This window comes from Salmo salar, chromosome 01, assembly GCF_965601325.2.
Source record: "Salmo salar chromosome 01, fSalSal1, whole genome shotgun sequence".
In the NCBI taxonomy this organism is placed as follows: domain Eukaryota; kingdom Metazoa; phylum Chordata; class Actinopteri; order Salmoniformes; family Salmonidae; genus Salmo; species Salmo salar.
The window spans coordinates 24,917,764-24,976,094 of NC_138291.1; the positions used below are offsets into that span (position 1 = coordinate 24,917,764).

At 43.2% G+C, this 58,331-nt stretch overlaps 2 protein-coding genes across 2 annotated transcripts; both read right to left on the reverse strand.

The window, feature by feature from the left end:
- Positions 1 to 741: 741 nt before the first annotated feature.
- On the reverse strand, positions 742 to 30,656 carry LOC106580683 (cytosolic 5'-nucleotidase 1A). Its single transcript, XM_014162041.3, has 6 exons — positions 30,564 to 30,656; positions 14,725 to 14,892; positions 14,471 to 14,600; positions 2,602 to 2,724; positions 1,971 to 2,158; positions 742 to 1,739 (listed from the first exon to the last, which is right to left on the reverse strand). Exons 1-6 carry the CDS (start codon positions 30,618 to 30,620, stop codon positions 1,359 to 1,361), a joined length of 1,047 nt encoding a protein of 348 aa, XP_014017516.1. The 5' UTR covers positions 30,621 to 30,656; the 3' UTR covers positions 742 to 1,358.
- Positions 30,657 to 47,557: 16,901 nt separating this feature from the next.
- Positions 47,558 to 51,188, reverse strand: LOC106580630 (protein L-Myc-1b). Its single transcript, XM_014161931.3, has 3 exons — positions 50,892 to 51,188; positions 49,595 to 50,220; positions 47,558 to 48,859 (listed from the first exon to the last, which is right to left on the reverse strand). Exons 2-3 carry the CDS (start codon positions 50,172 to 50,174, stop codon positions 48,276 to 48,278), a joined length of 1,164 nt encoding a protein of 387 aa, XP_014017406.1. The 5' UTR covers positions 50,175 to 50,220; positions 50,892 to 51,188; the 3' UTR covers positions 47,558 to 48,275.
- Between the last annotated feature and the right edge of the window lie 7,143 nt (positions 51,189 to 58,331).

The window sequence follows — 58,331 nt, forward strand, 5'->3', positions numbered from 1 at the left end:
TTTATAAAGCGAGAGGAAGTTGTCCATTTTTGCACTTTAGGTTAACATTGCAAAGGCTGCGTTTAGACAGGGTATCCAGGATTCTTGGGACATCCCTACACCATTTAAATTGACATTTAGAATGGTTAAGGTTAGGGTAATGCTTAAGGCTAGGGACATCCAAAGGAGCTAGGATTGCACTAACCGTTTACACAGGCTGCCCAGTTCTGATCTTTTTTTCACTAATTGGTATTTTGAACAATCAGATCAGCTCTAAAAAATATGTAATGTCAAAAGATCTGATGTGATTGGTCAAAAGACCAATTAGTGGAAAATAGATCAGAATTGGGTTGCCTGTGTAAACACAGCCATACAGCACATACAGTAACTTGCATGAGGAGCAAGCAAAAGTACACCAAAGGTACTTCATAAAAGTTTCCTAGATTAGAAACAAAAGAATAGAACAAACTATGACGTCAATAACATGCAATACATATTCCGTAAACATGTTTTCAACCTAAGATAAATGTGATATGCTGAAATGATACAGGTACAGTCTACTGTAGGTTTAGAAACACCCCTCCCCCTCAACGTTACAAATACTGTATTGCCAAATATGTGTATAATACAATATAATGCATTTATACATTTTGGGGTTCTGGAGTTTCATCATGATGTTGCTACAATTCACAGATTTGTAAACTCCATAAATATTGTATTGTCTATATTTGGGTTGATTTTTGGATGTAAATGATGGTTTTCTGAACTTTAATGCTATGGTAAAGTTCCAATGGAGCCGTTTCCATCTAAATATTAAATCATTTCTGGGTAACAGTTAAGTACCTTACTGTGATTGTATTCAATTAAAATGAAACAAAAATAGCTTCTTAGCAAAGAGACATTTCTCAAACAAGAATTTTGCTTGTACAGGCAGTCTTTTCAAACATTTCTAACACTAAAAGGGTATTATAATTTTCACAATTTCACAGCATTATTACAACATTATTGCAGGACTGGCGATAGACCTCCTTCCAATTGTGTGCAGATTCTATTTGAGGAATTGCTGTAAAATTATATTTTTCCTGGTCTGACAGAGTTAATTAGATACAATTCCAGTTCTTTTACCTTGGTAGGTCAAGTTCTGGATATGTATGTACAGCACCTTTTGGGGATACGATATTGACGTTTTGTTTTACATCTACTGCCACTGTCTCTTGTGATGACACATGACACAAAATGGCATGCCCTCCCTCTATGCTTCTCCCATTGTCATGTGATTCTCTCCCCAGAATACTGAGGGCACTGAAAAGGACTGTCTCATTCAAATACACAATGCTGTTTTATTGTCCACTGGGTTAGGGAAGAGCGTGAAATCCAGACTAGTTGGTGGCAGCGCTAAAGTCTTTAGTGTTCTCCCTAGCAGGCTTCTGCTGGAGCAGTTTCTGAGCCACACCATATGGCACATGAGCTGCCACGGTCCCCAGCTGCGAAGCTCCCTCCACATGGAACATCTGATCGTCAAAGAATATGTGAGGCCGGATCTTCTCCAGCATTGGCCCCTTAGGGGCCCCAGCAAGGAAGAGGGCCTCGTCTGTCTCCAGGCCCCAGGATCGCAGTGTCTTCAGGGCCCGGGTGCCTGAGCTGGCTGCGCTGCGTGCTGTCACCAGGTAGGTACGGATGGGGCAATCCAGACGCTGATCCTTGGCATAGAACTTCTTTTGCAGCTTCCCCAGAGACTCCAGGAACCCTTTCAGTGGTCCCTGAGAGGAAGAGAGAGAGGGAGTTGCTGCACGATGGGCCCAAACACTGAACATGTGTCACTTAAAATCTACAGTAAATCTACAGAGACACCAAACCTCTTCTGCCCGCACTAGATTCCTTAATCCATTTGAAGTACAGAGAGATATTGCTTTGTCAATTTACAAACTATTTCAATTTTGCTGCATATCCATTTGTGTTTTAATGTGTTATGGAATGATACTTGGACATACATGATCAAGAAGCGTGTTTTCGTGTGTCTTCTCATGCTCAAAGAACTTGTCCAGTCCGTGGGCCTTAAAGATGCGCTCTGACTCATCAGAGAAGAGCACTGCGTCCCCATCGAAGGCCACCCGCAGCTGAGTCTCTGACACTTCGGTTCTCTTCTCTGGTGGATTAAACATGGTGGCTGCTGCGATCCCTGAGAGAGAGATAGAGAGGCAGAGATAAAGAGAGAGACAGACAGACACAGACAGACAGACAGACAGACAGAGATTACTCAGTATCACTTGATCAAGGTAAGCTTATTTTGCTGTATTAAACAACCAGATAACTGTGTTACAAGACAGATCATTACAAGACAGATCAAAGTGTCCATCGATAAGACATTCTTAGAGAAAAAGGTTATTCGGCTGTCCCCTTAGGAGAACCCTTTTTGGTTCCAGATATAACCCTTTTGGGTTTCATGTAGAACTCTCTGAGGAAAGGGTTCTACATGGAACCCAAAATGGTTCTATCTGGAACCAAAAAGGGTTCTTCAAAGGGTTCTCCTATGGGAACAGCTGAAGAACCCTTTTAGGTTCTAGATAGCACCTTTTTTTTCTAAGAGTGTAATTAACAAGACTATGCTCTCTGTCCACTTACCCTCCTCCAGGGCCTCTCGGACCTTCATTGGGTCAGCAGACAGGTACAGGTTAGTGTGGTAAGCCTTCAGGTACCCAATGGGACTGTTCCCACCTGTCATACAGAAACGCTCAATGAAGAGCTCTGCAGAGGAAAGAGAGAAGGGCATAGAGTCAATGTTATGGTTTCTGGCTGTAATTCAGAAATTCGTCATGCTGTGGCCAGATGGATTATACTCCCAGAAAAAGGGAGTGTGGCGATTGTATTGTTCGATCTTAAAAGCTTCAATGTTGCACTGAATCAATGAGCTGCAGCCCAATAATAACAGTGCCAGCAGTCTGAGGAGAGCCAATGGAGCTGTGTATGAGCAGCTGTATATCTGGTTACACTCCAGGGATGAGAACAGTTACCAAAGGCTAGGGAGATACAAAGAGAGAAAAATGCCTAGAGAGGAGTAGGGAGAGAAAAGAGTGGATTGAGGTTTGAGATAGAAGGAAAGAGCCTGCGATAGGGGCTCAGGCAGAGCAGATGTTTCCACTTGGCCAGGGTATTTTAGTGTGGGTATGGGGTGAGAGGACTGACCCCACCATTACCCGCACCCCTCCACCCCCAGGGCCCAGAACCTCAGTGTTCTGTCATTCATGGGGACACTACGTCAACTCAAAATCTACGGGGAGAGCTCAAAAATTCAAGCCCCTTGGGTGCTGCCATAGAATTGCCCATGAATGCTCAAGGTCATTGGCCAAAGATAAAAGGATGTCAAATCACTTTATATCTACCATAGCTTTGATTGGACTGATCATGTCAACATCATACTGTCAAAATATTAGCTAGCAAGCTAGACAAGCAGTCATCATCATGAATCAAGTCAACAATCTACTGGCAAATCCTTTTCAATCCTTGTCATATGAATAAAAATTATAGATAAACGTGTGGGTGCTCATCGGCCATTGGACAAAATTTTACACAACCAGTTGGAAATCGCAAATTCAACAATGAGTGGTTTGGAAGCAAAGAAATCACTAGCCTGCTATTCAGTGGAGTGGGTGTTTGGTCCAAGTCTGGGTTTAAGGGTCTCTTTTCCAAGCTTAAAAGGATAAACATTCACATGCCATGGGCCAGAAAAGGTTGAATACATTGGCCATTTTGTCAATCCAACATGACTTCTGCCACGTTCAAAACAACTGAAAACTCAGAAGTGGGAAATCTCAGATGACTTCAGTGAGTACAAGACAACTGGGAACTCGGGGGAAAAAATGAGCTCTGACTGGGAAAATACGTTTTCAACGGTCATCCAACTTCGAATTCTAAGTCGGGAACTCGGGCCTCTTTCTAGAGCTCCGTCCTGAAGATCACTGACATCTTGATTCAACCTTGTTTTTTTCAGAGTTCCCAGTTGTCTTGAAAGCACCATGAATCCAGAGAATGCCAGACTTTGAAGACAAAGTTTGATGACAAAATTTGGCACAAAGGACCGTCGTGCCACCTTCCTGTTCAAATGAGCACAGCACAACAAGGTCCAAAAATGGATTGTATGCTGCTGCATAAACAATGTTATATGCCAGGGAGATATGTATACTGTAGCTAAGAAAGTAATACTAAGTGTATGTTGTGTAGTAAGCTGTTAGTAGCCCATGTGCCTCATCCTAAGAATTTGGTCCCTTTTCTCCTCATAACTATTTGTTCAGCACTTTTGAAATGTACAGTGACAGAATTCAGAACATGGGCTGTTCTTACAGTATTCTCCCTGTACACCAAGTCAGAACCGTAGGATAAAAAAAGGGGGCATATACCGTAAGCAGGCAATGAAAACTCTTATAATATTCTATGATTACATTTATCTAAAACAGGCTATAGGCTACATGAGCCTACTGTTGGTGGTGCACATGTAGCCTATAGCCTGTTTTAGATAAATGTAATCATAGAATATTATAAGAGTTTTCATTGCCTGCTTACGGTATATGCCCCCTTTTTTTATCCTACGGTTCTGACTTGGTGTACAGGGAGAATACTGTAAGAACAGCCCATGTTCTGAATTCTGTCGCTGTACATTTCAAAAGTGCTGAACAAATAGTTATATTGACTATGTCTGTCCTATCTTGCTCATTAATGTCTTAATCGAAATCTTATCCACTTGTTTTTCCCTTATGCCATAGTTTGTACATCTCAATTGTCAGTAGAAACACACATTTGTTTAAGCAAGTCAGCCATATCAGCTATGTTTTTAAAAAAGGGAGTAAATGAATTAACTGTTTCGCTGCCAGACAAGGCTCCCCAGGTGTAGCAGTGGTAAGGATTCACTCCATGGTGCTGAAAAGAAAGCTCTGCTGTTGGGGCAGCTTTATGTAGGCCCTAACAGTTTGTGGGTACCATTTGTCACCATTATAGCGCAATTAATGTATTGTTTAGTGTTTTGTTGTGTAGTGGCTTTGCTGACATGCATCAACAACAAAAAAATTGGTGAGTTTGCCCCGCCAAGATTTACATGCTACAATCGCTGCTACGGGCGATACGGATATCACTTATTATTGATATCTAGGCTACATAGCGCATTGATGTGAATCACACTGCTGCTCTCTTATTTATTTGTGCCTTACGGATTGTGGTTGTTGTGGATGGCTGCTCACAAATGTATGTGTATTTTAACCCAACAGTGGTTGAATTGAAGAAGTTTAAGCTGCCTATCAATTATTGTTTTTGTGACCAGGGTGTATTCATTATGGAAACAGAGAAAAACAAGAGTTTATTTTCGACAAATTCAGGTAGATCCCTCCCCATTCTTCCGCTTGCTTCCGTTTAAGAAACATTTTGAAACAAAATTGTGGACAGCAAGTGAAAAATGCGTTTTAGTTTCTCCCTTCTAAACTCTGTGGTATTGTGCTCCATACGGTCCAAATGTAGTATAATTTATGAAGACCATGAATGGGGCTTTTATTTTCTTAATAGAAAATTACCATCTAGGTTTTTACATGCAAGTACCACTTTTCGGTAGTGCTCAAAGCATGCCATTCTGATCAACTCGAAGCAATGACCCCAAACAGTCCATCATGACAAAAAAAAATGAAAAATGGATTAGGATAATTAGTCTTTAGTTTTTGGGTTATGCTCAGGTAAAACAATCTGGCTAATCTATATGTCCATATTTCCAAGTCCTACTCTTGAAGATCAGGGGGTATTAAATTAATTGTTAAGACTGGAAATCTAACACTTTTTTTATATATATAAAGATATAACCTAATCATATTATCTGTAGTGGAAAGCAATGGGTTAGAAGAAGCCTACATAACCAACCCATAAAGTAAAATGCAGCATCCATTTATGGCCAACTACAGTGGGGAGAACAAGTATTTGATACACTGCCGATTTTGCAGGTTTTCCTACTTACAAAGCATGTAGAGGTCTGTAATTTTTAATCATAGGTACACTTCAACTGTGAGAGATGGAATCTAAAACCAAAATCCAGAAAATCACATTGTATGATTTTTAAGTAATTCATTTGCATTTTATTGCATGACATAAGTATTTGATACATCAGAAAAGCAGAACTTAATATTTGGTACAGAGATCAATTACAGAGATCATACGTTTCCTGTAGTTCTTGACCAGGTTTGCACACACTGCAGCAGGGATTTTGGCCCACTCCTCCATACAGACCTTCTCCAGATCCTTCAGGTTTCGGGGTTGTCGCTGGGCAATACGGACTTTCAGCTCCCTCCAAAGATTTTCTATTGGGTTCAGGTCTGGAGACTGGCTAGGCCACTCCAGGACCTTGAGATGCTTCTTACGGAGCCACTCCTTAGTTGCCCTGGCTGTGTGTTTCGGGTCGTTGTCATGCTGGAAGACCCAGCCACGACCCATCTTCAATGCTCTTACTGAGGGAAGGAGGTTGTTGGCCAAGATCTAGCGAAACATGGCCCCATCCATCCTCCCCTTAATACGGTGCAGTTGTCCTGTCCCCTTTGCAGAAAAGCGTCCCCAAAGAATGATGTTTCCACCTCCATGCTTCACGGTTGGGAGGGTGTTCTTGGGGTTGTACTCATCCTTCTTCTTCCTCCAAACACGGCGAGTGGAGTTTAGACCAAAAAGCTCTATTTTTGTCTCATCAGACCACATGACCTTCTCCCATTCCTCCTCTGGATCATCCAGATGGTCATTGGCAAACTTCAGATGGGCCTGGACATGCGCTGGCTTGAGCAGGGGGACCTTGCGTGTGCTGCAGGATTTTAATCCATGACGGCATAGTGTGTTACTAAAGGTTTTCTTTGAGACTGTGGTCCCAGCTCTCTTCAGGTCATTGACCAGGTCTTGCCGTGTAGTTCTGGGCTGATCCCTCACCTTCCTCATGATCATTAATGCCCCACGAGGTGAGATCTTGCATGGAGCCCCAGACCGAGGGTGATTGACCGTCATCTTGAACTTCTTCCATTTTATAATAATTGTGCCAACAGTTGTTGCCTTCTCACCAAGCTGCTTGCCTATTGTCCTGTAGCCCATCCCAGCCTTGTGCAGGTCTACAATTTTATCCCTGATGTCCTTACACAGCTCTCTGGCCTTGGCCATTGTGGAGAGGTTGGAGTCTGTTTGATTGAGTGTGTGGACAGGTGTCTTTTATACAGGTAACGAGTTCAAACAGGTGCAGTTAATACAGGTCATGAGTGGAGAACAGGAGGGCTTCTTAAAGAAAAACTAACAGGTCTGTGAGAGCCGGAATTCTTACTGGTTGGTAGATGATCAAATACTTATGTCATGCAATAAAATGCCAATTAATTACTTAAAAATCATACAATGTGATTTTCTGGATTTTTGTTTTAGAGTCCGTCTCTCACAGTTGATGTGTACCTGTGATAAAAAATTACAGCCCTCTACATGCTTTGTAAGTAGGAAAACCTGCAAAATCGGCAGGTTTTCCTACTTAGGGTTAAGGTTAGGTTTAAAATCAGATTTTATGACCGTGTGGATGTGCCAGCTACTAATCTGCGCCTCCTAAAGGGAAAGTAATCTAAAAGTCACTGAAAGTAAATCAGATTTGGGTAATCCATACGTTTTGGTAATCCAAAGGTTACGTTACAGGTAACTAGTAACTGTAACAGATTACATTTAGAAAGTAACCTTGAAGTGTCACCAGCCACATCATCATGATGATGCATTTGGACAAAAGGACCCAAACAGCTAAAGTTATTTTAGTGAAGTTTTAAGCAGACGTGTGTTCTGAGGGACACGGGCTCTTACAGGCTGTGTGGAAATGGGAATGATCAGCTGTGTGGAGCACCCAGAGCACCATCATCTGTTCAAGAGTAACATGTGTTACAATTAGAGGTCGACCGATTATGATTTTTCACCGCCGATACCGATTATTGGAGGCCCAACAAACGCCGATACCGATTAATCGGCCATAGAATTTTAATTATTTTTTACATTTTAATTTTTAATTTTTTTTATTTGTAATAATGACAATTACAACAATACTGAATGAACACTTATTTTAATTTAATATAATACATCAATAAAATCAATTTAGCCTGAAATAAATAATGAGACATGTTCAATTTGGTTTAAATAATGCAAAAACAAAGTGTTGGAGAAGAAAGTAAAAGTACAATATGTGCCATGTAAAAAAGCTAATGTTTAAGTTCCTTGTTCAGAACATGAGAACATATGAAAGCTGGTGGTTCCTTTGAACATGAGTCTTCAATATTCCCAGGTAAGAAGTTTTAGGTTGTAGTTATTATAGGAATTATAGGACTATTTCTCTCTATACCATTTGTATTTCATGTACCTTTGACTATTGGATGTTCTTATAGGCACTTTAGTATTGCGTATTGTAACAGTATAGCTTCAGTCCCTCTCCTCGCTCCTACCTGGGCTCGAACCAGGAACACATCGACAACAGCCACCCTCGAAACCCATGTAGAGCAAGGAGAACAAGCACTCCCAAGTCTCAGAGAGAGTGACGTTTGAAACGCTATTAGCGCGCACCCGCTAACTAGCTAGCTATTTCACATGGGTTACATCAGCCTAATCTCGGGGGTTGATAGGCTTGAAGTCATAAACATCTTGAATTTTGCAAAGAGCTGCTGGCAAAATGCACAAAGGTGCAGTTTGAATGAATGCTTACGAGCCTGCTGCTGCCTACCATCCCTCAGTCAGACTGCTCTATCAAATATCAAATCATAGACTTAATTATAACATAATAACACACAGAAATACGAGCCTTTGGTCATTAATGTGGTCGAATCCGGAAACTATCATTTCAAAAACTAAACGTTTATTATTTCAGTGAAATACGGAACCGTTCTGTATTTTATTTAACAGGTGGCATCCCTAAGTCTAAATATTCCTGTTACATTGCACAACTTTCAATGTTATGTCATAATTATGTACAATTCTGGCAAATTAATTACGGCCTTTGTTAGGAATAAATGGACTTCGCACAGTTCGCAATGAGCCAGGCGGCCCAAACTGCTGTATATACCCTGACTGCTTGCACGGAACGCAAGAGAAGTGACACAAATTCATGTTAGCAGGCAATATTAACTAAATATGCAGGTTTAAAAATATATACTTGTGTATGTTTATGGTTAGGTACATTGGTGCAACGACAGTGCTTTTTTCGCAAATGCGCTTGTTAAATCATCACCCGTTTGTCAAAGTAGGCTGTGATTCGATGAGAAATTTAACAGGCACCGCATCGATTATATGCAACGCAGGACACGTTAGATAAACTAGTAATATCATCAACCATGTGTAGTTAACTAGTGATTATGTTAAGATTGATAGTTTTTTATAAGATAAGTTTAATGCTAGCTAGCAACTTACCTTGGCCGTCATTGGAAATAAGAATGTGTTCTTAATCTGACTTGCCTAGTTAAATAAAGGTGTTTAAAAAAAAAATCGGCAAATTGGTGGCCAAAAATACTGATTACCGATTGTTATGAAAACTTGAAATCGGCCCTAATTAATCGGCCATTCCGATTAATCGGTCGACCTCTAGTTACAATGTTTGAAATGTTTGTATTTTATAGTTGTGTTTTTGGCGCACTGCATACTTTTCCTGCTCTTTTAACAGATTAAGAATGGCTCTGATAACATTAGATTGGCCAAACGTTTTGGAATATTCATCGCATTTTCTACGGATTTACAAAAAACATGCACCTCCACTAGTACTGCATATCCGAGTCGGACAAACTTTAGTGCTTCGGGATAATGCACGCAAGAAGCCGGGTGAGAGGGACTACATCTGGTAAGGGCAGAAGGAAAATACTGACAATAGAAGGTAACAGACCTAAAATACATTGAAAACACAATCGCTCATGTCAATGTTGAGTTCTAACTGAATTATGTGAAGTCACAAATACGTCCAGAAATACCCCAGAAACTCCGAATGTGATGTCACAAATACGTCCAGAAATACCCCAGAAACTCCGAATGTGATGTCACAAATACGTCCAGAAATACCCCAGAGACTTCGAATGTGATGTCACAAATACGTCCAGAAATACCCCAGAGACTCCAAATGTGATGTCACAAATACGTCCAGAAATACCCCAGAGACTCCGAATGTGATGTCACAAATACGTCCAGAAATACCCCAGAGACTCCGAATGTGATGTCACAAAAACATCCAGAAATACCCCAGAGACTCCGAATGTGCTTGTTTCTAATTCAAGATCATTGATAAGCAAAGTGGATGCATTTGAACTGCTACTTCAATCAGTAAATGCAGACATGGGATGTGTCACTGAAACATGGGCCCACGAAAATATCCCAGATGAATCTCTTTTCATACAAGAAATTACATGTCCAGAGAGGGGATGAGAGGAGGGGGCGTAGCTATGTATGTGAATCCCAGTATGTAGGAAAAGATAAGAACTGATCTAGAGAAAGAGGAGTTTGAGTGTGTGTGGCTTCAGCTTCGTCCTAAACGACTCCCCAGCTCAGTTTCAACTCTGGTAGTGGGAATACTCTAACATCCACCATGGGCAAATGAGAAAACACTTCAGCAGAACACATGTGATCAGGATGTCCTATCCTGAAATGGGTCTCATCCTGTGTGGGGATTTTAATCACCTGTCCATCAAGATGCTGACAAACTCCCATCCAGACATGAAACAAGTGGTCAAAGACAAGACCAGAGTGGACTCCATCCTAGATCTGATCATTACAAATCATGAATCACTACAACACCCCCACTGTACTTGCTCCTCTCGGATCCAGTGATCACAAATGTCTGCTGTTCTCCCCATACACAACATCAAGAGGGAGAAGCGAGGTGCAGCGGGAGAAAAGGATGTCTGGTAACCCAGAACAGAAAGGAGGCCTTGGCACGATTTATGGCCAGTACTTACTGGTCTGCCAAATACGAGGTGGTGATCATCAATGCAAAGGGGTAGACGTTCAACTCCTGCATTCAAACTGCACTTGATGTATGCATGCCAATAAGAAAACAAAAACACTGAACAAGCCCTGGATGACTAAACAAATAAAGGCTGCCATCAGTAAAACAGATTTTCAACAGATGGGGGGAAAACATTGAAATGGAGTAAATTCAGAAACACTGTGCAAATGCTTATCAAGGAAGCAAAGAAAAACTACTACAAAACTGAAATCCAGGACCTAAAGAAGAGAAACCCTAAGGAATGGTGGGACTTCATTAACAAAGGACTGGAATGAAAGGAAACATCAGGAGTGAGAATACAGGTTGAGGGAACTGAAGATGATGACGTGGCTGATGTTTTAAATGGCTTCTTTGCTGAGGCGTGGACAAGCACCACACGTCTTGCCATCTTCCCCCTGCGCATACTTACAAGGCAGGTTGAGCTGTGCAGCATTGGCTAGATAAAGCAAGCTCTGACCAGACTCAGCCCACGTAAAGCGGGTGGGCCTGATGGCATTCCAGCCTGGCTACTAAAAGAGCATGCAGAAGATCTAGCCCCTGTTATCACACACATAGTTAACACCACCTACTGGCAGGGGACTGTTCCTGCTGCATGGAAGACTGACAATATGTGTCCCATACCTAAAGTGTCAAACCCATGTACAAAGAGTGACTGGAGGCTGATCTCTCTAACTTCATGCCTTGGAAAAATCCAGAAGAGCTTCATCATAAAAAAGTGCACAAATCAGTATGCCTATCTCCTACTACTACCGCCCTTGTGAAAGCCACACACTCCTGGCTGGCAGCTACAGATTCCAGAAAACCAACAATAGTGAGGGTGTTAATAGCTGATATGTCCAAAGCCTTTGATCGAGTAGATCACGCAACGCTCCTGCAACATCTGTCTGACATTGAACTGTATCCAAGGTTACTAGCCTGGCTCCACAGCTACACCACCGGAAGAAGGCAGAGGGTGATGGCAAATTGCACATTTAGCCCTTAGTCAGAGGTCACCTCTGGTGTGCCACAAGGCATGGTTTCACCATATCTGTTTCTCCTTCAGATGTCCATCAAAAAAGTTGTCTTCAGTGTCACTGGACACTGGGTATGCAGACGCAGTAGGGCTGTCCCGAGCCATACCATTAACCAGCATCCAAGAGGACACTTCCATGGGCTTGAAGGCAAAGCATCCAACAACATGCTCCTGAATGGGAAAAAGTCTGTAAAAATGTGAATATGTTTTTCTAGAGACCATCCACAACCTGCACCACTAATCATAGTAGGACAGAAAGTACCAGTGGTAACAACAACCAAGTATCTTGGTTTTCATCTGGACTCTAACCTCAGTGAGGAAAGCCTCAAAATCCCTGCACTTTGACTGTTCTTGCCGGAAATGGCCTACCCACTGAAGATCTGGTCACAGTATACCCTACACTGGTTAGGCCTTGTCTGGAATACGGTGGAGTGCTGTTAGTTGGATGCAGTAAAAAGCATCAGGCCCAACTAGATAGGGTGCAGAGGAGGGCCTTGAGGATCATCTCCAGAGGTGGAGCAGTCCAACCACAGCTCCCTTCACTGCAGAGCAGGCGAGAGCAGGCTGCAGTGCACCTGGTGAAAGACAGTGCACACTCTTGACCATGCATTGAACAACCTGCTCCCTCCAAAAATTGGTAACTGCACAAACAGGCTCCTGAGAAAAAGCCACAAACTGTCCTGTATAACTGCCTGCACAAACCGCATGTGAAACGCCACTCTACCCACTGCTATCAGACTGTATAATAACTCTAGTTCTTAAATGTTTTTCCCCCCCACAATTTTCTTTTACAATCACATTTTAACATTTCAATTTCCATCATGAAAAATGTCCTGTGATGTTTCAAGTGTTCTGTATTCTATTTATGTCACATATTATGTATTTTAAATGAGTGTTTTGCAATTATTAGTAGGGAGGCATGATATAGTCGGTAAGCATATCGGAATCGGCCGATATTAGCTAAAAATGCCAACAGCAAAACAGATGTCAAAGCTGACGTGCATACCTATATAACGTAGGTATATGACATAATGACGCCACAAAAAATACAGAGCTACACAGAACAAAAGCTGAAAATACTAAGCGCACACTTCCAACAACTAAACAAGTTCAAGTTGAGCAGTCATTTGAAAGAGTAAGAACATTTCAGCGAGACAACTCAAAGGTGAAATCCATTAACGGCAAGATAATGTAATTCATTGCCCTTGACAATCAACTGTTCTCTGTCGAGGATGATGTTGGCTTTTTCCGACTGGTCGAGCACCTCGAGCTCCGGTACACACTACCAAGTAGGCACTATTTTTCAGATATTGCCCAACACAGTATTGTTGAAACACACATCCATGAGCTACTTGCTATGGGCGTCACTGCTATTAGCTTTACGACTGACATTTGGACCAGCGATGTCAGCCCCATGAGCATGCTGAGTCACAGTGGGACGATGAGGATTTCGTACTGAGGAAAGCCGTACTGCAAGAATGTGCTGGTTCTCATTGGCTGCTGCCATTTCAATGGTATTTGAGAACATGTTTGAAACTTGAACACACTCCTAACTGACTTGAGAAATAAGATCATCAACTGTGTCTGCAGCAGACGTGATACTCTCTGTCATGGCATTGAAACGCCTGCTCAACAAAACTGCTGACAGACCGCGGGGTTAAAACTTGCAAAAGTACTCTACTAGAGGCTGTGAACAAACGATTCGGTGGCATTCTCTCTGAGCCTCTACTGTGTCGCCACCATGCTGAATGCTAGGTACAAGGACCGCTACTTCGATGCAGACAAGAAACAGGGTTTAGGTGAAATGTTACAGACACAGCTGGACAAGATGGACACGGACACAGTGACAGTGCGCACCAAGGAAGAGAGGCCACGGACAGACAGAGCTGAAACTTCACTGCTTGACATGTATGATGAAATCCTGGCTGAGACTAAACAAATGAACAACGAAACAGCACAGCAAGTGAAATAATTAGGTTTTGATGATGTTTTACTGGTAATGGGGACATACGTAAATGCCAACAAAATAACTTTTTGGTCAGCGTGTGTGTGTGTGTGTGTGTGTGTGTGTGTGTGTGTGTGTGTGTGTGTGTGTGTGTGTGTGTGTGTGTTTGAACTATTTAACTGTACTAGAATGCTTAAAAAATAATGTTTTATATCAGCTATCGGTATCAGGGTTTTTTTGGCAAGGAAAATATTGGTATCGACCAAAAATGTCATACCGGGGCATCCCTAATTATTAGTCATGTAAATTCTGCACTTCTTCAGTTTTATCTGTGAGCAAGAATAAATAAACTGAAACTTCATCATCAGTGCATCAGAACAGCCCTCATCTCCTGGTACCCTTAAGCCCAACCTACTATCAGGGCATCACACTGAATTTGAATGAAAGATGTACTCATTCACAGCACAATGGCCAGGTTGTGCACATGTGTGCACGTGTTTATGCATGTGTGTATCTGTGTATGTGATTAGGCACTCACGATGGTGGTTGATGGTGTTTATGAGTCGGAGGCCGGCGTGTGCGTGGCTGTTGGTCATGAGCACAACGTCAAAGAGCTCCTCACTCTCAGGGTACAGCTCCCTCAGCCGAGTATTCACTGCCTCCAGAGCCTGAGGTCATGTCAAACAGAAGCTCTGAACATACACCATACATCATTCACATTGACGGACATGGTCGGCAATGTCAAAGCTCTGGGTGTATTTCTGTCTGTCTGTGTATCTTTATTTCCCTGACCTTAACAAAAGAAAAAGCAGGGCCGGGGGCGAAGGGCTCCATCTCATGCTCTATCTGGTACTTGAGGTAGTCCTCCATGCCTTTCTGTTCGTAGATCTGCTGCTCCTTATCCATGTTGAAGAGGACACGCGATGACACTGCAATGGTGATGGCATTCTGAGGCTTTGGCTGTTGGATGAGGGGACACAATGCTTAATACCTGAACACACAATACAACACACATTAGCACACAGAAACACACACAAGTAGGAAGGGCGATTCAACGCCAGGAAAGCTCCAGAATATTTTTGGTATCTCAGATTGTTCTATCAATTCTCACATATAAACATCATTGGGAGGAAGTATGTTTTATATGCTTTTTTGTATATATGTAATACCCTTGTTAGAACCAAGTATTGGGTTTATTCTTGTTAGAACCAAGCACTGAGTTTATTTGTTATAATTCATTGGCATTAGATTTAAAAGGGGATTGAATTACTCCCGAATTGTAATGCTGTTAATGCATTTCTTTTGAAGAAATATTTTTTTAATGTATAAGTGAATAGGTTGGTTTACTTTTAAGTTTAAGTTTGACCAATAAGGTCGGTTGTTAAGCTGTGGCCAATGGGAGAGTTGACCTGGTTAATGGGAGGCCTGGGAAAAAAAGATAGGGAGAGAGACATTGAGAAAAGGATGGACATTACATTATTACCGTTGGTGAAGAAAAATTATAACAGAAGATGATAAAAATAGAACAAAATCCATACCTGCCGAGTTTTGAAGGGAAATACTGATTTTATTTTATAAGAGAGTTGTTATAATTTTGTTAAGAAAGACTTAGTAAAGACTGAAGCTACCATCTCATCGTGGAGATTAACGAGTTCATGTTCCCATAGGATATCGGTTACTGCTAAAGAGTACTGTCTGCATTGATAGCTGTGCTTGCTCTGGATCTTGTGAGGAAATCTGCAAGGAACTGCCATACTACACTGAGGGAACATCTACGAGTAGTGAGTAACCACAACGGTGGGGTTCTTCGGGACTTGTGTGTCGTCATTTTTTTGGCGCTCCAACGTGCTCCAATGGGGTTAAGCAAGCTTGAAATAATTTGGACATGGGTTGTGCATGACTCATTGGGGTTTATTATTTGTATTTATTTTGATGTGGTGCTTTGAAAATGTAATAAAACACATTTTGAACCTTATGTATGTTGCCTTGGTGGAGTCATTTCCTGTTTCAATTGAATTTAATGCATGGGAAAGTATATCCTTATACAATAACAAAACCTATAATCATTCCATCTGAAGTTAATACCCTATTTGTCATCACCCTAGATAGTTGACAATAGGGATTCTTATTGGAGATGTCCTTCTCACCTAACATCCCATGCTGTTGAGATACTCTACGTAAGTTAATATCGTGAGAGTCAAACTCAAGCCTGGTGAGAGGGTTACATATGATGGGTTACATGATGAAAGTGGCAATTTTAGGCCCATTTTTAGACCAACACGTGCCTCCTGTAAGACCATATGATCCGTGAACTGTACATGATACAGACAACATATTGGTGTCATTATACTCCTTATAGTTTGCTGTAACATATGTCTAGATTCTGAAATACAATTTTTCGCAAATGTATTAATATCTCAAAAGTAACCTTTTTGATTTAGTAAATTTTTGGGACATTGCGGCTGGGAATTTCATTGATAGAGCGTTAGCTCATAGTTTAGGGACCCCCATTGTTCCCGTGGATGTGCCCTTCCCCGTTCACACCTTAGATAGTCGACCATTAGGGTCAGGGTTAATTAGGGAGGTCTCCGCTCCTTTGGACATGGTGACGCAGGGGGGTTAGACGGAGAGAATACGTTTTTTCCTTATTGACTCTCCTGCGTTTCCAGTGGTTAGCTTGTCTTAACCCCACTGTTTCTTGGCCACAGAGGGCTCTCACGGGGTGGTCGCAAGAGTGCTCAGGTAGGTGTTTAGGGGTTTCCGTTGGTGCTACTACAGTGGAGAGTCCAGACCAGGTCACCACCGTGCGCATTCCCCCTGAATATGCCGATTTGGCTCTCGACTCAATTACCACCTCATTGACGGGGCGATTGTGCGATAGATCTCCTGGTAGATGCTGCACTTCCCAGGAGTCACGTGTATCCCCTCTCACAGGCGGAGACGGAGGCTATGGAAACATATGTCTCTGAATCCCTGCGTCAGGGGTACATTCGGTCCTCCACTTCACCAGCCTCCTCGAGTTTCTTTTTGTGAAGAAAAAGGAGGGAGGTCTGCGCCCGTGTATTGACTATCGGGGTCTGAATCAGATCACTGTTAGGTATAGTTACCCACTACCGCTCATAGGCACAGCGATAAAGTCAATGCACGGGGCGCGCTTCTTCACTAAACTAGATCTCAGGAGCGCTTACAACCTGGTGCGTATCCGAGAGGGAGACGAGTGGAAGACGGCTTTTAGTACCACCTCGGGGCACTATGAGTACCTCGTCATGCCGTACGGGTTGATGAATGCGCCATCAGTCTTCCAAGCCTTTGTAGATGAGATTTTCAGGGACCTGCACGGGCAGGGTGTGGTGGTGTATATTGATGACATTTTGATATACTTCGCTACACGCGCCGAGCATGTGTCCCTGGTGCGCAAAGTGCTTGGTCGCCTGTTGGAGCATGACCTGTTCTTCCAACAGTCCGTCTCCTTCCTAGGGTATCGCATTTCCACCTCAGGGGTGGAGATGGAGAGTGACCACATTGCAGCCGTGCGTAATTGGCCGAACTCCCACCACGGTGAAGGAGATGCAGTGGTTCTTAGGGTTTGCCAACTACTAACGGAGGTTGATCCGGGGATTTGGCCAGATAGCGACTCGCATTACCTCACTGCTGAAGGGGGGCCCGGTGCGCTTGCAGTGGACAGCTGAGGCGGACAGGGCTTTTAGTCACCTGAGGGCTCTGTTTACCTCGGCTCCCGTGCTGGCCCATAGTGTAGGTGGACGCGTCCGAGGCTGGGATAGGAGCTGTGCTCTCTCAGCGCTCGGGTACGCCACCAAAGCTCCGCCCCTGTGCCTTCTTCTCTAAGAAGCTCAGCCCGGCGGAGCGAAACTATGATGTGGGGGAACGGGAGCTGTTAGTTGTCGTCAAGGCCTTGAAGGCGTGGAGACATTGGCTTGAGGGGGCTAGACACCCTTTTCTCATCTGGACTGACCACCGCAATCTGGAGTACATCCGGGCAGCGAGGAGACTGAATCATCGCCAGGCAAGGTGGGCCATGTTTTTCACCCGTTTTGTGTTTTCCCTTTCCTACAGACCACGCTCCCAGAACGTTAAGGCAGTTGCATTGTCCCGGCTGTATGACACAGAGGAGCGGCCCATGGATCCCACTCCCATACTCTCCGCCTCCTGCCTGGTGGCGCCGGTAGTGTGGGAGCTGGACGCGGACATTGAGCAGGCGTTACGTGCAGAGCCCGCTCCCCTCCAGTGTCCAGCTGGGCGTCTGTACGTTCCGTCTGCTGTCCGCGACCATCTGATCTATTGGGCCCACACGTCACCCTCTGGTCATCTGGAATAGGTCGGACGGTGCGCTGTCTTAGTGGGAAGTACTGGTGGCCCACTTTGGCTAAGGATGTGAGGGTTTATGTTTCCTCCTGCTCGGTGTGCGCCCAGTGTAACGCTCCTAGGCACCTGCCCAGAGGTAAGTTACAACCCTTACCCGTTCCACAACGGCCGTGGTTGCACCTGTCGGTAGATTTCCTGACCGATCTTCCTCCCTCACAGGGTAACACCACGATCCTGGTCGTTGTGGATCGTTTTTCTAAGTCCTGTCGTCTCCTCCCATTGCCCGGTCTCCCTACAGCCCTACAGACTGCGGAGGCCTTGTTTACACTCGTCTTCTGGCACTACGGGGTCCCTGAGGATATAGTGTCTGATCGGGGTCCCCAGTTCACGTCGAGGGTCGGGAGGGCGTTCATGGAACGTCTGGGGATCTCGGTCAGCCTTACCTCAGGTTTTCACCCCAAGAGTAACGAGCAGGTGGAGAGAGTTAACCAGGATGTGGGTAGGTTTCTGAGGTCCTATTGCCAGGACCGGCCGGGGGAGGGGATAGCGTTCGTGCCCTGGGCAGAGATGGCCCAGAACTCGCACCGCCACTCCTCCACTGGCCTCTCTCCCTTCCAGTGTGTATTGGGGTATCAGCCGATTCTGGCTCCTTGGCAGCAGAGTCAGACCGAGGCTCCTGCGGTGGATGACTGGTTCCGGCGCGCAGAGAAAACATGGGACGCCGCCCATGTTCACCTTCAGCGCGCCGTGCTGCGCCAGAAAGTTGGCGCAGACCGTCACCGCAGGTCTGGCTCTCGACCCGAAACCTGCCCCTCCGCCTGCCCTGTCGGAAGTTGGGTCCACGGTTTGTGGGGCCATTTAAAGTCCTGAGGAGAGTGAATGCGGTTTGTTTTAGGTTACAGCTTCCCCCGATTACCGCATTAACCCCTTGTTCCATGTGTCTCTCCTCAGGCCGGTGGTGGCTGGCCCGCTCCAGCAAGGTTCCTCCACCCCCTCTGAACATCGAGGGGGCCCTGGCGTACTCCGTTCGTTCCATACTGGATTCGAGACGTCGGGCGAGGGGACTTCAGTACCTCGTGGACTGGGAGGGGTATGGTCTGGAGGAGAGATGCAGGGTTCCGGTGGAGGACGTGTTGGATCCTTCTATGCTGCGAGAGTTCCACTGTCTCCATCGGATCCCCCTGCGCCTCGCCCTCCGGGTCGTCCCTGAGGTCGGTGTCGAAGCACGTCAGGGGGGGGTACTGTCACGACTTCCGCCGAAGTTGTTCCTTCTCCTTGTTCGGGCGGTGTTCGGCGGTCGACGTCACCGACCTTCTAGCCATCGCTGATCCATTTTTCATTTTCCATTGGTTTGGTTTTGTCTTGTCTTCCATCACACCTGGTTCCAATCCCATCAATTACATGTTGTGTATTTAACCCCTTGAGTACCTGTATAGGGTTCAAACCAGAGTATAATACCACATTTAAAGCTGCAATATGTAACTTTTTGTGTGACCATACCAAATGCACATAGAAATGTGTTTTAGATATGTCATTCTCACTGAAAGCAAGACTAAGAAGCTGTAGATTTGTTCTATGCAAGCTATTTCTATGCTTCCCAGTTCTTAAGGTTTTTTGTTGTTGTGTCTTTTACTTTCAGCTTTTTACACCAGCTTCAAACAGCAGAATTACTTTTGGTTATGGAAAATACATTTCACAGCGGTTTAGATGATATAATGATTATGTACACTATACTTGCTTATTTTGTCAGATACTGTACATGTAAACTGAAATTGAAAGAACTATTAGAATTTTAGCAACCAGGAAATGGCATAGCGATTTTTGCATAGTGCATCTTTAAATGGTTCTTGACTTTCTCTCTCCATTTAGTTTATTTGAATCAGTTGTATGGATGTTTTGGAATGGCATCAGTTTAACATTCATGTGTTTTGTTTTATATATAAACTCAGCAAAAAAAGAAACGTCCCTTTTTCAGGACCCTCTCTTTCAAAGATAATTCGTAAAAATCCAAATAACTTCACAGATCTTCATTGTAATGGGTTTAAACACTGTTTCCCATGCTTGTTCAATGAACCATAAACAATTAATGTACATGCACCTGTGAAGCGGTCATTAAGACACTAACAGCTTACAGACGGTAGGCAATTAAGGTCCCAATTATGAAAACTTAGTACACTAAAGACACCTTTCTACTGACTCTGAAAAACACCAAAAGAAAGAGGCCCAGGGTCCCTGCTCATCTACGTTAATGTGCCTTAGGCATGCTGCAAGGAAGCATGAGAACTGCAAATGTGGCCAGGGCAATAAATTGCAATGTCCGTACTGTGAGACGCCTAAGACAGCGCTACAGGGAGACAGGACGGACAGCTGATCGTCCTCGCAGTGGCAGGCCACGTGTAACAACACCTGCACAGGATCGGTACATCCGAACTTCACACCTGCGGACAGACATTTTGTTTTGTTACAGGATGGCGACAACAACTGCCCGAGTTACAGCAGGCATGCACTATCCCTGCGGATCAGTGCTCAGACTGTCCGCAATAGGCTGAGAGAGGCTGGACTGAGGGCTTGTAGGCCTGTTGTAAGGCAGGTCCTCACCAGACATCACCGGCAACAACGTTGCCTATGAGCACAAACCCACCGTCGCTGGACCAGACAGGACTGGGAAAAAGTGCTCTTCACTGACGAGTCGCAGTTTTGTCTCACCAGGGGTGATGGTCGGATTTGCGTTTATCGTCGAAGGAATGAGCGTTACACCGAGGCCTGTACTCTGGAGCGAGATCAATTTGGAGGTGGAGGATCCGTCATGGTCTGGAGTGTTGTGTCACAGCATCAAAGGGCTGAGCTTGTTGTCATTGCAGGGAATCTCAATGCTGTGTGTTACAGGGAAGATATCCTCCTCCCTCATGTGGTACCCTTCCAGCAGGCTCATCCTGACATGACCCTCCAGCATGACAATGCCACCAACCATACTGCTCGTTCTGTGCGTGATTTCCTGCAAGACAGGAATGTCAGTGTTCTGCCATGGCCAGCGAAGAGCCCGGATCTCAATCCCATTGACCACGTCTGGGACCTGTTGGATCGGAGGGTGAGGGCTAGGGCCATTCCCCCCAGAAATGTCCGATAACTTGCAGGTACCTTGGTGGAAGAGTGGGGTAATATCTCACAGCAAGAACTGGCAAATCTGGTGCAGTCCATGAGGAGGAGATGCACTGCTGTACTTAATGCAGCTGGTGGCCACACCAGATACTGACTGTTACTTTTGATTTTGACCCCCTTTGTTCAGGGACACATTATTCCATTTCTGTTAGTCACATGTCTGTGCAGCTTGTTCAATTTATATCTCAGTTGTTGAATCTTGTTATGTTCATACAAATATTTACACATATTAAGTTTGCTGAAAATAAACGCAGTTGACAGTGAGAGGACATTTATTCTTTGCTGAGTTATAAGGCTCGTATTTCTGTATATATATATATATATATAATTGTCTCTGGCAAATCTGTAAGCATAGGCCTACCTAAATAGTCAAAAGGAAAAGTATACTGCCATTATTGAATCTTCAGATAGGCCTACTGTACAGGTCTCTGTTATAAAACTCAGTCCTGAAGACAGACAGAGCCAAGTGGTAACGCTAACCTGTCATACAATCAACAGTAGCTAGGTTTCCATCCAATTGGCGACAGATTTTGATGTGAATATTCTAAAATGTGCATAAATAAAATATGAGGTGGGATCTTTTTGGGTTGGTAAAATTAATACATTTGAGAAATGGCAGTGGAAATGCCTTTATGCTCAAATATTGATATAATCAAATCAAAATCAAATCAAATTCTATTTGTCACATGCGCCGAATACAACACCTTACAGTGAAATGCTTACATACAAGCCCTAACCAACAATGCAGTTTAAAAAAATAAATTAAAAAAATTAAGAATAAGAAATAAAAGTAACATTTTGCATTGGATAACCAAGATATTGAAGTCAGTTTGGGAGTCACACAATGATATGCTGTGTGGTCCTCCCGCTACGAATCCAGAAAGAATGCAGTTTATTAGGCTACAGCTGAAATGCAGTATGTTATGATGAACATCACAGGGAGGTGGAAGTGCATGGTGATTAGAGGTCGACCGATTAATTAGGGCCGATTTCAAGTTTTCATAACAATCGGTAATCGGTATTTTTGGCCACCGATTTGCCTGATTTTTGAAATATTTTTTTTTACACTTTTATTTAACTAGGCAAGTCAGATTAAGAACACATTCTTATTTTCAATGACGGCCTAGGAATGGGGGTTAACTGCCTTGTTCAGGGGGGATTTGGGGATTCGTTTTTGCAACCTTAAGGTTACTAGTCCAATGCTCTAACCACCTGCCTTACATTGCACTCCACAAGGAGCCTGCATGGCAGGCTGACTACCTGTTACACGAGGGCAGCAAGAAGCCAAGGTAAGTTGCTAGTAAGCATTAAACTTATCTTATAAAAAACTATCAATCTTAACATAATCACTTGTTAACTACACATGGTTGATGATATTACTAGTTTATCTAACGTGTCCTGCGTTGCATATAATCGATGCGGTGCCTGTTAATTTCTCATCGAATCACAGCCTACTTCGACAAACGGGTGATGATTTAATAAGCACATTTGCGAAAAAAGCACTGTCGTTGCACCAATGTACCTAACCATAAACATCAATGCCTTTCTTTAAAATCAATACACAAGTATATATTTTTCAACCTGCATATTTAGTTAATATTGCCTGCTAACATGAATTTGTGTCACTTCTCTTGCGTTCCGTGCAAGCAGTCGGGGTATATACATCAGTTTGGGCCGCCTGGCTCATTGCGAACTGTGTGAAGTCCATTTATTCCTAACAAAGGCCGTAATTCATTTGCCAGATTTGTACATAATTATGACATAACATTGAAGGTTGTGCAATGTAACAGGAATATTTAGACTTAGGGATGCCACCCGTTAGATAAAATACGGAAAGGTTCCGTATTTCACTGAAATAATAAACGTTTCGTTTTCGAAATGATAGTTTCCGGAGTCGACCATATTAATTAATGACCAAAGGCTCGTATTTCTGTGTGTTATTATGTTAGAATTAAGTCTATGATTTGATATTTGATAGAGCAGTCTGACTGAGCGATGGTAGGCAGCAGCAGGCTCGTAAGCATTCATTCAAACAGCACCTTTGTGTATTTTGCCAGCAGCTCTTCGCAATTCTTCAAGCATTGCGCTGTTTATGACTTCAAGCCTATCAACCCCCAAGATTAGGCTGATGTAACCCATTAGCTAGTTAGCGGGTGCGCGCTAATAGCGTTTCAAACGTCACTCGCTCTGAGACTTGGGAGTGGTTGTTCCCCTTGCTCTACATGGGTAACGCTGCTTCGAGGGTGGCTGTTGTCGATGTGTTCCTGGTTCGAGCCCAGGTAGGAGCGAGGAGAGGGATGGAAGCTATACTGTTACACTGGCAATACTAAAGTGCCTATAAGAACATACAATAGTCAAAGGTATATCAAATACAAATCGTATAGAGAGAAATAGTGGTCCCGTGTGGCTCAGTTGGTAGAGCATGGTGTTTGCAACGCCAGGGTTGTGGGTTCGATTCCCACGGGGGACCAGTACGAAAAAGAAAAAAAAAATGAAATGTATGCATTCACTACTGTAAGTCGCTCTGGATAAGAGCGTCTGCTAAATGACTAAAATGTAAATGCATAATTCCTATAATAACTACAACCTAAAACTTCTTACCTGGGAATATTGAAGACTCATGTTAAAAGGAACCACCAGCTTTCATATGTTCTGAGCAAGGAACTTAGAAGTTAGCTTTTTTACATGGCACATATTGTACTTTTACTTTCTTCTCCAAAACTTTGTTTTTGCATTATTTAAACCAAATTGAACATGTTTCATTATTTATTTGAGGCTAAATTGATAGTATTTATGTATTATATTAAGTTAAAATAAGTGTTCATTCAGTATTGTTGTAATTGTCATTATTACAAATAAATAAATGTAAAAAAAATCGTCCGATTAACCGGTATAGGCTTTTTTTGGTCCTCCAATAATCGGTTTCGGTATCGGTGTTGAAAAATCATAATCGGTCGACCTCTAATGGTGATGCTCCTTTCCAATAATTATTGAGGGTCTTATACTGGTGACATGATGATCATTGCTTGGCTGCCATTTTATAAATAAAAATGATCTCTCTCTTTTGTCCATAATAATCTGCAGGTAGCCTACCCGCACTATATCTGCGAACTGTTAGCTAGAGCGCACGTGCCAAAACCAGTGGGCACATTCGCTACATAACGCAAAATGTCTAGTGACAAAGCGATGGAAACCTATCTAGCTAACATCTTTCCCTCGATCCTGACTAGTCTTCTAGTCCCTGCCGCTGAAAAACATCCCCACAGCATGATGCTTCCACCACCACGCTTCACCGTAGGGATGGTGCCAGGTTTCCTCCAGACAGGTTTCCTCGCTCTTGGTTTCATCAGACAAGATAATCTTGTTTCTCCCTTGAATGAGTAGGTGTCCAAACATTTGACTGGTACTGTACATACATATTTATTTATATATTTTTTGGAACTCAGTCTGGCTTTAAACTAACTCTTGAAAGCTGTAATAGTAGAATGCACAAGGTACAATTCCGAAATTGGGTAGTGAATCATCAGTTCCTCCTGTAATTTTAGTCATTGCATACATTAGAGAGCTATTTATAGAAATGTCCATGTTAGCTAATGTTTTTTTATTTAGGTTGTTTAGCCCATAGATATTGCTGTAATTTTTTTGTCACTCAAATATCACATGAATACACATTAGACATGGCAAAATGTATAGAGTTGCACAAATATTTGCTTTAAAACTGCAAAATGTTCTTTGCACCCCATGACAAAATGGATAGAATTGCGCGAAATAAGCTTTCAACTTGCAAAATTCTCTCCACCAACAAGAGGAGTGTGAACAGTTTGTGTAATGAACAATGCTTGTGCCCAGGAAGGAGGGCCCCAAGTGAAACAGTTTGGGAACCTCTGGTCTGCATGATGAGATTATTATGGATAAGAGCGAGAATATTTTTAACCTCTATGGGCTAGGTGGGACGCTTGCGTCCCACCTACGTAACAGCCACTGCCAGCCTGTGGCGCGATTTTCAAAACCTTAAAAATCCTATTACTTCAATTTCTCAAACATATGACTATTTTACAGCCATTTAAAGACAAGACTCTCGTTAATCTAACCACACTGTCCGATTTCAAAAAGGCTTTACAACGAAAGCAAAACATTAGATTATGTCAGCAGAGTACCAAGCCAGAAATAATCAGACACCCATTTTTCAAGCCAGCATATAATGCCACCAAAACCCAGAAGACAGCTAAATGCAGCACTCACCTTTGATGATCTTCATCAGATGACAACCCTAGGACATTATGTTATACAATACATGATTGTTTTGTTCAATCAAGTTCATATTTATATCAAAAACCAGCTTTTTACATTAGCATGTGACGTTCAGAACTAGCATACCCCCCGCAAACTTCCGGGGAATTCGCTAACATTTTACTAAATTACTCACGATAAACGTTCACAAAAAGCATAACAATTATTTTAAGAATTATAGATACAGACCTCCTCTATGCACTCGATATGTCCGATTTTAAAATAGCTTTTTGGTGAAAGCACATTTTGCAATATTCTAAGTACATAGCCCAGGCATCACGGGCTCGCTATTTAGACACCCGGCAAGTTTAGCACTCACCATAATCATATTTACTATTATAAAAGTTTGATTACCTTTTGTTGTCTTCGTCAGAATGCACACCCAGGACTGCTACTTCAATAACAAATGTTGGTTTGGTCCAAAATAATCCATCGTTATATCCGAATAGCGGCGTTTTGTTCGTGCGTTCCAGACACTATCCGAAATAGTAAAGAAGTGTCGCGCGCATGGCGCAATTCGTGACAATAAAATTCTAAATATTCCATTACCGTACTTCGAAGCATGTCAACCGCTGTTTAAAATCAATTTTTACGACATTTTTCTCGTAGAAAGCGATAATATTCCGACAGGGAATCTCCTTTTCGGCAAACAGAGGAAAAAATCCCAAAGGCGGGGGCGGTCGGGGTCACGCGCATAAGCCCAGTGTCCCTTGATCGGCCACTTGAGAAAGGCGATAATGTGTTTCAGCCTGGGGCTGGAATGACGACATTCTGTTTTTTCCCGGGCTCTGAGCGCCTATGGACGACGTGGGAAGTGTCACGTTAGAGCAGAGATCCTTAGTAAATGATAGAGATGGAAAAGAAGTTCAAGAAATGGTCAGACAGGCCACTTCCTGTAAAGGAATCTCTCAGGTTTTGACCTGCCATTTGAGTTCTGTTATACTCACAGACACCATTCAAACAGTTTTAGAAAATTTAGGGTGTTTTCTATCCATATGTAATAAGTATATGCATATTCTAGTTACTGGGTAGGAGTGGTAACCAGATTAAATAGGGTATGTTTTTTATCCAGCCGTGTCAATACTAGCCCTAACAGGTTTTAAGTGTCAAACGACAGTCAAGCATCGATCATCATGCCACCAGAATAAGGCCCTCGACATTTACTGCATGGTTTCCCGAGTCATAGTCGGAGGACCACACAATGTCATCGCGTGACTCCAAGTATACTTTGATATGATGGATATTATATCAATATTTGAGCATAAAGGCGTTTCCACCGCCATTTCTTGCGTAATTAATTTTACCTACACAAAAAGATCCCATCATGTCGAACGAACAAATGATCTGTATCCATTTATAAAATTGTGTCGTGATTTGGTGATTTATTTTAATAAGCTATAACTTTACACCGAGGTAAAGACCGTTTTTGTTGGATATTCGACGGATATTCGCCTGTAGTTGTCCTTACGTCCACCAACAGCCTTTAGGGACCGTCAACATAGTGACAAATCTAATTTTTCTAAGTTCAATAGCTCTTTAACCATTACTCCTAAAACTTTCAAAACTGGTTGTAGCTAACCCGATGGCATAGACACACATTGCACACACTTTGTTGTCGATTTACATTTTTGAATTTCAATAGCTCTTTGGTCATGTGACCTACTGACTTCAAACAAGGTTCAGAATGTACACTCAGTGGGCCTACACATTGCACACCCTTTAGTTTGTCCGTTTTCATCTCACTCGATTTTACATGAATTTTTCAAACATTCAAATTTCAATAGCTCTTTGGTCATGTGACCTACTGACATCAAACAAGGTTCAGAATGTCCACTGACTACCCTTATGTTTTGCACACCCTTTAGTTTGTCCATTTCCATCTCACACGTTTTTACATTAATTTTTCAAACTTTGAATTTTACATTAATTTTTCAAAGCATTTTACATACATTCATAAGTGTAATACATACTGTGAAAAACTCTCTTGGCTACTGGCTCTGTCACTTTCAGACATGTGCAGAGCAGACTGAAAAAGGGAAGGGTAGCTCTTGACTTGAACCACAGGGGTTCTCTGTAAAGAGAGAGTAATCCAAAAGGTACAGACACACCCCTTGACTTTCAATTGGCACACTTGACCTGTATGTATTCTCTCCTGATTGGCTCTGTGGTGCTTAGTCAATGGGAACTCCGTTGCCGGCCACATCATAAAGTTTTTAGACAGTCTGGTGTCTGACTAAAGTGCCAGAGGTATGAGGAGAGACATCCTCCTTTGTATTTATGGGAACAAATATTTCCTAACACTTTGGATCCTATTCTTGGACAGTTTGAAGACACAATGCGTCAATGCAAAAAAATGTTTTTACTAATTACTGTCCATGAGTAACCTCAACCTTGTGAGTCTGTGGGTGTTTGGCCAATAAAGTGCCAACTCAATTCTACCACTGACTAGTCTCTCATGCCCCTATGAACAGGGACACAGGGCAATAGTTTTTGGGGCTCTTTTCTTGACACACAGTAGCAGTTTACCAGATAAGAATTCAAGAAGATCAAAACGTAGATTGTTGTAAGGGTGTATTACGTCCTGTGCTGGCCCCATTGTCATATCCATTCTGGATTCTGAGTGGTAAAATCATAGCTGAAAAATGCCTGCATATATCATAAATTGCTATTGCAAATAGAAGTATTATGTTCAACAACTGACATTTTCAGATAATATTTTGACAAACACACTTTAACACACTTTGGTGCTTACAATTCATTCTCTATTGTCATAGATTTGGTGGGCACTGTCATCTGTGATCTTTGTGATATGACTTTCTTTTAGCACTTACTGATGAAACTGTCACTTAATATGTTTTTCTTAAAGTCTACAAACGCTCTACATGTATTCACTCTGTGATAGGGTTGGATCCTCTATGCTACTTTTATTATTGTCCTGTAAATGGTTCAGTGCCTATAATTTAGGCTGTGTGTAGAATGGGGCATAAAGGAAATGACCTCTACTAGATTATAGTTATAAGGAAATCAGCATACAGTTTTGGGCTGTGTATTCACTAATCAGAATTGCATTATGTTTACATAAAAAAGAGAATACTTCAAAATGAGAAGATCCTGCCATGGAAAAGACGACTGGGTGGACATAAAGTGGAAAGGGTGGGAAATAACTCACACCATGCAGCAGGACACTATCAGCTGCTGGGTCTTTGTAATGCAGGTTTGATAGTTATATTTCAATAATGAATGGTTAGCAGTTATGTGACAATTAGGTCAAAAACTCTATTTTATTTTTTGGTGTAGATGGCCAAGGAAATTGCACAGAACTTCCCCAACATCCCTTCCCAAATTGATATGGAACCTTCACAAAAACACATGGAGCAACTGCGAAAAGAAATGGCTGAGGATATACTAAAAATGTATGTAATGACATTTAATTCAAAGTAAATGAAAAATCTTTATTTTTATGCAGTTGTTGGGGACAGCCATATGTTCAGTTCATGCCTATGATTTCAGAGTTCAACAAAGCCAACAACTGCTTCATGTGTGCCACTGATAAGAACCTGGATGTGGCCCAAAGACTGACTGGGTTAGTAACTTTATTTAACATGTTTAGAATATTTTGACAACAGTGACGACGGCATGTAAGACAATTTATGATATAACACAATGGATGACTAATTCGTCATGCTGCATTGATATTTGATATTATTTACAATGTGTTACACTTTGTTTTGTTTTATATTGAATGTTTTGCATGCCAGCGGTGGTTCCATGTGCTGTGCCTAAGAATGAAGACAAAAGAGTTCAACAGAGTAAAGAACACAAACTGGAAGTGCTGTCTTTGTTGTTGAAAATGTCTGCTATACCCCATCCACACTGAAGAGGCTCTGAAATGTACATCAACCAGGGATAAAGAGAGAAAATGAACACAAATGTTTTGTACTTATTTTAAGTAAAGTGTCTGTTGACATGTTGGAAAAGATTAAAGGTCTACAATATTTGTTTAATTTGTCAATATTACATTTTTATTCATTGATTTTCTGTCCATTACTGTGGTTACATGTTCAGTATATGTATTGACCAGCAAACCCACTGCAGCCTACCTCACTAGCTCACTCTCCATCCCTGCTTTGGACAATTAATAACACGACTCTCGTACTTTGCCCTTTTCCTTTATGGTTGATATTAACGATGAAAGGAGATATTATCTGTCTATCTCCTATTGTGTACCGCTGTTAAATACTGTGGAAAAATAAAAAACAGGGAAAATAAGTACTTAGAACTACTAAAGGGTGTGCAATGTGTAGGCCCACTGACTGTACATTCTGAACCTTGTTTGAGCCCAGTAGGTCACATGACCAAGGAGCTATTGAAATTAGACAGTTTCAAAAATGAATGTAAAAATTTGTGATATGAAAATGGACAAACCAAAGGGGGTGCAATATAGAAGGGTAGTCAGTCGACATTCTGAACCTTGTTTGAGTCAAGTAGGTCACATGACCAAGGAGCTATTGAAATTCGAATGTAAAAAAAGTTTGTACTTTGTTTTATGCTCCCTAACTAATTCAACTAGGAATACAAAATTCTGCTCACATTTCCACATGTTTATTAGCTTTGGAAAGCGAATTAATCTCAAAACCGTGAAAATAAGACCTGTGCAATGTTGTGCGCAATTTTTCCAACATCATGGCACTTATTTGGAGTCTGTGGCTCAAGTGGTTTGAAAGCGCGAATATCCAACTTGAAACGGTCTTTACCTCGGTTGACTTTACTCGCATAAAAACTGTGGATAGTAACGTGGTTAGGCTACTATCACCTAAAGTGTTGGATGACTTTCGAGATAAAAAAATTAATTCACTTACTAAGAAGATCCCTCCCTGCACCTTGCGTGTGGTGGGAACAGTGTCGTTTCGACGCATTGTCCTCTCCGAAATTAGGAAGCTGAGATGTGTCTGGGGTTGCTGAACAGTTGGACTAAATATTATTCTGGTCCTTTTTGACCAGTTTGATGTTGTCACAATGCGTTTGTCTCAGACCATTCAGCACGGCATTTTGTCAGGCTACACTTTTATGACGTAATGTTATATTCTACTAGCAATTAAAAAAATATTGGTCATGGATAAATATTTGGTCATTTTAGTCGTTGATTTTGGCCGGTTAGGCTGCTTAAAACAACTCCCCTCATCACCCCCAGGCAGGCGCATATTAAGTTATGAGCAATGGGTGACTGTAGGCTACTAGTGTCATTACAGACATGATAACTAACAGGTGGACTCTCTTCTAAGGTAGCTCAAATGCATTATGAAAGCCTTATCTAGTAGCCCACCTATCTAATAACAAGCGTTTGAACATCTTTGCCATGTTCTGTTATAATCTCCACCAGGCACAGCCAGAAGAGGACTGGCCACCCCGCATAGCCTGGTTCCTCTCTAGGTTTCTTCCTAGGTTTTGGCCTTTCTAGGGAGTTTTTCCTAGCCACCGTGCTTCTACACCTGCATTGCTTGCTGTTTGGTGTTTCAGGCTGGGTTTCTGTACAGCACTTTGAGATATCAGCTGATGTAAGAAGGGCTTTATAAGTAAATTATATTTGATTTAAAAACGAAGGAACTGGTTTCTTATTTGGTGTAAATGTCAACGATAATTGCCACATTTTTATTTTATTTAACCTTTATTTAACCAGGTAGGGTAGCTGAGAACAAGTTCTCATTTGCAACTGCGACCTGGCCAAGATAAAGCAAAGCAGTTCGACACATACAACAACACAGAGTTACACATGGAATAAACAAACATACCATCAATAATACAGTAGAAAAATCTATATACAGCATGTGCAAATGAGGTAGGATGAGAGAGGTAAGGCAATAAATAGGCCATGGTGGCGAAGTAATTACAATATAGCAATTAAACACTGGAATGGTAGGGTGTGCAGAAGATGAATGTGCAGGGCATGACAGGAGATACAGTACATTCAGTTAACTAATTGATAGGTAGGCTAACAGAAACATATCAAACATTGAACATGGATGGACCTTTGGCAAACTCCTCACAATACAGACTGAGATGTGCATGACGCCTCTGAACATGTTACTTTAGGCCTATTGCCATTGCGTTCCAATGTATGCGTTTATCAGTACCCAAATCTGCCATTTTCAAGTCGTATACGGGTACGAATGTAAATGGCTACAAACCTCAGAAATCACTAAAGCGGAGGCTTGTTCTCCACTTTAAATGTAGCTAATTGTGATTGTTAGGTTCAAGACAGGCAGGTTATTTACCCATGGTTGCCCAGCCCTCACGCCACTCTACTCCCCTTGAGTGCTTAGTAGCGTTGCCCTTTTCACTGCTTAATGGACTGGGAAATGGTGCCACTGGATCATTGGTCCCCTCTGCGTTTTATGATGTTTTCTTATTGCCTTTCTTCCGAACCCCTGCAGCTCTCTCATCTGATAGAATTACAGTACAGCAGCAATTGCTTAGCAACCATGGGACCCCTCAGGTTGGAAGCTGATTGGCTGCGGTGTTCCATGCTCCGTATTTAGCCTGATAAATGACGTTACAGAGGCAGACGCCCGAGGAAAATAAGATATAGGTGTCGCTTTTACTTTGAAGATCACACATGGAAAATCATATCTGCCTTGGTTATATGGTTTTACCACAACAGAAGCAGTTACTGTAAAATCTGTTACTTGTGACTGGAATAGATATTACACAGACATCCTGTAAAGGGCTTAATCAAGACACAAATTGATAAATGGGTTACCAGATGCACTTACATCTCATTTAACAGACACACATGAATAAGATGTATCAGAGATGGTTACCTAACATACTCTGGTACATAAATCCTAGAAATGGGTTGCCAAAAACACACATTTCCCCATGCCAAATTACAAATCTAATCTATACCATATGCAAAGTTTGTTACATTTTCCATCCTCGCTGTGTGAGCAGTAGCAGGATAATATGACCTGCTGTGAGCTGTGACCATCACCTCCAGGCTGTCTGGGGAATAGACACAGAGGGCACATTGGTGATCAACTCAGACATTTACTGGCTGGGGTGGAGTTTACAATCCTGTTGGGAAAGCATTTGTGCCATTGAAAAGGATAGGACCACTAAAGAATAATCAGAGATTTTGAGCTAATTTGTGTTGAACAAATGAAAAACTTGACATAATTCCTTCATTGCAAAAAGTATCTGCTTACTATTTAATACAAATGTTATGCTCTTTGCATTCTAAATATTAGTTTTTGGTCTTGTCATTTAATAAATTACTATAAGGACAATGGACATAATACAGGTCCTAGCCATTATGTTCAGGAATATTACCATAACATTAAACCAAATGTAATTATGACTAATAGACAGGTTGGGTGTGTAGCAACAACACCGACATGTGCGCAACTATGGGGCAAAACGGATGGGGTTGGCTTAGATTGTTGACAACATGTAAACAATATTTATCTCCAATGTTTATTGAAACATAAATACATTTGCACAATGAGCACTTGTTGTCTCTCAAATACATATTTACAGGTGTTGGGCTGCTAGCTAGCTAGCTGCGTGGATTTGAGCCATATTAGCATAAGGTGACAGTCAAAACACCTCAAAACAGACATGGTATCAAGAACAAGATAAACTGGGCTGAAACGAGCCACTTACTATTCCCCACATGGCAGCATCTTGTCATTGTTGCTAGCTATCTGGCCATCCAGAATAACAACAACACAAGGTGTTCAGAGCCACAGTAGGGATTCTTCAATAAAGTATTTGTTGTCATTCAACGAGAGATGACTCGTTTTCATTGACAAATACTGCACCAGACATCTTAGTCAGATGTAAGACTAAGATATCCTTGGCAAAAAAACATCAAAATGAATGATATACTTCTTGAGTTATCTTATACTGAACAAAAATGTAAACGCAATAATTTCAAAGATTTTACTGAGTTACAGTTCATATAAGGAAATCGGTCAATTTAAATAAATTCATAGGCCCTAATCTGTGGATCTCACATGACTGATCAGGGGTGCAGCCATGGGTGTGCCTTGGAGGGTATAGGCCCACCCACCTTGGAGCCAGGCCCAGCCAATTAGAGTACGTTTTTCCCCACAAAAGGCGTTATTACAGACAGAAATACTCAAAATAAATAGAAATACTCTTGAGTTTTTATTTCAGCTCATGAAACATGAGACCAACACTTTACATGTTGCATTAATATTTTTGTTCAGTGTAGATTCATTCTGACTATTTTGAGGAAGTGTATACTGGCTACAGCGTCTCAAAATGGACAAACAGTACTATTGCCCTGTTTTCTAATTTTTCAAGCGAAGAAGTATACGATCACATTCGTTAGGCTAGGCGCCAAGACGCTGCGTGGTCAATCTGTCGTCTGCATTGGCCGTGTAGCATTTAAGGTGATACTGCCTCTGCAGAAGTCTGGGCATTCATACTTCTTGCGCGCTCAGAACTGTTGAACAGAGCTGTTGTGAAGGAAGTTGTCAAGGAAGTGAGTTTGTGTTTATACAGGACCTCCCGCCCCTACCTACCATCAACCAATCATGTCAATGCAGAGCTATACAGAGCCCTCCGCATTGTTACAAAATTTGGGAGGTGCATAGCTCCGTACAGAGCTCAGTTTGGCCTCTGCATGCCTACAGAGACTCCGCAATTGCGTAACACCCTCCATACGGAGCCTCCGACCACATTTTCGAATCAAGCATAAATTGGTTTTAACTCCTCTGTAGCTTTCAAAAAGTTCAATAGGGTATTTCATTTCAGAGAGGGGGAACTTTATTAGCAAAGCTTAATTTTGACAGCCTGTTTGACATAGTTCATGGTGTTTGTGTGCCCTTGCAGCAACTTTAATAAATTAAAACAAGACTTAATACGGGACTCTTTTTGGGGGGGACCTTCACGCTTTATTATTATCCCCGCTAGAGGACAGCATTGTACAAGTCAAATTCCTTTCACCAGTTTGGGATAATTTGTTCCAAAATGTCCAGAAACATAGGATGTGAAAGAACAATGGGGAATTTTTTTTACTTTAACCTGCGAATTTATGGTTTTGAATTAAATATGATTACATCACATGCAATGCTTTCTGGTGTCTTCTGCAAACAATGGTGCCATATCAATTATTTACAGCCTTTTAGTGTATCATGTAGCAGTAAGAACTGAAAAATACAGAATTTTGGCTCTGTTGTCCTAAATTTGAATCATGACACGTTAATTTTGAGACCCTGAAAACCTTATTATAAAATGTTTAATAATGTGGCTCCAAGACAAATTCCTGAAGCTAGAGAGTGAGAAACCCCATCCACTGTGTCCGATATAGGCTACAGGAGAGTATCTATTTTAGAGTCAAGCCTAGTCTTTGTGATCTCTAAACAAGCTCACAGCCCTCTGGTGGTGTAGGGGTTAACGGGATGAGGAGGCAGTTGAAAGCAAGTCTTCTTTATACCTACAGCAGGAAGCTCCTCCCCCTGTCGTGGCGGGAAATGCTGGTGTGAGAGAGAGCGAGAGAGACAGAGACATGTAAACATATGTTTCCCATGCCAATAAAGCCCTTTTAATTGAATTGAAGAGAGAGAAATGCAGTGGCTGAACCTAATAAGGAGCGTATCTACTACTACTCTACCTGCTTCCACCGGGTTGCCCTGGCAACATGCCAGAAGCAGCACCTAGGAGGAAGGGGAAGAGAAAGAGATAGCTTTTACAGCCCCGGCCCCACACCCTCCCTGTTTTGGCGCGAGACGGATAGAGAGATAATGCTATGTCATAGCAGTAGATGGGCGGGGACTAAGCAGGCATGAGTGTAGGGGAAGAACAAAGAGGGTAGAATAGAGACACACACACATCTCTGAGGGTAGGAGCCAAATGACTATCTTAACGGTAATCAACCTCCAAAATAACTGCCCAGGTCTGTCTATTCATCCATTCACCCCGCCTCCCTCCATACACACATAAACACGCACCTTTTGCATGTTTATATAGCCATGTAATAACAGTGCACTCAGACTCAAAAAGTGTTGAAAATCCACTTTCAGAGAGGCCATTCTATGGAACACAGACTTGTCCAGAGACATCACCACAGTCAGGAGGGAGAAGGCCCTCAAAGCAGGGACCACAGTCCAGTCATTCCCTACACGTTCTGCCTCCAAAGGGGCCCTATACAAAATAAGGAAGCGTGAGCTGCCTCTTTGTTCCCACTTCCCAGGGCTAGAACCACAACCTATGCAGTCTGCAGCTCTCTGACAGACAGAGACAGAGATTTGAAAGGAGGGCATTGATTATTACATAACCAGGCGATGTGCTGTAATGTTACTGCTGTAGTGATCAGGCTGATTCTACAGCACCAAATACATTCAGCTGCTGTTAGAAGAAAAGACTGGTGACTTGTCCACGGAGGCAGGACAGACAGAGACTGGTGACTGTTGTCCATGGAGGCAGGACAGACAGAGACTGGTGACTGTTGTCCATGGATGCAGGACAGACAGAGACTGGTGACTGTTGTCCATGGAGGCAGGACAGACAGAGACTGGTGACTGTTGTCCATGGATGCAGGACAGACAGAGACTGGTGACTGTTGTCCATGGAGGCAGGACAGACAGAGACTGGTGACTGTTGTCCATGGATGCAGGACAGACAGAGACTGGTGACTGTTGTCCATGGAGGCAGGACAGACAGAGACTGGTGACTTGTCCACGGAGGCAGGACAGACAGAGACTGGTGACTTGTCCACGGAGGCAGGACAGACAGAGACTGGTGACTGTTGTCCATGGATGCAGGACAGACAGAGACTGGTGACTGTTGTCCATGGAGGCAGGACAGACAGAGACTGGTGACTGTTGTCCATGGAGGCAGGACAGACAGAGACTGGTGACTTGTCCACGGAGGCAGGACAGACAGAGACTGGTGACTGTTGTCCATGGAGGCAGGACAGACAGAGACTGGTGACTGTTGTCCATGGAGGCAGGACAGACAGAGACTGGTGACTTGTCCACGGAGGCAGGACAGACAGAGACTGGTGACTGTTGTCCATGGAGGCAGGACAGACAGAGACTGGTGACTGTTGTCCATGGAGGCAGGACAGACAGAGACTGGTGACTGTTGTCCATGGAGGCAGGACAGACAGAGACTGGTGACTGTTGTCCATGGAGGCAGGACAGACAGAGACTGGTGACTGTTGTCCATGGAGGCAGGACAGACAAAGACTGGTGACTGTTGTCCATGGAGGCAGGACAGACAGAGACTGGTGACTTGTCCACGGAGGCAGGACAGACAGAGACTGGTGACTTGTTCATGGATGCAGGACAGACAGAGACTGGTGACTGTTGTCCATGGAGGCAGGACAGACAGAGACTGGTGACTTGTCCATGGATGCAGGACAGACAGAGACTGATGACTGTTGTCCATGGAGGCAGGACAGACAGAGACGGGTGACTGTTGTCCACGGAGGCAGGACAGACAGAGACTGGTGACTGTTGTCCATGGAGGCAGGACAGACAGAGACTGGTGACTGTTGTCCATGGAGGCAGGACAGACAGAGACTGGTGACTGTTGTCCATGGAGGCAGGACAGACAGAGACTGGTGACTTGTCCATGGATGCAGGACAGACAGAGACTGGTGACTGTTGTCCATGGAAGCAGGACAGACAGAGACTGGTGACTGTTGTCCATGGAGGCAGGACAGACAGAGACTGGTGACTGTTGTCCATGGAGGCAGGACAGACAGAGACTGGTGACTGTTGTCCATGGAGGCAGGACAGACAGAGACTGATGACTTGTCCACGGAGGCAGGACAGACAGAGACTGGTGACTTGTCCATGGAGGCAGGACAGACAGAGACTGGTGACTTGTCCACGGAGGCAGGACAGACAGAGACTGGTGACTTGTCCATGGAGGCAGGACAGACAGAGACTGGTGACTGTTGTCCATGGAGGCAGGACAGACAGAGACTGGTGACTTGTCCACGGAGGCAGGACAGACAGAGACTGGTGACTGTTGTCCATGGAGGCAGGACAGACAGAGACTGGTGACTTGTCCATGGAGGCAGGACAGACAGAGACTGGTGACTTGTCCACGGAGGCAGGACAGACAGAGACTGGTGACTTGTCCATGGAGGCAGGACAGACAGAGACTGGTGACTGTTGTCCATGGAGGCAGGACAGACAGAGACTGGTGACTGTTGTCCATGGAGGCAGGACAGACAGAGACTGGTGACTGTTGTCCATGGAGGCAGGACAGACAGAGACTGGTGACTTGTCCACGGAGGCAGGACAGACAGAGACTGGTGACTGTTGTCCATGGAGGCAGGACAGACAGAGACTGGTGACTTGTCCACGGAGGCAGGACAGACAGAGACTGGTGACTTGTCCATGGAGGCAGGACAGACAGAGACTGGTGACTGTTGTCCATGGAGGCAGGACAGACAGAGACTGGTGACTGTTGTCCATGGAGGCAGGACAGACAGAGACTGGTGACTGTTGTCCATGGAGGCAGGACAGACAGAGACTGGTGACTTGTCCACGGAGGCAGGACAGACAGAGACTGGTGACTTGTCCACGGAGGCAGGACAGACAGAGACTGGTGACTTGTCCACGGAGGCAGGACAGACAGAGACTGGTGACTTGTCCATGGAGGCAGGACAGACAGAGACTGGTGACTTGTCCACGGAGGCAGGACAGACAGAGACTGGTGACTTGTCCATGGAGGCAGGACAGACAGAGACTGGTGACTGTTGTCCATGGAGGCAGGACAGACAGAGACTGGTGACTTGTCCACGGAGGCAGGACAGACAGAGACTGGTGACTGTTGTCCATGGAGGCAGGACAGACAGAGACTGGGAGCACAATGATCTAAATGCTTTACGTTCAAAATCTGGTATTCCACATGGGCTCACACACTTGTTCTCTCAATTAAATTGCAATTCAAAGGGTAGTATTGGCATGGGAAACATATGTTTATATTGTTGTCTCTCCAGTCTGTCTATCTACTGTAGCCCCCCCCCCCCCCCCTTCTTTCCCTATTTCCATCATTGTGGTAATTAGGCATTGTTTGCATGGTGGTGGTGGGTTGGAGAGAGAAACTGATTAGTGAGGGTTTGGCTGTCGCTTCATAAGGGACAAAGAACAGGGAGAGAACCAAACAGAGCCTCTGTGACAACTATGGGGTCTGCAGGGGATTAAAGGGGGTGGGGGAGGGGTTAATACCCCTCTGAGTAGCTTGAGGGTATGCAGGGGGAGGGAGATCTTCAATGGGACGAGATTCAAAAGATGCAGCAAGTGTCCCGACTACAACTGATGCAACTTTATACTGTGAAGTGCTGCGGAGCCGAACAAAGGAACATCTGCTTACTGACAAAGCATTCAGACACAGCAACGGCTCTCAGCTGGGACGCAATGGCTTCAGATTGGTTTCAAAACTAGCAACAGGTTAAGAATTGAGGAAATATAGAGAGAAAAGAACATGAGTTAGGTCAGATTTATGGCAGACATTGTTGAGTTAAAATATAAACTATATTTAATGGTTGTCAAAAACGTCATATGCACATCATATTACACATAGGTACTTGTTGAAGAGGTTTACACTATTTTGCACGTTGTAGTTCCAATTAGTGGTATGGGAGTAGTACAGTGTGCAATCCTTTCTGTTTCAAAATACAAACCACAGCCCTAGAGATCAGTCTTTCACAGTTCACTTGCACATGCACAAGAACACACTACACACACTCTTACATTCTGTATGCAACGTTGCCAGGGTGAGGGTAATAGACCAGCTGTAAGAGCTGAGGCCCGTTCCTCCTCTCCTGTAGCCCTGATCAACCATTCACCAGCTCCATGGTTACATCACATGCTAAACCTACTGCTACATCACTGATAGGACAACCTACAGTAGGCCTACTCCTCTGACTCCTGCACGCTTCCAATAACGCTACTGTGCTTACATTCATCCCACTGCCATACCTTGCCCGTTGAATATGGAACTAGGCGGGAAATTTGATCTTTGACCCCGTCCTGTCAGACTGGTCTCAGGCTACAGCTCCCTGGTTCAGAGTGGTTCTAGGTTCTACTAGGCCTGGGCTAGGTAGTGCTGCGCTCGTTGTCCAGGTCTGGGGACCTTAGGACGAGCTCATTATTCTCAGCGATGGGGTCTGTCTGGGGCCAGATGGCCGTGGTGTTTAGACTAACGGGATTAGGATTATCTCCATATTAGACAGGCGAGCTGAGAGGCCAGCTCCCCACCATGACAGGACTGCTGCTTCAAAAATACCCCCCCCCCCCCCCCCCCCCCCCCAACACCCAGTCACTTCTCTACAATGGGCATCTACACTATTTCCTCTATTGAGATTTGCCAAGAACAGTCAGAGCTTGATATAGTAATTTCACTGCATAAGGGGTGAAATTCCTACTCTTCTGTGAACCCATTACTGTTTATTTTGTATTTAAATAGAACAAGATGATAGAGTTGCAAAGCTCAAATGCAGAACATGCATGTATGTCACAAATTAGCAACGGCCAGATGTAGACAGACAGCGTGTTTCGACTGAATCATTCCTGTTATGTAACTTTGGCCTTGGGATGAGACAGAGTGAGAGAGAACCGGAAAGGGGCTGATGATTCTGGCCTATATCATAGAGGACTAGAATAACAGAAATATGGACCTGAGGGAAGGGCTAGAGTCTAGAAAGAACGTGTTGGTGAGAGAAAGATAGAGGGACTGGGAGACAAGGAGATGGGAATAGAGATGGAGAAATGAACAGACGGTGAGACGAAGGGATAAATAAAGCTAGAGAGAGTGACAGTGTGTGTGTGTGCATGTGAGTGTGTCCATATCCATTTTATACCCTGATGAACACAGCTTGTCTGTCGAAACATTGGTTATTATGTTATTAAATTATTGCATCTGAGCTCCTAGTGTGCGGCTCTCCTTTTTATTTTCAAGTGTGTCCATGTAAAACAGGCAAAATCTCCTCTTCTCTCTCCCTTGACTGCAATCGCAGTCACTTTTAAATAAAATGAGGGAAAAGGTGTGTTCTAAAAAGTGTTGATGTTAAGTAATACCTAGGCCCTCATTGAAAATAAGAATTTGTTCTCAACTGACTTGCCTAGTTAAATAAAGGTAAAAAAGAAGTTCAAATGAAAAACTACAGAAATGAAAGTAGGTCCACCCAGCAATATTCTCTCCATTCTCCAGCTGAACTTCTGCTATTATTTTATCGCTATTTTACTGGAAAGAAACTGCAAAACACAAAGTCCTAGAAGACCTCCAATCTTACACTCAAAGTAGACATAAGTTAAAGCATAAGGGAGAGGCAGTCAAATGTGTGATTGCAGCACCGTAAAGATAATATAATCAAAAAACCAAAGACAGCCGCATGTTTAACAACATCTGGGTCAGATGGGCTCCGACCTGATAAGGAACAGTTTCAACAAGACCTATTGTGCTTTTAGTCGACTTCCTCTCTGAATCACTATGTAAAGACACTAAGTAAACTCCACATAACCAAGCCAGTGAGAAGAATACAGGGGAATGTAATGACTTAACATGGCAGAAAAAACATTGCCCAATATCTCTCTGTGTTAATGTGCAAAGGTATGGAATGTCTCACGACAGCTGAGGGACGTTATGAAACTTTCATCGACAAGAACAGAGATGCAGTTGTTCAGATATTGCTCAATGTTTACTGCTCAATGTTTACTGCTCAATGTTTACTGAGGTGTGTTGCAATCGTCACACCACCTTTTCTGGCTCCGGAAATGCTTTATATTATTTGCATTTATGATGGTGGATACCTGGCAGGATTCCTCATAGAGCTGTTCTCTGTGCTGTTCTGTGAGGAGGTTGGGCTAACGTTTATGCACTGGGTTAGCCAGACTGATTATTGTTCAGCTCAGTGATGAGGGAATCTATCTAGTTGGGTAATCAATTGTGTGAAAATGAACCGCAATGGAGCGTAACACACACATGCGTGCGCGTGCATATACACACATACACAGAGTAGCACATCATAGAGGACTGTTTGCTACCCTAGAACACTATCCTGCAGCCTAGTGTACACCCACCCACACACACTTATCTGTTCTCTCTCTGAGCTGGGATACTATTGGCCCATTGACAAAAGAGCAGATACACAGAGACGCTCCATACAGGGGCCTCTGCTCTCCCATTGTCTCCTCTCTGATATCAGGCCACTGACCCTTGCCCTGGTCATCCTGTTAACCACAATTATCAAATTATCCACACAGTAAATTATCCACAGCCATTCAATCAAGCACTAAGATCGTCAAGTCAGCCCTCCTAGTCATTACCTATTGTATGTGAGCTGATTTGCTGGGAAGACCTCTATTTTTTATTTAAATAGGCATCGTTGGCACAAGGTCCAAGTGTTTATGTCAACTAAAGTGGATGAGTAGGTGGTGCTGATTAGCAGTGTAGTGGAAGGAGATGTGAAGGAGAACCAGTGTGTAGTGACTAACGTGGATTACATATTTGTGGAGAGAGAAATGGAGGGAAAAAAGTCCAGGAGAGGAGTATGACGGTGTAATGAGGATACTTGCTTGTGTAGGGAGATTTCAACAGGGGAGAGGAATAGCGAATAGGGTGTTCTGAGGAGAGGATCTATAAATCAGGAAGATCACAGTTCCCTGTACCGCCAGCTGACCGAATCATCACCCTGATCAGACATACACTGTGGTCTGACCACCACTAGAGCTCACTTAGGCTGCGTTTAAACAGGCAGCACAATTCAGATCTGATCTAATTGGCCTTTTGTCAAATCAGATCAGAGAGGAAGAAGATCTGTGATTGCTAAAAATACCAATTAGTGGGGAATACACACTGATTCAGGATACACAGGCCTTCATGACACATACAGTACATGATATGCCCACACAGACACAATGACTTCACACCACCAGACACATGCAAGACAACTGACACGCATGCAGTTGGTAATGATTCAGAGTCGGGTTGTAATAGGGATAACTGTAGAACACGTGTGAGAATTAAACATTTGATCTTTAACGCACGCCAGGCCACCTCAAAAACATGTGTGGAAGTGATCACACATTCAGTATTTCAGAGGTTGCTGTGTGGGCGTGTCTTCAGACCAGAAAATCCAGTTGGACAAGCCGGTAGAGTTTAACCGTCAGGGGCCCCAACACAACAGAGCAGCTCACTGGACAAACATATCGTCTTAATATCACCACTTACTACATGGGAAAGATCCTGACGCTATGGAGGGAGACACACTCGAGACATATACTTGACTTTTAACAGATTGAAAATGCATGTGCAAACACTCATTATTACTATCATTAGGTACTGCAGTAACAGTTGGAAACCGCCCCCAGTGACTCAGTAAATACTGTGGGATGTGAACTTTGCATATTAGTTGCTTTATGCCTAATCGCAACTGCATAACCACTAAATAAACGACTGTAAACAGAAAAGTGGGTTCTCCAGAAAAATATATTGCTTTCCCATGAAGTGTAGGGCAGCAGATAGCCTAGCAGTTAAGAGCATTGGGCCAGTAACCGACTTACTAGGCGTGGCTGGTAGGATGGCAACGACAAGGAACAATGACAGACATCCAACACACAGAGGCACAGCTTAAACCAGGCATATTTATTTAAAATAAAAGGTTAACAAAGACTGTTCTCAAACTGTAACTGAAAACAAGACACTGTACTTAACTGAAACTAAAGTTAAACTAATGACACTAGCTGGGCTGCTACCAAGTTTACCAGCTTCACTTGTAGTCCAGTTACTCCTTCCTGTGGAGAACGCAATGTCCCGGGGCTTCAAACAAATGTCTGTCAAGCTCTCTGTGCTGAACTAATGCAGCACCTTAAATCTCCCAGGTGCGTTGCAGCCTAACGAGGCTGAGTGGTCTCAGGTGTGGGTGTAGCGCTGCAGCCTAGCTTGCTGCAGCCAACAATGCTGGTTGTGGGACGTGGCTGATGCTCCAAACAGTTGCTTTCCTCGGTCACATCGCCGGGGGAGCCACAGTGCTTTATTCTTTATAAGTCGCAACAATTCAAAAAAGTTCTGGGACACTGTAAAGTCCATGGAGAATAAGAACACCTCCTCCCAACTGCCCACTGCTCTGAGGATTGGAAACTCTGTCACCACCGATAAATCCACTATAATTGAGAATTTTAATAAGCATTTTTCTACGGCTGGCCATGCTTTCCACCTGGCTACCCCTACCGCGGTCAACAGCACTGCACCCCCCACAGCTACTCGCCCAAGCCTTCCCCATTTCTCCTTCTCCCAAATCCAGTCAGCTGATGTTCTGAAAGAGCTGCAAAATCTGGACCCCTACAAATCAGCCGGGCTAGACAATCTGGACCCTTTCTTTCTAAAATGATCTGCTGAAATTGTTGCAACCCCTATTACTAGCCCGTTCAACCTCTCTTTCGTGTCGTCTGAGATTCCACAAGATTGGAAAGCAGCTGCTGTCATCCCCCTCTTCAAAGGAGGGGACACTCTTGACCCAAACTGCTACAGACCTATATCTATCCTACCCTGCCTTTCTAAGGTCTTCGAAAGCCAAGTCAACAAACAGATTACCGACCATTTCGAATCCCACCGCACCTTCTCCGCTATGCAATCTGGTTTCAGAGCTGGTCATGAGTGCACCTCAGCCACGCTCAAGGTCCTAAACGATATCGTAACCGCCATCGATAAGAAACAATACTGTACTGCCGTATTCATTGACCTGGCCAAGGCTTTCGACTCTGTCAATCACCACATCCTCATCGGCAGACTCAATAGCCTTGGTTTCTCAAATGATTGCCTTGCCTGGTTCACCAACTACTTCTCAGATAGAGTTCAACGTGTCAAATCGGATGGCCTGTTGTCCGGACCTCTGGTAGTCTCTATGGGGGTGCCACAGGGTTCAATTCTTGGGCCAACTCTTTTCTCTGTATACATCAATGATGTCGCTCTTGCTGCTGGTGAGTCTCTGATCCACCTCTACGCAGACGACACCATTCTGTATACTTCTGGCCCTTCTTTGGACACTGTGTTAACAACCCTCCAGATGAGCTTCAATGCCATACAACTCTCCTTCCGTGGCCTCCAACTGCTCTTAAATACAAGTAAAACTAAATGCATGCTCTTCAACCGATCGCTCACATCAAACATCTCCAATCCAAAGTTAAATCTAGAATTGGCTTCCTATTTCGCAACAAAGCATCCTTCACTCATGCTGCCAAACATACCCTCGTAAAACTGACCATCCTACCGATCCTCGACTTTCTGGATGCAGTCTATCACACTGCACCTGTACATAGCCCATCAATAATTTAGCCCAAACAACTACCTCTTCCCCTACTGTATTTATTTATTTTGCTCCTTTGCACCCCATTATTTCTACTTCTACTTTGCACTTTCTTCCACTACAAATCTACCATTCCAGTGTTTTACTTGCTATATTGTATTTACTTTGCCACCATGGCCTTTTTTGCCCTTACCTCCCTTATCTCACCTCATTTGCTCACATTGTATATAGACTTGTTTTTCTACTGTATTATTGACTGTAAGTTTGTTTTACTCCATGTGTAACTCTGTGTTGTTGTATGTGTCGAACTGCTTCGCTTTATCTTGGCCAGGTCGCAGTTGTAAATGAGAACTTGTTCTCAACTTGCCTACCTGGTTAAATAAAGGTGATTATTATTATTATTTTTAATTATAATCAGGTGAGTTGGCTAAAGATCTTGGACTTGGCTAACTCACAACCGTATGAAATAGAGAATTGCAGCAGCTCTATGCAACGCATTTCTAACTGAAATGCTCTGGAACGTTCTACTTCTTTGAGAAAGTCCATATACACTGAGTGTACAAAACATTAGGAACACCTTCCTAATGTTTAGTTGCACCCCACTTTGCCCTCAGAACACCCTAAATTAGTTGGGGTATGTACTCGACATGGTGTCAAGCATTCCACAGGAATGCTGGCCCATGTTGACGACAATGCTTCCGACAGTTGTGTCAAGTTGGCTGGATGTCCTTTGGGTGGTGGACCATTCTTGCTACACACAGGAAATTCTTGAGCATGAAACCTAGCAGCGTTGCAGTTCTGGACAGACTTGGTCCGGTGCGCCTGTTCAAAGGCACTTAAATATTCTGAATGGCACATATACACAATCCGTCTCAAGGCTTAAAAACCCTTCTTTAACTCATCTCCTACCCTTCACCTACACTGATTTGAAGTGGATTTAACAAGTGACGTCAATAAGGCCACATCATAGACTGACCAGGTGAAAACTATGTCATGGAAAGAGCAGGTGTTCCTAATGTTTTGTACATTGTGTAGAACACATTCACAACAGAATGGGGACAGAAAAAGGATGCCCCTAGGGCTCAATGAATGCAGGTTAACTACCAACCGCCAACAGTGGGACAAAGGGCTGTGTGGTGTGAGACGGTTGAGGGTGTGGCTGACTGGTCTATCAGGCTACTGTGCAATAAAATCCTAATCCTCAAATTTCCAACATTCACTGTGCTCCTGTTCAGACAGGTTACTGACATCACCAATGGCAGCCTGGGTTACTTCACCGTGGAAGAAGCTCACATAGGGTAAATTATTGCTTCAGAATTCTTTGTGGGCCATAGTTAAATCAAGAATCATGCTGTTCCAGCTTGCTATGCTAATGAGAGCTAAGTGCTAATTGGCCTTAGATGCTTAGCTAAGTGTTGCCTCATTCAGTGAGTGTTTCTCAAGCATAATACAACAGAACCAGCTGTGAATTATGGCAGGATGGCACATGACACTTAGCTACACTTTATGGGTGGAAGAACAAAGGACCAGGTGCCAACAGACTCGTCACAAAACATACACAAGCTGAGGGGGGTTTAAACCATGTGTTGCTGCCTTGCTATGTTGTCTTAGGTCTCGCTTTATATAGTGTTGTGGTGTTTGTCCTATATATTATTTTGAATCCCCCATCCCCGCAGGAGGCCTTTTGGTAGGCCGTCATCGTAAATCAGAATTTGTTCTCGACTTGCCTAGTTAAATTTAAAAAAATAAAAAATAAATTTAAATGTAACCTACAGATCAACTGCACTCTGATTACCTGCCTAGGAGAAGTGTAGAATGTATGACCAATTGGAAACTAAAGCAGAGACCGAGCTCCTTTCTTACATCAGCCTCTCCACCTGACCATTCACAGCACCTTTTGCAGTCAAGGTTCAAACCGCTCTACCATGCATGCAAAGGTAGATAAAGAGCAAGGCTTCTCAGTCACTACATACTTGTTTGTAATAGGATGACTGAACCCATCTCAGGATAGCAGCTCACACAGACCCTCACCACACACCAGGGACTGTTCTAAAGATTGTGTGTGTAACCTAGTTGAGAGCACATCAACTGCCCTGCATGCAGCAGCCACTGCAGAGAGGAGGATCCTCTAAGGTATCACACATTTCAAGGACACACTCCCTCTAAATCCAGCTTCTGCATGCTGCAATCTGGAAGTTAAAACAAATACTACCTTCAAAGTCAATACATGCACTTTTTCCATAGAGTCCATAGAGTTTAGGGTCACAATAGTATCATCCTATGGGAAACTTTTGACATGGACTGAGAAAATATGTCGTTTGATAGGCTTCTATAGAAACTGATGAGGAGAATTTGAAACGGAATACTCTAGCTGCCAAATCAGAATGTTCTGAGACATTTGATCTGTATTGCAGAAGTGATCGTGTGTTTATGCATTCATGATTAGTCGTTATACAGTTAATACATTGGATTGTTCTTTCAATAAGAATACACTGCTTCAATTCCCTATGTTAACCATGTTGCCATATAATCTGATAGAACCATAAAAAAGGACAAATGTCACAATTATACACAAATGTTAACAAAATTTTATGAATACAGAAATCAAAACTCAAACCAAGAGGAACACGCAGTCAAAATAGCATCAAAGTGACATGTAATTATAAAGTACAGTAGTGCTACTTTGACATTTTTTATACAAAAAAAAAGCTCCCTGAAGGCTGTTTTAGAGAAGAGCAAAATTATTGTCTCCTTAACAGAGCAATATGCTATTATTTACAGAACAATTTGTGCATCAAATAAACCAGCCATGAAGAAAACAAACGATGAGTCACTCACTTTCTGTGTACACAAGGTGTCGCTACTAAGCTTCAATCCAAGTGTGCATTGATCATTCATCAAAGAGACTTTTCCAACCTGGAAGTAAGTTTCACTCTGGTTTAATCACAGCATCCTCTCACCCGTTCCTGTGAAATCTACAAATATCACCAATGCACACCAGGACTCAACACCACCACAAGTCAACTACCGCCTTGTCATCACTCAATGTGCAAAATGAGAAAACATGACTAACACAGAGATGTCCTTAACGCCAGCCTCCCCACCATTGGTTCACAAGTTCAGGCTCTGAGAGATCCACCTAATCCGAAGCATAATGAATGAGGCATTTAGTTTGAGGAAATGTCCTAGCCTTTTGAAAGTGGCAGTTTGCTTAAAGAGAAAAGTCCATGGCTTTTTAGAATGAGGCTATTGATTTGTTAAGAGTCCAGTGCATAGTTTGTTTCTATCCTAAGGAGCGTTTGAGGGTGGCTAGCCTCTGGAGGAGCTGCTGCTGGCGCGCTTTGAGGCGTTTCCTCTCTTGGGCCTGGTGCTTCTCTCTGCTGTGCAGCTGGAGAAGGTACTCTGTCGCCCGGGTCAGGATGGCCACCTTGGGGGTCTTGGCCGACTCTACCAGGCCCGGGATCTCATCCCGCAGGGCCATGAAGCGGGAGCGAAGGTCGTTCCGCCTCTTCCGCTCCAGGAAGTTGTGGTTCTTCCGGCGGTCAGTGTCCTCAGCGTCAGAGCTCTGGGGGCTGTCTGCAGAGGACCCTTGGGGGGAGATGGAGGCTGGGGAGTCTGGCTGCTGGTGGCTGGAGTCTGGACAGAACCGTTTACTCTGTGGTTCCTCATCCTCATCCTCAGGGTCGCTTTCAGGGGAAGGGGCTGCATAGTTGTGCTGCTGCCGGTGGACAGACATGTGGAAACGCTGCGGGCAAGGGTCAGCTCGGACAGTGATGGTCACAGCCTTACGGCTTCCCAACAGTCGGGCTCGGCTCTGCTTGCTTTCCACAGTCACCACATCAATCTCATCATCATCATCATCGTCATCTGTTACATCAAAAGAAACAACCACATATCATTACACATGCACAGAGGAGTTCCCTCACTTCCATAAAGAGGACTCTTAAAGCCTCAGACTTCTGACAGGCTGTTAGTGGAGAGAACACTGGAAAATTATCTATTGAAGAATGTGGCAGTACGTGTCGTAAATAGTTTGGGCGAGGTGTTCTGGGTTGATCAACTATTAAAAGACAATCTATATTCTCATTAGCAAAGCGGAAGACCTGCTTTAGTTTAGTGTTAATCAAGCTTTGCACATTCATGTCATGCCAAAATGCTGTATTTTTTTTTTAAGTTAATGGTGAGTATGTCCACCAACACTGATTTCAGCAGGCAGAAAGTTTATCATCATGCGGCCTGGCGCCACATAATACATCTCCAAGAACCCCGCCTCCCACACTTTGTCATACAATTCTAGGAGAGAAGCTTGGTGCGCAACACTAGTAGGGAGGTGTTTTTTTTACTAGGCCTCCTGCGGCTGTGACCTAAGCATTTGCAGCAACCGTTTACAAATCTTGGCTGAGGAAAAGTGACATTCTTTGAAAGTGAGAGAGATTATAGTTTGTGCTGGAGATAAGGGCTTAAGTAAAGCTGAATACTTTGACTCAGCAAATGTCAACGTCCAGCCTAGGGCGGGCGTTCCCCTGGCGGCCTCAGCTTGACGCATTGACTAGGCAACATCTAGCAGAGGTGAATCTATTTACTACATGGTCAGTTTCTTACCAGAGGAATCAGAGCGAGACTCAGAGCCCGATGATGCCGGTTTCCTACAGCTGATGGCTGGGAAGGTGAGCACAGATGCTGGGTCAACGCATTCTGCCACGGTGCTGGGCAGTGGCGCATCAGGCGGGGTCAGCAGGGTGCACTGCGCTTTGCTCACAGTCGCAAAGTTCTGGGGTGCTGGTGGGGAGAGACGAGCCTGGGCTGCAGCTGACAGGCGCTCGTTGACTTTCTCCAGGTGCTGACTGGCTGAGAAACTACTCCACATGCAGTCCTGAATAATAATGGAACTCATGTTCCCAAAAAGCTCCTCGGTGTCAGGTCCCTCGTACTCCTCATCCTGACCCAAGACCTTGGACAGCCAGCCCAACTTGTCTCCCGGGGTAACGTGCATGTTACCACCTAATGTCCTGGTGGGAGACATGGGAGGGGTGGGCAACAGCTCAAACTTCTTCCATATGTCCTCACTTGGTGCAGTTGACTTGTAGAAGTCCTCCTCTTTGTCATGGTCATCTAAGAAATAGTGCTGATAGCGGTCGTACTCCATCTCCCAACGTGATACTCTGGAGTTTATTCCAAGCATGGATGATCACACGCGACTCCGATATTGGAGAAAATCTTCACACAACCTAAAGAAGCAAAGTAGTGCATCAGTCCCATTCTTTGAAGATTTCTGCTACCATTAATACTAAGCTACACATTGTCTTTAAGATACACAATAAATAATCTTTACACAAGGATAATCACTTTCCCATCCAATGCTTCGCCTTTAAACATGGTTATACAATCATCAATATCATCCAGGTCCTTTAAACATTGTAACAGTGCATTCTAATCGTAGCCTGGTGCCTCCTACAAATTATACTAAATTAATAATTGATTTCATCCTGTGGGCGGTGATAATCTGGCCTTGTCTGGACATATTCAGTCTATTACGTAATCTAGTTTTATGCCCCGGTTTAACCTTCGAAAACAATCGAGAAAAAACAAGACTGCTTACAGGTAATTGCGTAAATTGGCCAATGCCCACTATCGGCAGCTTAGGTTAGCGAATGGGTAGAAACTTAAATGTTTTGTAGGTGTGCTGCTTCGTGCCATATTAACTGCCCGAAAGCGCATTGACACAAAACAAAATAGGCTAGTCTACTTCACTGAAATCGGCAATATTCGCTTTGTCTGGATGTTAAAACGGAACGGAGTAGCAGCCACTGAGTTATACAGATATAAAGTACCATCTTCTGAGATGTTTGTAGGCCATCGCTTCATGAGGCTAGCTAGATTAGTTGTCTAAAACACTCACCGCTTTATCTAAGGATCACACTCTGCAATTCCTGGCACAGGAGTCTCTCCGTATCAGCTGGTATACTAGTAGTTGGAACTCCTCGGAGAAAATGGGTAAAAACCGTAAGAGATCACGCCGAACGAAATGCACGAAAACAAAGTTTAAGTTCAGTAGCTGTTTCTTTCAGCAGGGTGTGTGAAAAAGTGGTTCAATTGATTCCGCCCACAGCCTGATAAATAGTAGCCACACAATGCGTTTTTTCGCGCCAGTGTGAAGACGATAAAGTAGGGAGTAGATGTCTGCACTGGCGCTAGATCCGGGTAAACCCCGAGGTTCATTAGCATAAACGGGTACGCCCAGTTAAAGCTACACGCTACAATTCACTTGGAGATGCAAATCCCTATGGATGAGATGAGATGATGAGATGATGCCTTCTTGTCGATCAAGGAAATTATACTTAGGCTATTCAGGACTGTAATGGTCATTAACTTGTTTTTGAAAAACCTACAACTTTTCTTTGCATCCATAATGAATTTTTTTGAGTCAATTTATGTGTTCTAGCATCTTAACACAGCTTGTTTTATAATCCCCATGATCAATAACCAATATTGGGTATCCTGGGGTGAGGACGGGTGTGGGCTTACCCTGATACCAAATTGTAGTTGGTCCTGCACTCTACCCCCCCATCCCCACCCCCCACCCAATCTGCCATGCCAATACGGCCCCCACCGATCTACACACAGAGGTTTCTGGTATAGTATAGAAGTTTAAAAAACGACACTCCTGACTTTTAATTTTTTTTATCTGATGATAGTTGAATAAAAAATACCTCTCTCTTTAAAAAAAAATCCTAATCTATCAAGATACAGTGCTTCATGTGTCCATACCAGATGAAGGGATTATTCAGTTGATTGCCCAAAAATGTGTGAAAAGTGATAAGAAAGGTTTGAATGTGGTCTCGATCACCCTTTTTGCATTCTACAAGACAAGCAATGGGAGGACATTGGGCAGATCCATCACTTGACTAAAGACAATGTAAATAGCTGTGCAGTATATGCAAGGAACATCCATCTATTTGCAAACCATTCACGCAGTGGATATTGGAGATTTCAGATGGGGGGGAGTTGCAAATTTGTGCAGCTGACATCTGTTTGTGATTTGAGACTGTTAAAAAGTGGGTCCTTGAGACTGGAGGATGAACAGGAGCTTAGGAACACAAAAGAACCAACCAGAACACAACCCAAAACAACAGAAAGATACAAAGAATGTTTAAGTCACTTTTCCTATTTTCACCTTACAGGACTCCTCTGTTTGGATTTCAGATTGAAATGCTCGTTACCACAGTGAAGAGATGAGGGGAAGACACAGGAGGATGTTTCAAGCTTCCCATGAATTGAAAATTAGCGTTTTTCTCTTTTAAAAGTGAATGTAACCACTTCTGAAACATTAGGGGTTTTGTTATTTAGAAGTTAATGTTTAACCACTTCTGAAACATAATCCTCTTTTTAAACCAATTATGAAGTATTTTAAATATTTTGGTAAAATAGATGCTGCTCTGTGAGCTGCTATGGCTGTGGTAGCAACAGACTAGGCTGGGTTCATTTGGCTTCATTGCCACAATTAAAACAGAACATTCTGTAAAAAGGACAAACGTTTGAACACAGGGTAAAGCCACTACCAGGGAATGATGAAGTAGACAGACAAGCCCATTTTATTCCAAAACTGTGCTGATGCTGGTCTGATCTGGGGTGCAATCAGTGAAGGGGAGATAAATGTTGAGTCGGATACTGGCTTTTCACAGGGTTTGGGTCAAAGGTCACCAACGTCTGCCAAGGAGACAAGACAAGGTCACCATCACAAAATACTGTCCTCTTCCCTCCTCCACCCCTCTCTACCCATCATATTGATCAGAGCAGACCTTGGCGTACCTCATCTTCTCCTTAATGATATATCTCTGTATTAGAGGGGAGATCCCCATGGGCCCTGTCCGTCCAGGACAAGTTAATGACATTGTTTAGTGATGGACATCTGTTGTGAGATACGAGACTGAGGTCAAACACACATCTACCCTGTGGTGTCATCACGCCAAGCCAGAGGGAACGACGTTCCCAGTGGGATCCTCAGGTCGCTGTCACAGTATGGCTCCTGTCCACTCCTGCTGTCCAAATTAAGATCCATGGGGACCTGAGCTTCTCCTGTCAGGTCATGTGTCCCTGAATGTATCACATGTAACACCCTTGCCTTTATGCACTAATAGGCACACTTGTTTTTTCTTACTAGCACTGAGTTTGTTGATAGCTGCTTTAATAGAGGAAAAGTTGTACTTACTTATGCCTTTGATATGTGGTTATCTCACCTAGCTATCTTAATATGAATGCACAACTGTCAGTTGCTTTGGATAAGAGCGTCTACTAAATCACTAAAATGTAAGATGTAAATGTAGTTATGAAGTCTGGATGTTGAACTGATTGTGTAGACTAGCTAATCTCTTCTGCACTGGAGCCAGGACCACAGTCTAACACAAACCCTACTCAGGCTCATCACGCTATTCAAAGAGGACCACCCTCCAATCTGTTACTTCTGGAGAAATGCATCCCCACTACTAAGAACAAAAGCCTTACGGACCCATACAATTCCAATAAGGGCCTTTACTCCTCCTCTTCCTTCATAAGGAATGTAAATGTAGAATTTTTCCTCAGCAGGGGTATTGTTGGCGTAACAATGCTTAACACTAACAATAGCCTCATGGGGGTAGCTCCCCAAGTCAATTCCAGCTTCACTTCAAGTGTCTCCTATTGTCCCGTATGGTCAGAGTAGCATATGTGTGTAAAGAGGAGGAAGACATGGGGAGGGGGTGCTGAAGGGGGTGGGGGAGGAAACTCACTTTTGGAGAGAAGTCAAGCAGTGCAGATTTAACACCCACACTCAACCACCCATAAAGAGATGGAGGGCACAGTGGCAGAGACATCAGAATGCACTGCTGGAATTCAGTGTCCCTCCGTTCTGTACCCTCCCATTCCCCATGACCCATTTGACACCCTAACCCCTGACCCCTGACCTTCTCCTCCCACCCCAATAGATACCATCGAACACAGATTGAAAGGTACCCCTTTCACCCTCTACATAGAGAAAACCCGATAAAAAAACTAGTATTGCTCCCAAGGGAGGTATTGCACCATTTTCTGCCACACCCTTTAAGTAGGGTGTGATCTTGATCAGTATGAGAAAGGGAAAGGGGGACACCTAGTCAGTTGTACAACTGAATGCCTTCAACTGAAATGTGTCTTCTGCATTTAACCCTCTGAATCAGAGAGGTGCGGAGGGCTGCCTTAATCGGCATCCACGTCTTATGGTGCAACAATTTCTAGCGTGGTATAATAATGGTATGAATAATGAATATAAAAATCTTGAAGATTTGATTGGAATCATATGTTTGGATAGATAAACAGGTAACATCGTTTAAAAAACAATCATCTTTCTATCCAAACTGAAAACGATTACCTGATCCTTCTGTTGTGTTAATAGAACACCAGGTTGATCATTCATAGAGTACTGCACAAGAACACAAACCCACGTTTACATTTCCACCAGAAGAAAATAAGAGCTGAATATACTGGTCATTCCAAAGTGTCTATAAAACATATTTTTACAAAGTTAGAAAGGCACCTTTGGAAAATGTTGCACATTAGAGAGAGATTTGTAATTGAAGTCTCAGTTAGTCAGAAGTCATTGTTTGCAGCTTACACCATGTTATAGACAATTATCGTAACAGAAATAACAAAAGGTTCATGTGTAAAGGTAGAGACGTCTTCAACTTGATGTCTGCATTGGCTGAGTTTGACTGCCATCTGGTGTTGAGTATTGGTTAACACCATTTTTTAATCGCTTTGGTACTCACAAGTCTTAGCACAACACTCAAAATAGAACATCAAAAAGGCTGTTTTTCAAAATTTTAAGCACATTTTCCATTGACTAAGTAGAACACACTAAATCACACAGTAACTTTTTCACCAAATCTAATCAGTGTTTCATCTAGAAATACCTTTCGTATAAAGTAATTGCCTTTCACAATGCAATGCTCACAGTACTTTTCATATGATTCTCTTCTCATTTGTTTAAAAACATTTGACCATCACTTAATCCAACTGCACTTAATGGTTAATCACTTAACCGTTTGGTTAACCTATAGATTTTAACTGGTTTATCTACTAAATCAAATCAAATGTTATTGGTAACATACACATGGTTAGAAGATGTTAATGCGAGTGTAGCGAAATTCTTGTGCTTCTAGTTCCGACAGTGCAGTAATATCTAACAAGTAATCTAACAAATTCACAACAACTACCTTATACACACAAATGTAAAGGGATAAATAAGAATATGTACATATAAATACAGTTGAAGTTGGAAGTTTACATACACATCGGCAAAATACATTTAAACTCAATATTTCACCATTCCTGACATTTAATCCTAGTAAAAATTCCCTGTCTTCGGTCAGTTAGGATCACCACTTTATTTTATGAATGTGAAATGTCAGAATAGTAGTAGAGAGAATTATTTATTTCAGATTTTATTTCTTTCATCATATTCCCAGTGGGTCAGAAGTTTACATACACTCAATTAGTATTTGGTAGCATTGCCTTTAAATTGTTTAACTTGGGTAAAATGTTTCAGGTAGCCTTCCACAAGCTTCCAACAATAAGTTGGGTGCATTTTGGCCCATTCCTCCTGACAGAGCTGGTGTAACTGAGTCAGGTTTGTAGGCCTCCTTGCTCGCACACACTTTTTCAGTTCTGCCCACACATTTTCTATAGGATTGAGGTCAGGGCTTTGTAATGGCCACTCCAGTACCTTGACTTTGTTGTCCTTAAGCCATTTTGCCACAACTTTGGAAGTATGCTTGGGGTCGTTGTCATTTTGGAAGACCCATTTGCGACCAAGTTTTAACTTCCTGACTTTTGTCTTGAGATGTTGCTTCAATATATCCCCATAAATTTCCTGCCTCATGATTCCATCTATTTTGTGAAGTGCACCAGTCCCTTCTGCAGCAAAGCAACCCCACAACATCATGTTGCTTCACGGTTGGGATGGTGTTCTTCGGCTTGCAAGCGTCCCCCTTTTCCTCCAATCATAACGATGGTCATTATGGCCAAACAGTTCTATTTTTGTTTCATCAGACCAGAGGACATTTCTCCAAAAAGTACGATCTTTGTCCCCATATGCAGTTGCAAACCGTAGTCTGGCTTTTTTATGGCAGCTTTGAAGCAGTGGCTTCTTCCTTGCTGAGCAGCCTTTCAGGTTATGTCGATATAGGACTAGTTTTACTGTGGATATAGATACTTTTGTACCTGTTTCCTCCAGCATCTTCACAAGGTCCTTTGCTGTTGTTCTGGGATTGATTTGCACTTTTCGCACCAGAGTACGTTAATCTCTAGGAGACAGAACGCGTCTCCTTCCTGAGCGGTATGACGCTGCGTGGTCCCATGGTGTTTATACTTGCGTACTATTGTTTGTACAGATGAACATGTACCTTCAGGCGTTTGGAAATTGCTCCCAAGGATGAACCAGACTTGTGGAAGTCTACATTTTGTTCCTGAGGTCTTGGCTGATTTATTTAGATTTTCCCATGGTGTCAAGCAAAGAGGCACTGAGTTTGAAGGTAGGCCTTGAAATATATCCACAGGTACACCTCCAATTGACTGAAATTATGTCAATTAGCCTATCAGAAGCTTCTAAAGCCAAGACATTTTCTGGAATTTTCCAAACAGCTTAAAGGCACAGTCAGCTTAGTGTATGTAAACTTCTGACCCACTGGCATTGTGATACAGTGAATTATAAATGAAATAATCTGTCTGTAAACAATTGTTGGAAAAATTACTTGTGTCATGCACAAAGTAGATGTCCTAACTGACTTGCCAAAACTATAGTTTGATAACAAGAAATTTGTGGAGTGGTTGAAAAACGAGTTTTAATGTCTCCAACCTAAGTGTATGTAAACTTCCGAATTAAACTGTATATGGATGAGCGATGGCCGCGCGGCATAGGCAACATGCAGTGGATTGTATAGAATACAGTACATACATATGAGATGAGTAATGTAGGATATGTATACAATATTAAAGTGGCGTTATTTAAAGTGACTGGTGATACCTTTATTAAATCCTGTTGGCAGCACCCACTCTATGTTAGTGATGGCTGTTTAACAGTCTGATGGCCTTGAGATGGAAGCTGTTTTTCAGTCTCTCGGTCCCAGGTTTGATGCACCTGTACTCGCCTTCTGGATGATAGCAGGGTGAACAGGCTGTGGCTCGGGGGGTTGTTGTCCTTGATCTTTTTGGCCTTTCTGTGACATCGGGTGCTGTAGGTGTCCTGGAGGGCAGGTAGTTTGCCCCCTATATATGGATTTTGAGAACTACAGAAATAAAATGTGTGTTTGTAAAATATAAACATCAGATTTACATGTATGATACATGATAGCCATACATAATGACTACTGGTTATTGCTAATAGATTTCAACATGATTTCAACAGGATAGACAGCAAGGGAAAGGAAGAAATAAAAGAGCTCGTGGAGAAGGGGCCTGTCCGAGAGGTGGGCATGGGCCCCATCAAACAGGTCAAAGAGTTGGGCATGGACCCTGTCAAAGAGCTGGACATCAGAGAGAGGGAGGCAGACAGCAGGGAACTGCTGTGTCTAATGAAGTCCAGGCCATCGTCGTTGACCATGTGGTAAACAGAGGCCTTACCATGGCAGAGGCTGCCAGATTAGTTCACCCCAATCTGGAAAGATCAACTGTCAATTCGATCATGAGAACATTTAGCCAAGAAAACCAGTAAGTCTGCAGGATAAGCACTATGCTTTACCATTACATTTACAGTAAATTACATATTGTAAGGCATGTAAATTCACAAAATATGTTACTGTATTCTTACAGTATGATCTATTGACAGTATACTCTGTTCTACCCTCAGAATTGACAGAAGACCCCAAGGTGGTTGCTGTGCTGGTGTACTTTCCGACCAGCAGGAGTGGGCAGTAGTGGTGAGGGCCAGGAATGACATACGGCTGTCCGAAATAAAGCAGGCCATTGAGGAGAACGATTACACCTTTGCTAATGTGGCATCCATCAGCCTAACAACAATCACCCAACTTTTGAAGAGGCACCAGGTATCTATGAAACACATTTACCTGGTGCCTTTTGAGAGAAACAATGACTGGGTGAAACAACTGCGGGCCGAGTATGTTCAGGTACAGCACTACATAATGTATTACTGTTACTATTTGATGCACATGCTACTTCAAAATATCATATTGGAACTATACTGTAAAAATAACTAACCAAAATATATTTTTAGAGGGTGATGGTTCTTGATGCTGCTGTGAACCATCACAAGTATATCTTTGTTGAAAAAGCGGGCTTCAACCTGGCCAATCACTCGACGCCGTGGGAGGAA

Coding starts and splice junctions, on each gene's coding strand:
- LOC106580630 (XM_014161931.3), bottom strand. CDS start 50,174: ATGCTTGGAATAAACTCCAGAGTATCACGTTGGGAGATGGAGTACGAC. Junction 48,860..49,594: donor GTCTCGCTCTGATTCCTCTG/GTAAGAAACTGA, acceptor TTGATGTAACAG/ATGACGATGATGATGATGAT.
- LOC106580683 (XM_014162041.3), bottom strand. CDS start 30,620: ATGCGTCGAAACGACACTGTTCCCACCACACGCAAGGTGCAGGGAGGG. Junction 14,893..30,563: donor TGCAGGGAGGGATCTTCTTA/GTAAGTGAATTA, acceptor CTCATCCAACAG/CCAAAGCCTCAGAATGCCAT. Junction 1,740..1,970: donor AAAACACGCTTCTTGATCAT/GTATGTCCAAGT, acceptor TCTTCCTCTCAG/GGACCACTGAAAGGGTTCCT.